Below are 72089 nucleotides of genomic sequence, written 5' to 3'. Positions count from 1 at the left end.
AAATTGTAAATTCACACTGAAGGCATCAAAACTATGAATTAACCCATGTGGAATTATATACAAAAAAGTGTGAAACAACTGAAAATATGTCTTATATTCTAGGTTCTTCAAAGTAGCCACCTTTTGCTTTCATGACTGCTTTGCACACTCTTGGCATTCTCTTGATGAGCTTCAAGAGGAAGTCACCGGGAATAGTCTTCCAACAATCTTGAAGGAGTTCCCAGAGATGCTTAGCACTTGTTGGCCCTTTTGCCTTCACTCTGCGGTCCAGCTCACCCCAAACCATCTCGATTGGCTTCAGGTCTGGTGACTGTGGAGGCCAGGTCATCTGGCATAGCACCCCATCACTCTCCTTCTTGGTAAAATAGCCCTTACACAGCCTGGAGGTGTGTTTGGGGTCATTGTCCTATAGAAAAAATAAATGATGGTCCAACTAAACGCAAACCGGATGGAATAGCATGCCATTGCAAGATGCTGTGGTAGCCATGCTGATTCAGTATGCCTTCAATTTTTAATAAATCCCCAACAGTATCACCAGCAAAGCACCCCCACACTATCACACCTCCTCCTCCATGCTTCAAGGTGGGAACCAGGCATGTAGAAGCCATCCGTTCACCTTTTCTGCATCCCACAAAGACACGGTGGTTGGAACCAAAAATCTCAAATTTGGACTCATCAGACCAAAGCACAGATTTCCACTGGTCTAATGTCCATTCCTTGTGTTCTTTAGCCCAAACAAGTCTCTTGTGCTTGTTGCTAGTCCTTAGCAGTGGTTTCCTAGCAGCTATTTTACCATGAAGGCCTGCTGCACAAAGTCTCCTTTTAACAGTTGTTGTAAAGATGTGTCTGCTGCTAGAACTCTGTGTGGTATTGGCCTGGTCTCTAATCTGAGCTGCTGTTAGCCTGCGATTTCTGAGGCTGGTGACTCAGATAAACTTATCCTCAGAAGCAGAGGTGACTCTTGGTCTTCCTTTCCTGGGGCGGTCCTCATGTGAGCCAGTTTCTTTGTAGCGCTTGATAGTTTTTGCCACTGCACTTGGGGACACTTTCAAAGTTTTCCCCATTTTTCGGACTGACTGACCTTCATTTCTTAAAGTTATGATGGCCTCTCATTTTTCTTTACTTAGAATTTGTATTATGGCAAGAAAAAGTAGCTAACAGTCTATTCAGTAGGACTATCAGCTGTGTATCCACCAGACTTCTGCTCAACACAACTGATGGTCCCAACCCCATTTATAAGGCAAGAAATCCCACTTATTAAACCTGACAAGGCATACCTGTGAAGTGAAAACCATTCCCGCTGACTAATCTTAAAGCTCATCAAAAGAATGCCAAGAGTGTGCAAAGCAGTCATCAAAGCAAAAGGTGGCTACTTTGAACCTAGAATATAAGACATATTTTCAGTTGTTTCACACTTTTTTGTTAAGTATATAATTCCACATGTGTTAATTCATAGTTTTGATCCCTTCAGTGTGAATGTACAATTTTCATAGTCATGAAAATACAGAAAAATCTTTAAATGAGATGGTGTGTCCAAACTTTTGGTCTGTACTGTATATACTTCTAGAGATTGGAGGCAGCACACCATTCAGAATGAAAAAACCTTCTGTTTAATGGCCCATCTTGGCGATGTTTTGGTTCATGATTGAGAACCTCCTGACATCACTATTACATCAGACAGATCACATAATGCGGTCTCCAGACTTTCACCATGCTGACATTCCGCACCTCCTGGGGACACGTAAGGTCACTTGCTCTCAACCCTGACAGGCTGATAGGCCCCTTTTAGTGGCACCAGTGAAAAAGAGCACTGCCAGCCCGGTAGGACTGCCACCAGTTCCTCGTCAGATATAAGCTATGTCCATTAATAGGATTATATTGGGCCAGACTCTAGCCCAGGTAACATGGTAAGTTAAACCGAGAAACGGATGTGTGGGTCGAGATAAAAGAGCTCAAGGTTAAATTATCTAATTAACTGCCTTAAGGGCACACTAGACAATACACTATATACACGGTGGTTATACATATACAAAGGTCAGATATGCAAATACAATAGTGATAGGACAAAGGATAAGCAGATTGATCATGTCAATTACCGGTTTGATGTTAGACCTTGTGTGCTCTGGGCCACAGGGGGCATGGGCTGCCAGCTTGCTCCTGGGTGCTTCACAGCACGTTACACGACATGATCCCCTTTCAAAGTGTGCTTCATGCATAACAGGAGAGAGGCTATATGGCCTTGCACCAGCCTTTTTCGCCTTTGGGTCACTCCCCTCTTGCCATCTGGCTCTGGGCTGAACCTAAATCCCCTCCTCTTGCCTCTAGCAGCTAAAAACTCCAAAATCTAAGATGACTCATAACTTTAATGGACGGTTCTAGGGAGGCTGCTTTGGCGCCATCGGATCCAGACAAGCCTCTTCTACACGTTGAGACTAAACATATCTTGGCTCTCTGGTTCCTATTAGCCATTATATGTATCTCCCTTCCACCTGGGGTGCTAGAACAGATCGAGATCCTGGAAGGTGTTCGCCATGTTCTGGACATCTCGGAAATATACACAATGTATAGCTAGGAAATATGGCATCTCCATAACTCCTTTTGAAATCATGTTTTTAGAATGTTCTCTATCAGCTTCAGCATGACTATATATTGCAAGCAAGCCTTTGTCCTGCTCTGAGTTGGCTCAAGATGTGAGGTCTGTCACTCACAGCCTTTGGAGGCTTAACCCCCGGCCCCTTCCCTGCTGAGCTAGAAGCCAGCTTTCTCCTTCAGGTTTTGATAATGTTAGACTTCCTGCTGAGTCCTAGCTTCTTAACATAGATTTTCTTCTTGTGTTAGTTAAATAGTTGTTGGTAAAATACCACTGCCTCCTCATTGTTGCATCCACGTACCTGTTTACAGTAGGATGAGGCAAATTCTTAAATTCACTCTCAAAGACACTAAAGTTATGGCACCCATCAGAACATATTGATAATGTCTTGATTCCAAACGAGGCATAAGAACATGGTAAAAGAAAAAAACCTTCAGCTGTTGTACGTTTTAAAATGTCTCATCAGTGCCTTTTTTTCAATGTTATTTTTTATCAGTAGAGTTTGCAAAAGTTATTAATTTGCAACACTGGATTGGCTAAATATTTCAGCAGCACACATTTCTCTCTAGTGTTAAAGGTTTGGTACATTCTAACACTCCCCTTTAATCTGGGGACATATTTCTTGGTTTACTGTAAAGAATAATAAAGTAACCATTGTCATATTTCTAATGTTTGTTTTTATTTAATGACATAATTTAATTAGTTCTGCTTCCTGGTTCAAATGGACTAGCAATCACTCAGTTATAGATACTTGGAGCTCAATGCAGACAATGGTATTTGGAAACTGTTCATAACTTTGCACAGAAAAACAGAAGCTAAGATTTATGAATAAGGTATCTGTTAGATAGAAATATCAATGGCACCAATGTGGATTATGATATATATATTTTTAATCCATAGTTTATTAGATCTGTTATTCTGTTGCCATTAAAGTATTTTTCTTGATCAAATGCCAACAAACTTGTATCTGAATTATTGATGAAACATGATAACCTATCACACTCTTGTCAGACTCTGCAAAGAAAAACAACTTGGGCACCTGGTAAGTTCACACAGGGCGTTTTTGCTGCGTTTTTTCATGCTAATTTTCAGCTGCTTTTTACAGTACCAGCAAAGCCCATGAGATTTCAGTACAGGAAAGATATATATCTTAGTACCGTGTTAGCCATTTGTTACCATCCTTTCAGTTAGCCATTAAAAGGTATCAACCACTGAGGACTCTCAATTCTAAACATTTTTCTATGAGATTTCAGAAATCTCATGCACACACATAGGTTTTTTGTGTGATCAGTATTTTGTGCTTTGCTGCGTTTTTGGACATAGAGCATGTCACTTCTTTCAGCATTTTTGCTGCATTTTTTCAGCGTTTTTTCACCCACTAACTTGAAGGGTGTTGAAAAAAACGCTGCAAAAATGCAGCAAAATGCAGGTATGATTGTTTGCTGCGGTTTTGCTGCTAAAAATTCAAGGACATTAGCATGGACAAAGAGAAAAAAAAAAGCGCAACAAAAAGGCAACAAAAACGCACCTAAACCTGTGTTTTTGACGCAGCTTCTTTCCTGCCAAGAAGATCAGGGTTTGCTGAAAAAAAAAAAAAAAAGCAGCAAAAACGCCCTGTGTGAACTTACCCTTAATTGAATTATGAAAATAAATCTATAAGTCAGGGCACTACCCTTATGTGTTGCCCTTGACCCCAAAGACAATTCCTCACAAGATGATGGTGCAGTGCTGGACTTATACATGGCAGGGTTGAAGCAAATTTACTTTTTTTTTTTAAAAAGGCAGGTCAGAGTAGCAGTTATAACCTATTAAAAAGGGTACAAACTTATTGGTTACATACTAGATAAAGGCACAGCGCTTAGTGGTTACACGACAAAACTGACAAAGCTTAACCCCTTCGCCCCCAGCCTCCTTTTCACCTTCCTGATCAGGCCAGATTTTTCAATTCTGACTAGTGTCATGTAAGGTGTCAGTAAGACACCTAGTGCAAGGGAGATAAACTTGGAGAAATGCTTTAGCACATATAGGACTAAAGGTACCTTCACACTAAACGACGCTGCAGAGATCCAGACAACGATCCGGATCGCTGCAGCGTCGCTGTTTGGTCGCTGGAGAGCTGTCACACAGACAGCTCTCCAGCGACCAACGATGCCGGTAACCAGGGTAAACATCGGGTTACTAAGCGCAGGGCCGCGCTTAGTAACCCGATGTTTACCCTGGTTACCATCCTAAAAGTAAAAAAAACAAACGCTTCATACTTACCTTCCCCTGTCTGTCCCCGGCGCTCTGCTTCTCTGTACTGGCTGTGAGGTGTGAGCACAGCAGCCGGAAAGCAGAGCAGTGACGTCACCGCTCTGCTTTCCGGCCGCTGTGCTCACAGCCAGTACAGAGAAGCACAGCGCCGGGGGACAGACAGCGGAAGGTAAGTATGAAGCATTTGTTTTTTTTACTTTTAGGATGGTATCCAGGGTAAACATCGGGTTACTAAGCGCGGCCCTGCGCTTAGTAACCCAATGTTTACCCTGGTTACCAGCGAAGACATCGCTGAATCGGTGTCACACACGCCGATTCAGCGATGTCAGCGGGAGAGCCAGCGACCAAAGAAAGTGCTGGCCCTCTAGCCCCGACCAACGACATCACAGCAGGATTCTGATCGCTGCTGCGTGTCAAACTAAACGATATCGCTAGCCAGGACGCTGCAACGTCACGGATCGCTAGCGATATCGTTTAGTGTGAAGGTACCTTAACGGGGTTAATTGGCCATGATAATTTACTTGTTAGCAGCTGACGAGTTCAGAGAGACAGCTGCTCACCCCAGAGTGTGATTCACTTTGTAAAGTGAGACCGTTTGTCTCAGAGGGTTGTGTGTATGGAGGTGTGCAGATCTTCTGGATTGAGTGCCTTTGTGAAAGGACTAAGAAACTGGACTCCAAGCCAGGCTGGCTTACCAGCACTATTGTGTGGACTTTTTGTTTTATCTTTTACTTTGAGTCGGGCAAGACTTGTATTTGAGTTACCTGTAATGTGGTTTGATAGCTGCAATAAACCAGCCCAACTTTTAAATAGAAACTGTTCCTGTGATACCACATACTGCTCCCAAGTGAGTAGCCTTGTTACAGTCAATTTGTAATAACTCTGGAATGTTGTGCGCCTCTGCGGGTGTTCGGTGGTGCGAGGGCTCCACTGACATTTTACGAAAGCCCAGAGCCCCCGCACTTACATGGCTTACCATGCAATGGATTCTGGGAAAATAGCTGTACAGATGGAGATCTTGGCGCTGAGATCTCATCTCCTAAGATCTTGGTGCCGAGATTTCAATCTGTTGTGCAATTTTTCCTTAGCACAGCAATACCCCACATGTGGTGAAAGACTACTGATTGGGCGCATGGCCGCGCTCCTTAATGAGGAGCACCATTTTACTTTTTTTAGCTCAAAATATGCTGGAAAACATAGTAGTTATCATGTTTTGTTTGCAGAGCCCCAGATGTGCCTAAACAGTGTAAATGCCCCATGAGTGACCGCATTTTGGAAACTTCATGCCTCAAGGAACTTATCTAGAGGAGTGGTGAGCACCTTGCATTCACAGGTGCTTCATTGAATTTTATAACATTGAGCCGTGAAAATGAAAAAAAACTTTTTTTTTATATGGTGCAAAACTGCTGCTTGGGCACACGGGCATGGAAGAAGTGCCAATTGAATTATAGAGCACAATTTTGGCAGGAATAGATTATGGATGCCATGGTACATTTGAAGAGCCCCTAACATGCCTAAACAACAGAACCCTCCATAAGTGAACCCACCTTACAAACTATACCTCTTAATGAATTCATCTAGGGATACAGTCAGCATATTGACACTACATGTGCCTCACAGAAATTTATACCATTGGGCGTGAAGAAAGAATAATTACATTTTTACCACTAAAATGTTGCTTTAGCCCAAAGTTTATAAATTTTATAAGGGCTAATAAGAAATATTGGACCTCAGTTTGTTGTGTACTTTTTCCTGAGTGTGCCAATACCCCACATGTAATTAGGAAATATTTTTCAGGCACAGTACAAAGCTCAGAAGGGAAGAAGCTAAATATTGTACTGCAGATTTGGCTGTTATGGTTTGCGGGTGTCATGGCCCACTGGAAGAGCCCTTGAGATGCCAGAGCATCAAAACCCCATAAGTGACCCCATTTTACAAACTACACCTCTTAATGAATTCATCTAACTGTTCAGTGATCATTTTGGCACTACAGGTGTGTCACAGAACCTTATACCATTGGGCAGTAAAGCACAAATGATTATATTTTTACCACAAAACATTTGTTTTAGCCCCAGATTTTACATTTTCACAATGGGAAACGGGTAACGCTGGTAACAAAATTTGTCAGATAATTTCTGCTGAGCATGGCAATACCCCATAAGTAGCTGTACAGTACTTATTAGCCATATGGCAAGTCTTGGGAGGGAAGGAACACTGCTTAACTTAGGGAGAATAAATGATTGTAGAATAGTTGTGGACTATATACAAAGCTGTTAAGTGCCAGAAGAGCAGAATCTCTCCTCCCCCCTCCCCCCATTTTGCCATTTTGGAAATTACACCTCTCTGGGAATTTATCTACAGGTATAGTGACGATTTTGACTCCATGTGTGTTTTCTAGAAACAAGCAGTAGTGCATGTCGCTGAGTGAAAATTGCAAATCTGCCATTGTAGTGCACATACATTGTGCCCAACTTGTGCCTATGGAGATATACATCCTTAAATTAGGCGGAGTTTCATCGCTACAAGGGGGCATTAGGATTTGGGAGCACATTGGATTTCCATTGGGGGGTGAGGAGCAATAGCGCTTTTCCAAAGCCTTTGTACTACTAGTAATGTGGAAGCCCCCTATATTCCTATTGACAGGTGGCATTTTCCCAATAGGGCCGAATAACCCCTGCTCGCTGGAAGAAATAAACACGTCTAATAAACTAGAGAAGTACTTCTTCTCAGCGTAGTAGGAGCGACCAGACGTCACGGTCTTCTTGCTCTGCTCCGTTGTGATAACCACGTTCCAACATGATTCGGATGAAACCCCAACTGATCCAATCACTATAACGATGCAGCAGAGTTATTCTGGACTGCGTCTGGCCTCTGATCAGTGGTGCCCTTCTTTTCAGAGATGTGCAAATCTGTGGTGTACTGTGCTTTCACGCAGACTTAAAAAGACTGACATCTCTGGATCACAAGCCAGACAGTGTCTCCATCTGCCTCATTATGGTATTCCGCTGGGATTTCTGTCTGAATAACGTATTTCAAAGATTTATATGGAAACCCTGGTGAAAGCGCTCCGCCTAGAGCGCAGGATAAATGTGTGCCAAGCCTTAATGTGATTTTTGGGAGGCAGAATTAACAAATCAATAGTAGGTGAAGAATTTGTTCTATTTATTTTTTGCACATTTTTTTTTAAATGATTAGATGACTTTATTCTTCGGGTCGGTGCGATTACAGCGATGCCAGATTTATATTGTTTTGCTTGGCTGCTATCACACACGAAAAAAGTGATTTTTATTGCAAAAATAAATTTTTCCATCACCATATTTTGAGTGCTATAATTTCTCTATATTTTGGCAGACAGAGTCATACGAGGTCTTGTTTTAGGGACAAGGTGACATTTTTATTGCTACTATTTTCGAGCACATGACATATTTCCATCACTTTCTGTGCTGATTTTTGTGAGGCAGAATGAACAAAATCCATCAACTCAGGAATTTTTATGCCATTCACCATTTGGTAAAATTGATAAGTAAGTTTTATTCTTTTACCATTACAAAAAAGAAAAGAATAGGCCATGAAGAGGGGATCACCAGACACAAGGATGTAGTGTAAATAGATAATTCTTTATTAAATTAACAACACAAGACAACATGCACAAAACATTAAAAACACTAAAAACAGTCACACATATGACTAGACATCGGTAAACCGAAGGCTCATAATAGGGTCAACCGCCGATGGCTCCAACAATAAATGTGCTATGCACAAAAATCTACTGCCTGTATAAACAGCATATCAGGGATCCTTGTACACAACGACTGTCAATGTGAACAATATTCTAGACAAAGACAAACCTCTCAGAGCATTATTATCTATGTGTGCCCTCCTGTAGCTTTATGAGGCAGAGGCCATATTAGTGACACAAGACACAATAAACCAGTGTGAATGCACTAAATAAAGTGCAATATGCAAAACATGTAGACTGACACTGTTGTGAGCTGCCTACCTCTGTATGATGAAGAAGATGTTAGATAAATTCACCCTCAAAAAACTGTCACTAATAAAGGTATAGGACTCTAACAACAAAATTTAGGACATACAGTACAGACCAAAAGTTTGGACACACCTTCTCATTTAAAGATTTTTCTGTATTTTCATGACTATGAAAATTGTACATTCACACTGAAGGCATCAAAACTATGAATTAACACATGTGGAATTATATACTTAACAAAAAAGTGTGAAACAACTGAAGTTATGTCTTATATTCTAGGTTCTTCAAAGTAGCCACCTTTTGCTTTGATGACTGCTTTGCACACTCTTGGCATTCTCTTGATGAGCTTCAAGAGGTAGTCACCGGAAATGGTTTTCATTTTACAGGTGTGCCCTGTCAGGTTTAATAAGTGGGATTTCTTGCCTCATAAATGGGGTTGGGACCATCAGTTGTGTTGTGCAGAAGTCTGGTGGATACACAGCTGATAGTCCTACTAAATAGACTGTTAGAATTTGTATTATGGCAAGAAAAAAGCAGCTAAGTAAGGAAAAACAAGTGGCCATCATTACTTTAAGAAATGAAGGTCAGTCAGTCGGAAAAATTGGGCAAACTTTGAAAGTGTCCCCAAGTGCAGTGGCAAAAACCATCAAGTGCTACAAAAAACTGGCTCACATGAGGACCGCCCCAGGAAAGGAAGACCAAGAGTCACCTCTGCTTCTGAGGATAAGATTTTTCGAGTCACCAGCCTCAGAAATCGCAGGATCACAGGAGATCAGATTAGAGACCAGGTCAATGCCACACAGAGTTCTAGCAGCAGACACATCTCTACAACAACTGTTAAGAGGAGACTTTGTGCAGCAGGCCTTCATGGTAAAATAGCTGCTAGGAAACCACTGCTAAGGACTGGCAACAAGCACAAGAGACTTGTTTGGGCTAAAGAACACAGGGAATGGACATTAGACCAGTGGAAATCTGCGCTTTGGTCTGATGAGTCCAAATTTGAGATCTTTGGTTCCAACCACCGTGTCTTTGTGTGATGCAGAAAAGGTGAATGGATGGACTCTACATGCCTGATTCCCACCGTGAAGCATGGAGGAGGAGGTGTGATGGTGTGGGGGTGCTTTGCTGGTGACACTGTTGGGGATTTATTCAAAATTGAAGGCACACTGAACCAGCATGGCTGCCACAGCATCTTGCAGCGGCATGCTATTCCATCCAGTTTGGGTTTAGTTGGACCATCATTTATTTTTCAACAGGAAAATGACCCCAAACACACCTCCAGGCTGTGTAAGGGCTATTTGACCAAGAAGGAGAGTTATGGGGTGCTACGCCAGATGACCTGGCCTCCACAGTCATCAGACCTGAACCGAATCGAGATGGTTTGGGGTGAGCTGGACCGCACAGTGAAGGAAAAAGGGCCAACAAGTGCCAAGCATCTCTGGGAACTCCTTCAAGATTGTTGGAAGACCATTTCCGGTGACTACCTCTTGAAGCTAATCAAGAGAATGCCAAGAGTTTGAAAAGCAGTCATCAAAGCAAAAGGTGGCTACTTTGAAGAACCTAGAATATGAGACATATTTTCAGTTGTTTCACACTTTTTTGTTAAGTATATAATTCCACATGTGTTAATTCATAGTTTTGATGCCTTCAGTGTGAATGTGCAATTTTCATAGCCATGAAAATACAGAAAAATCTTTAAATGAGAAGGTGTGCCCAAACTTTTGGTCTGTACTGTATATAATGAGTAAACCATAAGTCCAACCCAGGATGAGCACATAAGGGTTAAAAGCTCACATGAGATAAACCACCCATGGCCAATATCATGAAGTGGCACCAAAGGTTAGAGGGACCCATGAGAAGTGGAGCCAAGGTGGAGCTGTTACCCAACGCGTGTCGCCACCTACAGTGGCTTTGAGTTTTATTCTTTGGGTCAATACGATTACAGCCATACCACATTTATATATTTTTTTTTATGTTCTGCCACTTTTACACAACAAAAATGTTATAGAAAAAAAAGTTGTTTCCATCGCTATATTCCAAGAGCTATTTTTTTCAGTTCTCCGTTGATGGAGTTGTATGGTGGCTTGTTTCTTGATGGACAAGATGGCGTTTTCAGCTATACCATTTTTATTTCTATTCTAATTTTTGATCACTTTTTATTCCACTTTTTGTTTGGTGGTATGATGAAAAGGCATAGTTTTTTTGCCATGCTTTTTAATATTTTTTTTATTACGTTCATTGAAGGGGTTAATTAGTTTGTGTGACACTAGTCATGGGCTAGCCTTGAGGCAGAGTGATAAAGAGGTCCAAGGTCAAAAGCTAGGAAGGTACATCATAAACATAAGGAAGAGACAAAGGCGTAGTCAAATAATGTTCCAAGGCCAGAATAGCAGAATGATAGCAGATCAGAGCAGAAGGGGTTAAGAAAATGGATGGCCAGAACAAGGTCCAAGGTCAGGCAATGTAAGATCTACCAACAGAACGCAAGGCACAGAGAGACAAACCCCACAGTAGCTGAATGTATGCCTGACATATGTCCAGGAGTAACAGCCCAGTTAAAGGGAACCTGTCAGCAGAGTTATGCTCAGTAACCTACAGGTAGTGTCAAGTTGGTGCCGTGAGGCCAAAGGTCACACTAGCGATGAATACGGGCGAGTGCTATGCAATAAAACATCACATAGCACTCGGACCAGTATTCATCTATGGGGCAGCTCACATCACTGTTTTTTTTGCTCGGCCGTATTATACGTGCGAGTGAAATCACAGCATACTGCACTTGTCACCGACACTCGGCCGAGTCTTGGCTCACTCGCACCCATGTAAGCCTATGGGGGTGACAGACAATGCACATCACTCGGATATCATCCAAGTGATGTGCGTTATATGCTGACCCCGGCAATGGAGGAGATGGAGGAATTAATTTCTCTGCCTCATCCGCAGCTGTGCTCCGATCCTCTCTGTGCGAGAAGATCGGAGCACAGACGCATGACACTCGGCTCCTGCTCGCAGCAGGGCAGGAGCCGACGGTCATTAGCATATCACATTCGATGCTCTTGCATCTGATGCCATACGCTCGTCTGGCAGTATGATTAAAATGATACCATGGTTGATGAAATCAGTCTTATATTTATTGTTTAATCTGTATTTTCAGTTCTGAGCTAATGATACACTCGTGCTCCGGGGCGGCCTGTGGGGGATCTTCATGTGGTGCTTTGCTTAGGTATTCATCAGTATGGCTTCTGACAGGTCTCTGATCCTTCAGTGACCTGTCCCCCATTATACATAATGAATATCATATTGAAAAAAAAAATAACCTGCAGCAGACAGGCTCAGTTGGAACCTGCACTGCGGCATGATCGCTTGTGTAATGTGCAGTTCATGCTGTAATTAGACTCATCAGGAAAAAAATGTGTCTGAAAATGCGCAGCCACAGCTATCCGCGAAAAGAAATAAAGGAAACACTTAAACAACACAATGTAACTCCAAGATAATCACAATTCTGTGATATCATCATGTTCAGTTATGCAACACTGATTGTGAATCAATTTCTCCTGCTGTGCAAATTGAATAGATGACAAGTAGAAGTGATAGGCAATTAGCAAGACAACCCCTTTAAAATGAGTGGTTATGCAGGGAATGACCACATACCATTTCTCTATTCCCATCTTTTTTGGCTGTTTTGGTCACTTTTCATTTTGTCATTGCTCTCACCCCTAGAGGTACAGTCGCATGAGTTGGTGTCTACAACCCACAGAAGTTGCTCAGGAAGTGCAGCTCATCCAGGATGGCACATCAATGTGCGAGCTGTGGCAAGAAGGGTAGCTGTGTCTGTTAGTACAGTGTCCAGAGCATGGAGCAAATACCAGGAGACTAATCAGTACACCAGGTAGCGTGAAGGGGGCTGTAGGAAGGCAACAACCCAGCAGCAGGACCGCTACCTCCTCCTTTGTGCAAGGAAGAACAGGAGAAATAGTGCCAGAGCTATGCAAACTGACCTCCAGCAGGCTACTAACATCCATGTGTCTGCTCAAACAGATTTCACGAGGGTGGTATGAGGGCCCGACGTTCACAAATGGGTGTTGTGCTTACAGCCCAACACTGTGCAGGGCTATTTGCATTTGCCGGAGACTACCAAGATTGGCAGATTTGACATTGACGCCCTGTGCTCTTCACGGATGAGTGCAGGTTCACACTGAGCAGATGTGACAGAGTTTGGAGATGCCTCCAGAATGACAGGCTTGGAAGTGGGTTAGTAATGCTGTGGGGAGGCATTTCTTTGGAGGGCCGCACATCCCTCCATGTGCTAGCCAGAGGTAGCCAGACTGCCATTAGGTTCCCGGGATGAGATCCTCATACCCATTGTGAGACAATATGCAGGTGCAGTGGGCTCTGGGTTCCTTCTGATGCCTGACATTTCTAGGCCTCATGTGGCTGAAGTGTGTCTGCAGTTCCTGCATGATGAAGGCATTGATGCTATGGAGTGGCCCGCTCATTTCCCAGACCTGAATCCAATCGAGCACATCTGGGACATCATGTCTCGTTTCATCCACCAACAGTTGCACCACAGACTGTCCAGGAGTTGACTGATGCTTTAATCCAAGCCTGGGAGAAGATTACTCAGGAGACCATCCACTGCCTCATTAGCAGCATGCCCAGGTGTTGTAGGGAGGTCATAAAGGTACATGGAGGCCACACACTACTGAGCATCATTTCCTTGTCTCACGGTATTTCCACTGATGTTGTATCAGCCTCTAATTTGATTTTCCACTTTGATTTTGAGTATCATTTTCAAATCTAGGCCTCAATAGGATATTCATTTTGATTTACTTTGATCATTTTATATTTTATTATTCTCAATGCATTCCACTATGTAATGAATAAAGATTTGTAACTTGAATATTTCATTCAGTGATGTCTAGGATATGGTATTTTAATGTTCCCTTTATTTTTTTTAGCACTCTGGTTTGTCTATGATACCTCATGAAAAATATTTGTGTTACAATCCAATTCTGCAGAGAAATTCCTAACAAAGGAGTGTCTGAATTAGTCATTGCATATTGTAATCCTTAAAATAAAACAGCCATATGACAATAAGTAGATAATTGTAATAGGAGCAATTTTCAGATTTTGTTGGTATGGTAATAAAATCTAATGTATGGCATAGATACAGTGTCAAACTAAGCTTACTATATACTGTATATACTGTAATACAACTGGCTTCATACATGAAATGGTAATAGTCAGTGTTACTATGTAGGTCTCTTAAAACCAAGCCTACTGTATAGATACAACACCAGAACCAATTTTACTTCATAGACACAGATCTAGAACAAAGATTGCAACATAGATAAAGTGAAAGAACCAAGCTAACTACATAAATACAAGAACAGAATCAAGTTTGCTGCATATATGGTTACTCAACCGTATTTACTGAATAGGTAAGGTGATAAAACAAAACTTACTTCATAGATAAATTAACAGACCAATCGTACTACAAAGATACAGTACCTGAATCAAATTGACTATGTGGGTATGGTAGTAAAACTAAGCATATTCCATAGACACAGTAACAGAACCAAGCTTATGACATAGATATAGTAATTGAACCAAACTTACTACATAGGTATGGTAATAAAACCAAGCTTACTACATAGATACAGTACAAGAACCTAGTTCAGTTCTATGAGTGAAAATTAACGTGTGATTTGCAACTGTCCCAAGAATTGCCATCCATGTTGAAAACTTCTGCAACAGTTGCAAGTAAGGTTACTTTCACACTAGCGTCGCACTGCGACGGGCCAAGGTTCCGACGCTAGCAGTGAAACGAAGGCACAATGGAGGCAGCGGATGCATTTTTCCTGCGCATCCGCTGCCCCATTGTAAGGTGCGGGGAGGTGGGAGCGGAGTTCCGGCCGCACATGCGCGGTCGGAAAAAGCGGTCCGTCAGCAGCAAAAAACGTTACATGTAACGTTTTTTGCTCTCGGCGGTCCGCCACAACACGGCGCAACCGTCGCACGACGGTTGGAACATGTGTCAATGCGTGGCAATGCGTCGCTAATGTTAATCTATGGGGCAAAAACGCATCCTGCAAACAACTTTGCAGGATGCGTTTTTTCCCCTAACGACGCATTGCGACATATTGCAAAAAACGCCAGTGTGAAAGTAGCCTAACATGCTATTTCTGGTAAATTATTCACCAACAGGAATAATAAAAGTCACAAGCAACTTATAAAGGACTTCTAGTCACCTGTTTAGGTGTAGCATAAGACTTTGTTTGCATCACTTTTGTAATGTGTGTTTGGCATATATGTCAGGAACACATCCCATTATAAACAGCAATATTTATGCTGAATAAAGTATTTATATGCAATTTGCATACATTTGGTTCATTTAATTTGATGTACCTTTTTTTCTACTACTCTGAAAGCCTTGGTCGACTACACTTTTAATTGAGATGGAATCCTATTAAAACAAATGCTGCACCTAACAAAAAAAAGCCCAAGCTGTTTCATTCATACATAAAACAGACGATCACAAAAACAAATCAAAAGAAAATAATAGTAAAATAATGTTTTAATGTGTACCCCTTAGCTCCTGTGACACTAGGCACTTGTGATCATAAGACCAAACCAATAGACGGAAATACCTGTGGTATAATGCAATCTAGTAGTAGATAGTTGACCACCCTAGATATGACTAAATACAAACAAATAGCCCCTCTACCTGCAAAAAACACACAAATTACTCCCTGAAGAAGCAAATGCGAAACACACGTTGGGGTGTGAGACAGAGAAACATGGCTATTATCGACTAACATGAGTCTTTATCCCTTTAGTACTTGTTTTAGTCATCTCATTTTGCAATTCTTTTTTTTTCCTCCCTGTCATATTATTTTAAATGTGTATTAAAAGTTAAGGCATATTAATTTATTGATACAGATTGGGCTTCATATGCAATATATTTAATATCCTTTAGCCATAATTACATGCACTTATTTTTTTCAGTTTCTTGCTTATTTATTGATTGTATGAAATATTTATCTGGATGGTTGTAAACCATGAGTGGTAACTAGTGGCTATGATTGTACGGCTATTGAATATGCAGTGTACAGTAAACAATTGCACAATAATGGTAATAAATTATGGAACGTGAAGAAGACAAGGAGAAAGATGGCATCAAGTGTTGGGCCATCCCTATCAAAAAGATTTGGAAACATAGAGAAAGGATTGTTTAAATGTCGTACATAAATTAAGCAACAGTTTACACAGAATTAGAATTGAGCCTCCTGAATACATGAACTTGGCATGCCACCTACTTCTCTTAATTCCTCACCAGAAATTGACAGCCCTCAGTTTATAAAAGCTTAGACATTACTGGCCATCAGACATTCGGAAGCATTTGATGATGTAAAAAGTGCCATCAATCAACAGATTTTTCACAGGCTATTTGCTACAAAGCATGCAACGATAAGAAACTGTTATTTACCTGTTTTGTGGTTCAATAAAGTGTTGCCACACTGTTTTACACTCACCCTGTGTTGTCTGAGTAGTATTATGCCCACAGTAAAAGGAGAGCGGGCGTTCAGTGGGATGATCCCTGGTCAATGCGATCTCGAGCCAGCGGACTAGACCACCCGCTGACCCCTGTGTCTCTAGACAAACAGGCTTTAAGAGATTCGCTAACTGAGGAATCACTGGCTGAGGGGTAAGTTCTTCAGACTTTTGTCCGTGATGTTTCTGTGTCTCTGGTGCCCCAGCCGGTTGCATGGATGCGAGACATCCATCACAGGTAGGCGCAGGAGACTTCATATATGCAGTGATACTGGATTCGTGTTATATCATTTGGACATCTGGAGATCTTTTAGCGCATTTAAGATGGCCAGATTTAGGTCAACTTCAAAGCAGCGCTTACAAGCTGTCTAGCAAACATCTTGTAAGCACTCTACTCCTTCATTCTTGGACAGGGGTCCCTCTCTGTCTGTGTCCACCAGTACGTCCTCCAATATTGCAAGCAGAGGCAGTTTTGCCACTGAAGCATCAGAGGAGCACAAAAATACGTCAGATATCCGGATCCGGTGAAGTTCAGAGAAGAGCTTGCAAGCTGGGCAGAAAACAGCTTGTAAGCACGCTCTCCTGAACTAGGACACTGGCCAAGGCTCTTAGACGACATCCGTGGCCGATAACCTAGGAAACAAGCAGTAAACTACAGTATAAAATGTAAAATTATTTATAATGAAGATGATTTTTTTTTTAACAAATTAAATTGCAAAGTTGCTTATTTTCACAATTTCACAAGCTCTTTTCACTTTTAACTATTTATAATGTTAAGAATAACCCTTCAAGCAACTGTTTGAATATTATTTGGCATCACTTTTCTCTCCTAATAAAGCTTTAAATATTATTTCTCGTTAGATCAATACAGATACTTTGCTTTTGCAAACTGACCCTAGGTTTTATTTGACAAAAGAAACTATTATTGCACCTAATCCAGATTCGGTGTATCTGTTTCAGAGGTAAAAAATGTTTTAATGACGGCGTATAAGTTGTTTGAAGCTTGGAGGTAATTTTACTTCTTAATTTAATCATCAATTTGAAGATACTTTAGAATGTAAGGGGTAATAAACGTTACCTTATAGGACACTCCTCTGAGCTCTTACATGATGAATAAAGGGGCCAAAAATAAGGTGTATTGTATTTTACCAATAATTGTTTGGCAAATTATGTGCTTAGAAACAATGGGACAAGGAAGTGTGTGTTCAGAGGTGAGCCAAATTGTATGCTTCAATTGGTAACATTTTCAGCGTCCATATTTCCTATTTGCTCTCTCTATATAAGGTGGGTTCTAGAGTGCGACCTATTTCTTGCAGGAGCACAAGACAGATACTTTCATGCATTAACTTTCTGAAAATCATCGTGGAGACGCAATCAAGACTTTACCATGATTCTTCAGTGTTTGATCATTTTGCTCTTGTGCGATCGGAACTTTTCTACAATGACGACGAGTAAGTAAAATCCATAGATGCCTTCATTTGACCAATGCTGTGTCAACTTTTACTCCACTGACTAATATTTGGGCAGATCTATGATATTGTTAAACATAAAAAACTGTCTTTGTTGCCTTTTGTAGACATTTTTAATGCATCTTGAATAGCCAAATATTGGGGATTCACGATTAGGCTAAGTCCTGGACGAGGCACATGTAGTTTGGTGCCATCAGAATATTATTACTTTTAGAAAGTAATACCCTTTCTCATTGAAATTGAAAAAATTGGACTTCTCATGATCTAACAGTAGGCATCAGACGGGGTTCATTTTGCGCCTCCCATGTCTGTATGAGCCCCTTAGCAGCTACTGTGGCTTCATCTATAGCACTTTTGTGACTCTACAAATTGCTAATGAAAAGGGAACTGTCCCGCTGCTCCCCAGATTTTTTGGGCTTTGATGAAGCTCCAAGTCTTTTTTCCCAGTGCACACATTTGGTAAAGTTCCAATTCAATCCTTTAAATAACCTACCGTGACTTAAAATACTCTTTATTGAAAAATCCAGAAAATGCAGACATTTATCCAACAGCACAAACATGTCCAAACTTACATGTTTCAAACTGATTTGCCGTTTTTCATGTGTCTGTAACTTTGTGGCTTAGAATAAAGTAATCTTTAGTGAAGTATCAACAGATTCAGTGTTGGTGTAACTTTCAGGTTTTAATTTTATCGGTGTGTGGATCTAAACAGTGATTAACTGATCAGTTAAAAAGTACCTTGCAAATAACTTGCAAAATACTTAAATACAGTGGCTTGCGAAAGTATTCACCCTCTTGGCATTTTTGGTGTTTTGCTACCTCACAACCTGGAATTTCAGGGAATTTTTAGGGTTTGTATCAGTTCAAGTAAAGAACATGCCTACAACTGTGAACATTTAGTTTCCTTTTTTGTGAAGCAAACAAATAGGACAGAATAATTGAAAACCTCAGTGTGCATAACTATTCACCTCTCTAAAGTCAGTACTTTGTAAATCCTTCATTTGAGGCAATTGCAGCTGCAAGTCACTTTATATAAGTCTCTTTGAGCTTTCCACTGGGATTTTTGACTGTACCTCAAGGCAAAACTCCTCCAGCTCCTTCAAGTTAGATGGTTTCCTCTGGTGAACAGCAATCTTCAAGTCTGACCACAGATTGTCAGTTGGATTAAGGTCTGAGCTTTGACTAGGTCACTCCAAAACATTTACATGTTTCCCCTTAAACCACACAAATGTTGCTTTAGCAGAATGCTTTGTGGTCATTGTCTTGTTGGAAACTGAACCTCCATTCCAGTCTCAAATTTCTGACAGACTGAAACATGTTTTGTTCAAGTATATCCCTGTATTTCGCACCATCCATCTTCTCCTCGACTCAAACCATTTTCCTTGTCCCTGATGCTGAAAAACATCCCCACAGCATTATGCTGCCATCACCACCATGTTTCACTGTGGGAATGGTGTTTTTGTGGTGATGAGCTGTGTAGGTTTGGCACCAGACATATAGTCTACCTTGGTGGTCAAAAAAGTTCAATTTTGGCTTCATATGACCACAGCACTTTCCTCCATACATTTGGGCAGTCTCCCACATGTCTTTTGGCAAACTCAAAATGAGCTTAAGGGCTCATACTCACTTGCGTGAAATGTGGTCGAGTCTCGCAGGTTAAAACCTGGCTCTGCCGCCGGCACTCCAGAGCGGAGTGTGCGGCCGCACATCAATACATGGAGCTGCAAGCTCTGCTCCCAAGTGCCGGCGGCAGAGCCAGGTGTTACCATGCGAGACTTGGCCGTATTTCACGCAAGTGAGTATGAGCCATTATAATTTGTGTGTAAAAGTAAAGGCTTTTTTTCTGTCTACTCTTCCATAAAGGCCAGCTCTATGGAATGTACGGCTTAATGTGGTTATATTCGCACTGAGTTTCCTACTTGTTGATTCATATGTTAAGAAGTGCCATGTAGTATTCTGGGACATCCAGCTGAATGATCATAGGTTTGTTGTGGTACCATGTTCTTTCCACTTGATGATAATGGATTTGGTGGCGCTCCGGGAACTCTTCAGAGATGGGGTTATTTTTTTATAACTCAACCCTGACTTGTACTTCTGAGCAACTTTGTCTCTGACTTGTTTGGTTGATTAATCCCCTTGGTCTTCATGGTGTTGTTTGGCTAGTGGTGCCTTTTGCTTAATGGTGTTGCAACCTCTGTGGCCTTTCAGAAAAGGTAGAGTGTATATACTGACAGAACATATGACACTTAGTGAAAGAAAGTCCACCTACGTGCAAACTAAGTATGTGACTTATTAAGGTAATTGCTTGCACCAGAAATTTTAGAATCATAGAATGTTAGAGTTGAAAGGGACCTCCAGGGTCATAATGTCCAACCCCTTGCTCTATGCAGGATTCACTAAACCATGTCAGACAGATATCTGTCCAGCCTCTGTTTGAAGACTTCCATTTATGAAGAACTCACCACCTCTCGTGGCAGCCTGTTCCACTCATTGATCATCCTCACTGTCAAAATTTTTTTTCTAATATCTAATCTATATCTTCCTCCTTTCAGTTTAATTCCATTGAATCCACCTAACCATAGCTTTGTCACTACCATACTTTGTCCTTTTTTCAATAAGGATAGTATGCTTTGCTGAAGTCGAGATAAAATATATCTAGCGCATTTCCCTGGTCCACCCAGTCAGTGATTCCATCATAGAAGGAAATTAGAGGAGTATGTCATGATTTATTTGCTACAAACCCATTCTGGCTCTGGTTAATTACTGTATTCTTATCCATGTACTTATATACATGCTGTTTAATAATTTGTTCAAATATCTTTCCTGGTATAGAAGTAGGGCTCACTGGCCTGTATGTTCCTGGTTCCGTCTTCTTTCCTTTTTCGAATATTGGCAAATGTTGTCCCTTTCTCCAATCTTCTGGGCTGTCTCTTGTTCTCCAGGATTTTTCAAAGATTCAGGAAAGTGGTTCTGTAATTTCCTTTATTAGCTCTTTTAGTACCCTAGGATGTAATTACCATATTTTCCGGACCATAAGAAGCACTTTTTCTCCAAAATTTTTTTGAGGAAATGGGGGTGCATCTTATGGTAGGAATATACTTACAAATCCTGTGGCGGCGGTCCCGATGCAGCCTCCCTTCCCAGGCTGGTGTGGCTGTGGTGGGCTCTGTGGGGGTGGCAGGGCTACCTCTGGCATTTCGTCAAAGCCCGGAGGCTCCCACACATCTGTTGCTGCGATGCGGTGCGATGGCCTCCGGCAAAATGGCCACCGGGGGTGGCGCATGCTCAGATTCAGATCTCGACAACGAGATCTCATCTCCCGAGATCTCAGGACGAGATCTAGTTGCCGAGATCTGAATCTGAGCATGCGCCGCCCCCTGCATCCATTTTCCCGGAGCCACCACATCACAGCAACGGAGCTGCAGGGCTTCCGGGCTTTGATGAAATGCCGTCGGAGCCCCACCACCCCACAGAGCACTGCCACCCCACAGAGCACCGCCACCGCCCCAGCCCAAGATGGGATTTCACGGAGGCCACCGCACCAGCTTGGACCACCGAACGACCCCTTTGATCACTCCTCCACCTGTGCCGATCCCTTCCCTGGTAAACTGAATTCGGACTGTAAGATGACCCCCATTTGACACATTTTTTTCCCCTATTTTCCTTCTGAAAATTTGGGGTGCGTCTAATGGTTCTGTGTGTCTTTCAGTCTGAACAAAATGGTAATCGGGACCAGAAGATTTAAATTCCTTTACATTAGCTAAGTTTTCCCTCACCATCTCTCTGTTTAAAGATAGGATTAAAATAATCCACACTTCGATAGCACCATGAAGGATCAATTGCTTTCTTAGAGAACACAGATGCTAAATAGGAATTTTTAGGGGACTCCTCTCAAAAGGGGTGAATACATATGCACATGCCAATTTTTAGTTATTTGAAGACAATAATCTATATTTTCTCAATTCACGTCACCAACTTAAGGTACCGTCACACATAACGATATCGTTGCTTTTTGTGACGTAGCAACGATATCGTTAAGGAAATCGTTATGTGTGACAGCGACCAACGATCAGGCCCCTGCTGGGAGATCGTTGGTCGCTGAGGAAAGTCTAGAACTTTATTTCGTCGCTGGACTTCCCGCTGACATCGCTGGATCGGCGTGTGTGACGCCGATCCAGCGATGTCTTCACTGGTAACCAGGGTAAACATCGGGTTACTAAGTGCAGGGCCGCGCTTAGTAACCCGATGTTTACCCTGGCTACCAGCGTAAACGTTAAAAAAACAAACACTACATACTTACCTTCAGCTGTCTGTCCCCGGCGCTCTGCTTCTCTGCACTCCTCCTGCCTTCTGTGTCAGCACCGGCCGGCCGGAAAGCAGAGCGGTGACGTCACCGCTGTGCTTTCCGGCTGACCGGCGCTGACAGTGCAGAGGAAAGCAGAGCGCCGGAGGACAGATAGCTGAAGGTAAGTATGTAGTGTTTGTTTTTTAACGTTTACGCTGGTAACCAGGGTAAACATCGGGTTACTAAGCGCGGCCCTGCGCTTAGTAACCCGATGTTTACCCTGGTTACCGGGGACCTCGGGATAGTTGGTCGCTGGAGAACTGTCTGTGTGACAGCTCTCCAGCGACCAAACAGCGACGCTGCAGCGATCGACATCGTTGTCGGTATCGCTGCAGCGTCGCTCAGTGTGAAGGTACCTTTAGACTATTTAGTGCTGATGCATCACACACAAATTGGATTACAAAAATATTTCAACAGATTGTAATGTAGCAAAATAGGTAGAAAGCCAAGAGGTGTGAATAATTTCACAAGCCACTGTACTTACAAATCTTAAATCATTCATAGTTGAGACTCACAGACTGTGCATTTAATCTTTATCAAAACTACCGTAAGTCATATGATATGTAAAGTTGTAAAATGTATATTGTGACATAAGTATTGACCTATATAATGTTTTGTTTCTGCAGGTCCAACCACTTTTAATGAGAAATGCATATCCCAAACAGGTAGGAATACATAACTAGAAGGATATGGAATACATACCTGGACAATTTTCTGGCAGCTAAGAATGTTGTGTAATTCAGATGTTTTATTCTGTTCGAGTTTTGGTTATTGCTTAATTTGAGGGGGTTTTCATGCAAACCACTGATCAATGGTGGTGTCGGACACAAGGTCAGCGCCAGCTCCTGCTGAACCAGAGCAATTGTCGGGGCCTACTGCACCTGGAGATATTTTTGGAGCAGGCTCAGGAGAATAGTCTACTCCATACAGTGAGGATGCCAGCTGTGTTTTACAGCCGGCTCCCAAGTATATATGCTGCACTCAAAGTTAGGTCCAATCTTAACAGTTTACTGCCTTGATGCCACTGTGACAGCAGCATTTAAGGTGTTGGACATGATATTCCAGAATCGCTGTCATGGCAGACAGGGGTCTACTGAAGGTGAACATTCATTTTACAATTTGGCAATATTATAATATTTTTGCCCATGGTACAAATAATTCCTTGAGGTGTATCGATGATAAAATTTTCTAAAATTGATCCAACATATTGAACACCAAAATGAAAAAAAAAATAATTGAAATGGCAGAATTGTTCTTTTTTGTTACTTTGCCTTCCCAAAAAAATTGAATAAAGAGTTCAGAAAGTTATATACAATTGAAATTGTTACAATAAAAACTTCAATTCATACAGCAAAAAAAACAAACCCTCATGCAACAGTATCAACTAAAAACAAAAAAAAATGCTAGAGATCTAGGAAGGCGAGAAGGAAAAATCAACAGCGAGGGAGCTTTGAGCCAGCCCTGGTTAGACCACCACCGATCTGGTATTCTTGACTATATTCTAAGGACAGGTCATAAATATATTCACAGACAACTCCCTTAATTAATAGAACAGATTAGTAGGGTGAGAAGGTTATCCCCCAGCCTGTTCGTTGACAATTGTTATAATCTACTGCAATAATAAAAAAAACACAAACAGAATCTAATCCGGAAAGAAGGATATTGTGTGTGATACAAAAACCTACGCCTAATACTGAACTTTCACTTTAAAGCCGTAGATTCAGGACCTATTTCTTCTATTCCACAAACCAACTGCTGCAGAACCTCTATAATATTTTGGAGTTTCGAGTCAATCAGAGTGTTAGGCCGGGATCACACATACGCAAGATATGGCCGAGTCTCGCAGGTGAAATCCCTCCTCTGGCGCCAGCACTCCGGAGCGGAGCATGCAGCCGCACAGCAACACATGGAGCCACACGCTCCGCTCCGGAGTGCCGGCACCAGAGCTGGGTTTTCACCTGCGAGACTCGGCAGTATCTCACGTATGTGTGATCCTGGCCTTAGGCTTAGAATTTATTGTTATGAAACGTTTCCGTGTCCTTCTACAGAATTTAGCAGACTAAGGGTACGTGCCCACGATCAGGATTAGTAGCGTTTTAGATGCAGAGTATTTTCGCTACGTCGAAAACGCTGCGTTCTACATTACTTACGCACTTGTCTTTTAGAACTATGTGGATTTACCGCGTGTAATGGCAGTCTGTTCAGGGAAAGTACGCAGCGCAACAGAAATTAACATGTTGCAGTTCGGAAACCCGCACCGCGGTTCAGTTTAGGCAGAGTTAAAAAGAAGCACAGTGGTCATGGGCTCTCTATACATCCCATCCACTATGCTTATAATGTAGAACATAGCGTTTTGGAGACCGTGAAAGTACACTGCATCCAAAACGATACTATCCCTGATCATGGGCACGTAGCGTAAGAGCAATGATCTGTCTTATTTTTCTTCATAACTTATGTTCGGTAGGTTAGAAGAAATATGGAATTTATACTTATTTTTTTTATTTTATCACAGACACCGAGTCCTCTTCTCTGACATATGTGGTGGATGTAAGCGGTTCTATGAGGGATGATCTAAGTCAACTAAAACTGGTGAACGGTTGGCTTCTTGACAGAGTTTCAGCACGATTTCCATGTGGTGTTCGCCAGTATACAATGGTGGAGTTCAATGATCCAAGTAATATATTTTAACTGTTATTTTTTTTCCTATATATTACTACAGGGAAATGAAAATCTATAAATTAAAATATGTCCGGACTTACCATGTACAGCTCTGGCAAAAATCAAGAGACCACTGCAAAATGTTCAGTTTGTCTGATTTTTCTCTTTATAAGTATATTTTTTAGTAAAATGTAAATTGTTCTCTTAGTCTATAAACTTCTGACATGTCTCCGAATTTCTAAAGCAATAAATTTTGTATTTATTTTTTTTCTAAAAAGGAGAAATGGTCAAAATTAAAGAAACCCCAGTGCTTTCAGACCTCAAATAATGCAAAGAAAACAAGTTCATAATCATTTAGAAACAACAATACTAATGTTTTAACTTGGGAAGAGTTCAGAAATCAATATTTTGTGGAATAACCATGATTTTTAATCACAGCTTTCATGCGTTTTGCATGCTTGCCACCAATCTATCACACTGCTTCTGGTGCAAAAATATAAGCAGTTCTTCTTTGTTTGAAGTCCTGGGACTATCCATCATCCTCTTGGTTACATTCCAGAGGTTTTCAATGGGGTTCAGGTCTGGAGATTGGGCTGCCCATGACAGGGTTTTGATGTGGTGGTCTCTTAATTTTTCCTGCCCAGTAGCCACAGGACGCACGCCGGCATCATATTCACTTAAGGCATGTGGTCTTATACCTTTGGACCTTCCTAGTTCAGTATCCGGCATTGGTTTTGATCCATTTTTTGCCTAGACTTTGGCATACGACATATTAGGATTTTCACCTATATTTACAGCTACTATTTTTTCCTCAGTCTATTTTACATACAGCACGCTGAACATTTACAGACTACCTTGATAAAGGCATTGCATGCCGAAACGTTGGAGTTTTGATGTCTGTCTTCTTATTGGCTGATTACGAATAAATCATTTTTTCTACTGAGAGTAAATATTTGTGGACTTGTTGAGTGCCGAAGGTTACCTTTTCTATATATTATTATTTTCCTTTGAGCACCGCATCATTTGAAGAGTGCACCACTTTTGACCTTATTACTCTTAATTTTTGCCAGAGCTGTATAGTAGTATTTACAGATGAAGAGTGAAGATATTTTATCCATAAAATAATCCCTGACTTCTTTACAATGACGTATCGGCTAAAATACTTATACAGTAGGTTGTGTCTACTATAGACCACCTATTATTTTCCGTATTACATAATTTGATACAATGGATTGGACCCCTAATTTAAGGTTAGGGATTAATCTACTGAGATAAAAAAAATGCCATTTAAGGCTTCAATATGTGATAGCCTTAGGAACAAAATAGTTTCTATTTACTCGCAAGAAGCAGTGATATTCATATTAAAAGCTTAAAGGGGTATTTTGACTGGATTGATTAAACTTACACTGAGTACCTCCTCCATTTGTCATTGTTCCACTGATTCTGAAAACATTTTTATTTTTCTTCTGTGCACCTTGGTTGCAACATTATGATGCCAATTCAACGAATGGGGCGTATCCCACAGAACTTCTCTGTGGGGGTGGCCATGTTTTGATTGCCCAGTGTCAAAGGAGACGAAGCAAACGCCTACAAAAAAGATCTGTGGTATTCGCCCAGTAGTTGAAGGGAAAATTTGCACCTTTATTTTCACGGCCATAACTTTGGAGCTGAAGGGCACAGACGAAAAAGGAAAACTGTTCCAGAATCAGTGGAGCAGCAGCAATGGGATGAGGTACTCAGTTTAAATTAAAAAAAACAAATAAAAAAAATCACATGAAAGGTTCGTTATGACTGTTTCTGTATTTCCAGTAGATACCTCAGGTGCACGCTTGCCTTCTTTGAGTCACCTCCAGGGGACCAAGGAACATAATGAGAGTCAGGGTTCAAAATGCAGATACAAATTCTCTGGTTTGTATCCTTACTGGCCCCTTCCCTTCAAGATTAAGCCCAAAGGGTTTTGAGGTGCAGATATGTATAAAGTTCAGGCAGAGACAAAGCACGCAACTCCCAAGTGTAGCACAGAATGACAGCAACAGAGGTCACAGCACAGGTGATATGAATATCTCGCCGATCCCTCTTATAGGTGAGTGCGGTTGTGGCCTAATTCACACACCAGTATTTTGTTAATATTTCCCATCAGTATTTCTAATACAAAATCAGGAGAGAAACATGTACGGAAACCAGAATTGAAAGGTTTACAAATAATCTGTGTTTTGGAGCATTCCTGGTTTTGAATTACACATACTAATGAAATACTGTCCAAAAACTTTGACGCGTGAATTGAGTCTAACTCCTTGCAGAACTGTTACAAATTGCATTTCTTTTTTAGTGATTGGGCCAAGCAGAATTACCAATTCAAGAAAGGTGTTTGGATATTTCTTTAATAGCCTGTATGCAACTGGAGGTGGTGATTGTCCTGAATTGGCTATGGGAGGTCTTCAAATGGGCCTGGAACGTTCACCTGACAACTCAGTAATCATGGTTCTAACTGATGCATCTGCGAAAGATTACAACAATCAAACTTTAATAAATAACATATATTCACTTATATCGTCAAAGAACTCCCAGGTAATAAGATTTATCTATCTATCTATTATCTATCTATCTCTTTATAGCCCTAGCCCCCTGAGGAAGCCTGTAGAGGTGAAACTTGTTCTACAGTATCTTTCTTATTATAGCACTAAGCCCCCTGAGGAAGCCTGTTGAGGTGAAACTTGTTGGGGTAACTCTGTATTTATATTAGTTAGCTCTAGTGAAACATGTGTATATCATAGACTACAGATACTTTGATTTGTTGTATCAAACCATTGACTGCAGCCATGGTATAGACAGGGTAACAGCTTTAGCAATGTAGTTAGATTGATCAGCTAAGTGTGCAGGATCTAGGGATCATATATTATATAGAAACAGCACAGGCTCACTATTGTAATTTTAACCAGTCTGACTTTCCCTTAATTGGGGTTTATTTACCTTCTGGGTAATTTGGTAATAAGAATTTTCATCCCTAAAGGGATGGTTTCATTCACTAGTTAATTTAAAGGATGCCATGGCCTAAGGCTGGAATCAAATGGAACAAGGAAGAAGGAGAAGTACACGTCTGACCTTTATACTTCCCATTGCTTTTGAATATATTCATGGATTTCATAAAGAAACCAGCCATAAAGTTGCTTGTGATCATATCGGTTGTTTTATGACATTTCCTCTGGGCAGTTTTTATGTTAACAGGAGCAATGACTATATGTTGTCATTTTTCCATTGGAGTGAAATGGTTCAAGCAAATCTGAAATATCAGCCATAAAAAAGACTTGTGGCACCATCTAAAATTTTGGTGCACACACTGATAATTAAAACCATCGCGCCATGTTTCTACATGGCAAAAATGTGATAATTTTTTGTGTAGAGAATCTGATTTAGAGAATCTGATTTATTTAAAAGGGTTGTCCAGTCACCACAAATTGATCATCCATCCATGAGTCATCAACATGAGATAAGTTGGGGTTTGACACCTGACACGTCATTTGCGTCGGCAGTCACCAGATGTGCACGCTCAACGTGTAGCAGCCACTGCTGGGTACTGCAGGACAGCTTAGATTCACAGAACAGGAGATGTCCTCCAGTACCAGGCATGACGTAAGGGGTACACGTGACTCATGACCGCCTTTACTGACTTAAATGCCTAACCTTAATTACTTACTGAATCGAATCTCTCGTAAACTGCCTTATCGTAAGATCCCCTCCTGAATAACGACATTACACCAGATTTGGATTAAATGGCCACAGCAGCCTTTTATTAAACATAAAATACAACATGTAAACAATATCTCCCCCAGGGAGTGGTGGTCCTCGAAGCCTCAAAAATAACTTTGCAGAAATTCAAATTGTGTACCTTGGCCTCCAGGCTTAGTCTTGCTTCCAGCCGCTAAGCACCAGCTCGGAGGCAGATAATGACCAACCCGGCCAAACCAACCGGTTACCAAATCCTTTAATCAGCCCCTCCATGGGCTGATCTACCACATCTACTCGCAATCCACTCCGGGGGAGTCCAGGACCACTAGAGGTCTTTCCCCACTAGAATCCGCCATTCCCCTCTTTCCACCAACTTTGAGGACCTCCCTCCCCCCCCCCCAACTGCTATGACAAAAATTACTCCTTCCCCTTAAACAAAAACATAACCTTAAAATAAACGCGATTAAACAAAATCGAAACCAGAAAAAGGGAGGGTGGGTGGGGATTTCAGCCACCGAAATCCACCGCCGGACCAGCAGGTGAGCGTGGCAGTTGCATTATCTTTGCATAAAACTCAGTGTACCTGCCAGAGAAATGGACATATTGCGGATTTGAAACGTGACCGCAGGTCAGTTTACACTGAGTGTAAACAGTGGGCGTGAAATTTCTATAAATCCCATCCACTTTGCTGGAATTGTAAGATGCTGCAATTTTGGAACAGTAAAAATACACAACGTCAAAAACGCACCAAAAACTCATTGTGGGAACGTAGCCTAAAGGTTCCCACATGCAGACAACATCTCGTTCCTGTTATCACCTGACACCTGTGGATGTGCGTATATCTGTGTCACATTGTGAGGTACATAGTGTTTTTTTCTACTTTTTTAACAACCACTCTCTCGTTTGTAGGTTTTCTTTTTGATCACTGGTCTGTGCAGCGGCTTAGACGACCCACAATTTTTGATCTACAGAGACATTGCCTATAAGAGCTTTGGACACGTCTTTCAAATCAACCTTTCACAACTAAGCCAGGTAATTCAGTACACAACCATCATTAATATCTCTACAGTAGATAAATTATGATAATTAATTAGCTTGCTGTTTTAATGCAGAAAGAGTGATTCTTGACAGTCTCTATAGTTATATATACCGTACTTATCGATTCTCTGCTTTATATGTTCAATCTATAGTGGAGGGAATTTTATGAAATCCCATCTTCACTATGCGTGCAGGGCCGCATCCGGCGGCCCTGCGTAACTGGACATGTGGCACGTCTTTCCAGACCGCAGCATGACTATTTATCTTCCGTCTCTGCAAGATAAATAACTCAGTCTATGAATACGTTGCGGTGATTCTACATGTGTTCAATGAACACATGCGGAATCACTGCACGGACAACAGGGGGCAGCGCTTTTGAGCAACAGAGAATGTTCATTTATTAAGAATTAAGAACATCCAGCTTACAACATGAGAACAGGATCAATCTGGTTTCTGAGAGAGAGAGAGAGCTGCTGTGACCTTCAGCTTCAGCTGCACACACAAGAATGTGCTCACAAAGAAAAGAGGAGGAGGAACATCCTGTCTGTAAATGAGGACTCCTTTTTTTTTTTTTTAAACCTTGTTGACATGTGAACAATATGCATGCAGATATATAAATCACATCATATTAAACAAACAATAGTTGTTGCAATACATACAGATCAATATGCATTAGGCCAACACCCCCACTCAACAACCACTTATTCTGTCAGTCCCATAGTGGTTGTCAATTCTTGGAACCTAGGTCGTGGCAATGGCTTGGTCAAAATATCAGCTAACATTTTATCAGTTTCACAATAAACAAATTGAATTACACCACAATCTATTAAATCACGTAGATGATGACATCTGATGTCGATGTGCTTAGTTCTAGCACTGATCTTTTCACTGCATGCAAGTGTAATGCATCCTTGGTTGTCCTCATATATGACCGTTGGCTGAGTTAACGGTTTACCAAGATCGTCCATCAGTTGTCTTAGCCAAATGATCTCCTGACTTGCATAGGCTGCAGATACATACTCAGCTTCTGTAGATGACAAAGCAACAGATACTTGTTTTCTACTAGACCAGGAGATTGAACTTTCTCCAAGTTTAAATACGTATCCGCTTGTGGATTTACGATCTTGCGAATCACCAGCCCAATCTGAGTCAACATAGCCGGTGAGTTTTAGATTTCCATCCATTTTCCATCTGTATATCTCGTGTACAGGCATGGATCCGCTTGACCTCTTTTAAATCCTTCTTCTAAAAAGACTTTGTTCATTTTAATGTTCCATGCTCTCGCCGATTGCTTAAGACCATAAAGAGATTTTTGTAGTTTGCAAACAAGATTCTGTTCACCTTCCTTTACATAACCTTCAGGTTGAGTCATGTATAAGTCCTCCTTAATGTCACCATTTAAAAATGCAGTTTTGATATCCAAATGTCTGACAAACATTCTTTGTACTGCAGCTACTGCCAACAATGCTCTAAATGTCTGCTTAGCGACCGGGGAAAAGGTAGCATCATAGTCTTCGCCATATTTTTGAGAATATCCTTTTGCGACCAACCTCGCTTTAAATCTGTGGACTTTACCTTCAGAATCATATTTGGTTTTAAATACCCATTTGCACTTAATTGCCTTTTTATCCTGTGGTAACTCAGTGAGTTTCCAAGTTCGAAGTTGATGAAGCGAGTTCATTTCTTCATTCGCGGCATTGATCCACTTTGTTCTTTCATAGGCGGGTAGTTTCTGCATTTCATCCCATGACTGTGGTTCATGTCTTCACAATGTAGGATAAACGTTTAGCTGGTATTCCTTTATTTGTTCTTGACGACCATCTAATTTCAGGTTCACTTAGGCCTTTTGTTGTTCCTTCAGTGGTTGAAGAGTCCTGCCAGACTTCTACATTCTTTTCTTCGTTGTCTTGTAATTGTGATTGAGATTGTTGTTGATGCTTCATCTGGACTACTGGCATAATGTCATAAAACTTAGGTGACACAAAGTTTTCATCAAACACTACATCTTTACTTATTGTGACCTTGTTTGTCTCTGGGTGTAAAATTCTATAACCTTTCTGGGTTTCACTGTAGCCTACCGGGATGCCTTCCTTGGCATGAGATTCCCACTTAGTTCGTTTTTCTTTGGGAACATGTGCTTATGTTCCTTATGTGTTGTAGCTTTGGTTTTGTACCATTCCATTGCTCAAATGGAGTTTTCTCTGTCGCTTTACTTGGTAGTCTGTTCTGAAGATAACAAGCCGTCATAATAGCTTCGCCCCAATATACTGTAGGCAAATTTCCATCAAATAACATACTCCTTGCGCTTTCACAGAGTGTCCGGTTCCTTCTTTCTGCTACACCATTTTGCTCAGGGTTGTATGGTACAGTAGTTTGAAATATGATTCCATTTTTCTTTAAAATGCTCTGTGTTTCATTACTTGTATACTCAGTTCCATTATCTGCACGTAAAGTTTTGGGCATTCTTCCAAACTTGTGTACTTCAGCTAGATATATTTCAATTTTCTCTGGAACTTTATTTTTGCTGTGAAGTAAATAGACACCTGTATATCTTGAATTGTTATCAATAAATGTAAGAAAATATCTCTTCTCTCCAGGGGTCTGAGTACGCATTGGACCACAGATATCCGTGTATACTAAATCTAGTGGTTGTTCTGTTCTTGTAGTAATTTTCTTAGGAAAGGCCTTTCTGGACATTTTCCCTTTGATACAGCTTAAACACCTCATTGTCTGATTACATGAATCAATTGTAATATTATCAGCTAATTGTTCTTGAAATAACTTTCTTATTGCTTCTGGGTCTCTATGCGCAAGCCGCCTGTGCCATACATGAATACAGTTCTTGCTTAGCTGTGCATACACACTCTTTTCATTTCAACTGATACAGTTCATCTCTGATTTTTCCTTTTGCTAATGTGTGACCCTCTTTTGAGATGATGCAGCTATCTTCCTTAAATGTAACTTCATTACCTTGTTTTGTGAGCTTTTTCACAAATAATAGATTACTTTCAAGACTAGGCACATATAGTACATCCTTTACATGGATCCTTCTACTTTGTGTTGCAGAGATGTTACAATCAATATAACCGTCTCCTATGCCTTCTGAGTTCATGCACTGACCGTTTGCCATTATCACTTTCTCTGACTTATTTTGTTTAAGCTTAGTAAAGAAGTCTCTGTCATTGGTCATGTGACTGGTTGCACCAGAATCTATACACCACACATGCTTTGATTTAAATGCATTGACTGATGTGAATGCAGCTTCAGTACTTGCCGAATCATTGTTTCCAGATACAGCACTCTTAACTCTCTGTTGGCTGTTTTGCTTTTTCAGCTGATTCATTTTAACTTTCCAGACTCTGCATTCAGCTTTTAAATGACCTGGCTTCTTGCATACAAAACATTCACGTGTCTCTTTAGGGTGGTTTCTGCTGGTGGGCACATCATGTGTTTGTAAAGCAGTTTCCTTGTTACATATCTTGCTGCTCACATTTTCTGCCTTTCTCTTATATTAATCTACAAGCTTTCCTCTGACGTATTCCAATGTCAGCTCATCATCTGGGCGTGCATCTAGTGCAGTTACAAGCGTGTCATAGCTTTCTGGGAGACCACTAAGTAATAGTGCTGCTACATGGAAGTCCTTCATATCTTTCCCAATGCCCCGCAGGCGCTCTACAGTCTCCAGAGTATTTCTAATGTAGTCCTGCATGTCCTGGTCATTGTGTAGCTTAGACTGATACAGCTTTCTCATTAGATAGAGTTTATTACTTAAATTTATTCTCTCATGTACTTTCTGCAAGTGCTCCCACATTTCCTTTGCAGATTCACACTTACACACATGCACAATCTGATCATCCTCTATACTGAGTGATATGGTGCTCTGTGCTTTCTGATCCATTTCTAGCCATTCCTGTGGTACTGCGTCAGCCTTAAGGTACCGTCACATTTAGCGATGCTGCAGCGATCTAGACAACGATCACGATCGCTGCAGCGTCGCTGTGTGGTCGCTGGAGAGCTGTCACACAGCGACCAACGATGCCGAGGTCCCTGGGTAACCAGGGTAAACATCGGGTTACTAAGCGCAGGGCCGCGCTTAGTAACCCGATGTTTACCATGGTTACCAGCGTAAACGTAAAAAAAAACAAACACTACATACTTACATTCCGGTGTCTGTCCCCCGGCGCTGTGCTTCTCTGCACTGTGTAAGCGCCGGCCGGAAAGCAGAGCACAGCCGGAAAGCATATTGCTTTCTGGGAAATATAGTACATGACTGGGCAATATACTATGTGGCTGGGCAATATACTATGTGGCTGGGCAATATACTATGTGACTGGGCAATAAACTATGTGACTGGGCAATATACTACGTGACTGGGCAATATACTACGTGGTTGGGCAATATATTACGTGGCTGGGCAATATAGTATGTGGCTGGGCAATATAGTACGTGGCTGGGCAATATACTATGTGGCTGGGCAATATACTATGTGGCTAGGCAATATAGTACATGACTGGGCAATATACTACGTGACTGGGCAATATACTACGTGACTGGGCAATATAGTACGTGGCTGGGCAATATACTACGTGACTGGGCAATATACTACGTGGTTGGGCAATATATTACGTGGCTGGGCAATATACTACGTGAGCTGTGCAATATACTACGTGGACATGCATATTCTAGAATACCCGATGCGTTAGAATCGGGCCACCATCTAGTTCATTTATAATTGCTCAATTAGAGCTTTATAGCGTATGTAGTGAAAAAAAGATAATCCCTGGTGTTTAGTCATTAAGCTCATTACATCATAGTGAATTAGAGCATCCAGAACAAAGGAAATAATAGTTCCTAATATAGTAAAACAGCCATTGTAATGACTCATTGGCAGCCGATTCTCCTTTGTCATATAATGCTATAATTTACTATAACAAATTCCTGGTTTCACGAGGAACACGCTCACTATTATCATAAGGTCACACACAATACACACTCATTAGAGCGCGCTGAAAATATATACAGCAAAAGGCCTTTATTGAGGGTTTATGGTTCATTTCATAAACAACCACCAGTAGCATTGATAGCCTGTGCTTTATCTCCCCCCCTAAAAAAAATACAAAATTTAAATCTTACAGAAAAACACAGCAATATGATAATTTTCTACGTAATATGTCTAAATAATGCAGTGATTTAGTTACCAAATAGCAAATATTATTCCCATACTATTACTAAACAAAGTCCACTAGACCAAGGCCAACATACCGATAATACCACCACACGGTGACCATAGATTACCACTGAATACTGTCACAAAAATACCACCATACTGATTAATAAAAATCACTCTACTAAAACTAATGTTATCCCTATACAATACCGTATAGATGAAGATATCAGTATATACAGTACAAGTATATACTGATATATAGACTTCACCATAGACTTCTCCAGTTGAATTCATACATTTTCTCTTTTCTTCTTCATTCGGAATAAAACTCCTGCCAGAACTTATATCTCCAAAATGAAACACCCATATATCTATGGCTAATGTCTTCTAAATCACCCTTTTCACTTTTCTACTAATTCTACAATAATAGTCCCTCCCTTTTTCCCCACAGTAAACATATCCCCTAAAACAATATACAATACTGTAGTGATGCTCCCCTACGCCCCCCCATATTGTAGTCATGCTAATGACCCCGTTATGCACAAAGACAGTAGAATTGCCCCTACCATGGCACCCATATAATTATATTGTCCACCTAGTATGCCCCCATACAGGTGTAACATCCCTCTTTGTGACCCCCTACATGGTAGTATTATTCCCTTTTGTATCCCCAATATATTAACAATGTCCCTCTATGTGACCCCATACATTTATGGAGACAACAAAGGAGGACATAATTAATGAATAATGTCCTCCTAAGTGGCCCCCATACACTAACAATATCCACCTATATGGAACCCATACATTAATGTCCTCTTATGTTGCCTCCATAAATTATAGTGCCCCCCCATACAATAGTAATGTCCCTGTATGTGTCCCCCATGCATTAATAATGTCTACCTTTTTGTCCCCCTATGTGGCTCTATAGAGCAATAATGGCCCCTATGTGCAACCATTCAGGAATAATGTTCCTCTGTGTGTCACTATACATTAAAAATGTCCCACTATGTGACAATTTAGTTAATTTAAATATTTGGTTGCCACCCATTTCACTCAAAAATATTCCCTATGATATTGGCCAAGTTCAGGTGGTTTTAAAAAAGCTGGATCGACACTCTCGACCTATCCTAATTACAATTCTTTACTATAAAGTTTGGGACATAATCCTGAGGAAGGCAAGGGAAAAGCAAGATATCCAGCTTGATGGTCAAAAGATTTCAATCTTTCTGAATTTTTCTGTGGAAGTCCAGCACAAATGTTCTATGTTCCTGGACATTAAATGGAGAATGAGGGATTTGGGTATACAATACTCTATGATTTATCGCTCTAAACTGAGAGTGGTAGAGCTTAGTCCAACCTCATTATTTGAGTCTTTGAAGGACGCCTTGAGATGACTGGACACCCACAAACATCAGATCCAGCAAGATGAGAGGGCCTGAATCAAACATGGGTCATGGAGACGGAACTTGACCTCAGATCATAATGGGAAAAGGAGCTAACCGGGCTGTAACTCTCACCCCTCTAGGTGACCAGGCATTTTAGGGTTTCCGATCGATGTTTTGTCCCATAATTGGTTGAGTTCTGTCCTAGAGACAGTGGTACCTAAGTCCTACAATAACAGTGTTTACCAAATGGTCAGGTGCTTTTTATGAGAGAGAAAAAGTCTTAGATCTTTGAGTTCACCTTGTGAAAAATGGGAGCAAAAGCAAAAGAGTTGCGTTTCTATTTTTGTTCAATTTATATGATGTAATATGCTTCTTAGTTTTTACAAACAAAATGCTGTTAACCCCGATGAATGGTTTAAATGTTTCTTGATTAAAAAGAGAGAAACCACAGTCCATCATTACTTTTAAGACCTGAATTTCAGTCAATCTGGAAAATTGCAAGAACCTTGAAGGTATCCTCAAGTGTGGTCCTGAAAACATTTATGATGAAATTGGCTCCCATGAGGAGTTACCAGCTTCAAACACACTAATTACTAGTTTTTGACGTAAAAGACGGTTAAGGAACATGTCTGCGATGTTTTTCTAAAACGTCTTCTTCGGCGTATATCTGATGGTTTTTTGCTGTGGTTTGTCCACTGTCATCCTTTTTTTTTTTACTGTATCTATAAAGTAGTGAGTAGATTCCAAACAGATGATGCCTGAAATAATGGATCTGTCACTTCTTTTTAACTCTTCATGACTTTCAAAGCCTGCAGGAGCACACTGCTCCCCAGCCTCATGGCTTCCTGCTTGCTGAGGGAGCCCTGTGTTCCTGCTTGATTGACAATTCAGAACCAGCTTGAAGCTATCATGCTGATCTGTCCAAGGATGGAGAGTTGGGGCACTCATACAGCAGTGCCGTGCGCACCATAGAACTTACCCCCACCTACTGTATATATTATTCAATATCTGAGATAATAGACTGTTGAAATGTAATAACGAAAATAATTCACTTTGATTTTTCTGTTGTTCCCAGGTTTTTTATTATTTGGATTTTACCCTTTCAAGACCAGTAAATACATCAACACGACTCCTCTCTGTAGAGTACAAAGGTGGCAATAATTCTGACCAATTCGTTATTGCTTTGGTATTCAGTAAAGTCATAGTAACGACTGATGGAATACTCACCACGATATCCATAATTGATCAAGATCGTGAGTACTATTTACAGATGATACATCCAGAAGAACATATCCACAACACCAACATTTCAGTAGTACTAGCTATACATTTAAAGTCTATTTTCAAATAATAGCAGACGAAGGTCTGTTTTTTTTCTTCAAGAAAGGCGCCGCTCGTTGAAATGGGTTGTGTCTGGAAAAACAGCTCAGCCTTATTAAAATAAAAGGGAATCTGTCAGTAGGATGAACCCGCCTAAGACGTCTATATGGGCATACAAGATATAGGAAGCTGAATAAAAGGATACCTTGATATCTGTGATTCTATGTCTTATTCCAGCGATATCCCTGTTTTTCTTATATGTAAATGAGCTGTTAGTATCTATGGGCCAGACATAGATCTCCCTGAGAATCTGCCTCCAGAGATTATTTTTAATAAAAGGGAGAATTACCAGTGTGACACAAGTAACTAACACATAACAGGAGAAATTAAATTTGTCTTCTTACAAACACATTTGCTGCAGCTCTCACAGCTCTGCTGTATTGCAACACTGACTGCCTGTGAGATGGAAGCTGAAGCTGTAAGAGGAACCTGCAGATGTGTCAGGTATAGTCACACACAGCTCTGCAGTGAGATCAGGAGAGCAGAGAGTGGCCTAAACACTAGTAACTCTACCACCTTTTATTTAAAATAAGCTCTGGAGGCAGATTCTTAGGGAGATTTATGTACGACCCATAGGCCTTAACAGCTCATTTACACATGAGAAAAATTGATTTTTCGGGAATAAGATATTGAATCGTAGATATCAAGATATAATTTTATTTAGCTTCCTATAACTTACATGCCCATATAGACGGCTTAGGAAGATTGACAGATTCCATTTAAAGGGGCTGTCCCGTCTAAAATGACAAGTCTGCAGTTATTCTATGTGACTGCAGATTTGTGAATCCTCACAATGCACACTGCATGCTTGAGGATTCTCCAGTTTCAGCGCTGGGAATGGTCGTCATGTGACTACAAATATGCGATATGCATACTCTCGGCCAAAATCAGGCCAGACTATTTCCAGCCTTGCGTAATACACTCGCATTGAATGTGCCACCAACAGTATAGTTGGATTCTGGCTGTGAGTTTGCATTTCGCATACTTGTGGCCACATATAGATTTTCCAAATAAAAAAAGGTATTAAATTCAGAATGATAGGTACTGTAAACGTGCCATAAAACTTCCCAGATCCAAGACTATAGACTATAAAACACTTACATGTGACCTCATGTCCATCTTGGCCAGGTTATCCATGACTTAAAAGCGTATTTCCATCTCTTTTGAGGCAGGTTCGTGCTTTGCTATTTTTCTAACTTTCATAGAATGGAGAGAGCTGTGCCGAAATACTCGGCCCATTGTTGAGATAGATATGGATCCACCACCAGGACCTCCATTTATTAGACATTTAAGGCATATCCTGTGGATGGCAATACTCCATTTAAGGGACTGTCCAGTATTCAGACAATTTTTAACAATGTCACACGACTCTCGGGATTAACAACACAGGCCTTGCTGGGACAGAAGGTGAGTATCTGTTATTTTTATATTGGGGAACATAATATTTAAGAAGCGGTTGTCCAAGTAGTGATCAACCGCTTTAAGGATTTTTTCTTAGAACAGACCATCAATAGTGAAGTAGCTGGGTCTGGCTCTGGAGGGATCAGCAGAACAAAGAAGCTGCAGTGCCCGTTAATTCATTTATTACACACCACTGCTGATTTATTCCACTGATCACGAGTTCCAGAGAAACATGGAACTGAAGACACATGAGATACACAAGCCATATCTTTGCAACTACAATAGTTTATTGACTTTTGACATTACTTTGATATTTTATTTAATACACCTGCTCTATTCTACAGTTCTCTCACTGAACTGTGGACGCCACAATTTTCCTAATCCCTCATTTCCAAAAACCTACAGTTTATTATTGTTTAATAGAATTATTTTGCATTTCCAGATAGTTTTGTTTCAATGGAAACAATTGTGTCTGAAACGTGGGGATCAGTGTACATTGTAAACAACCCTGGAAAAGGAACATGGACAATGAATTTATATGGATATGGACCGTACTCTGTGACTGTGGAAGGAGTAAAAGGTATGAACTGGACCACTGCTGATCTCATACCTTTTATTACAACATTTATAATATCTGGCCGATGCGTAAAAGTGTTGTCTCATTATAGAAAACTCTCCTTCCTATGACAATCACTTTAGAGAAGTGTTTCGCAAATTTCAGTCCTCAGGGACCTCCACACATCATGTTTTCAGGATTTAATAAGTTTTCAGAATCGCTTTAGTATTGCACAGGTGAGAGAACCTGTGGCCATTTCTGACCTTGATAATAATCCCATTACCTGTGCAATTCTGCTGAAATACTGAAAACATAATGTGTTGGGGGCCGTGAAGACTGGAGTTTGGGAAACGCTGCTCTAGAGCCCCTGGCAAATAGCTGATTTGCAATAAATTAATGCAAAACAAGTACTTAAAGAGGTTGTCTGGTGAAAATAAGTTGACACCTATCTACAGGGTAGGTGGTCACTTATTGATTGGTGGTGGTCTGACCCTTGGGACCCACACTAATTGGTAGAATGCAGCACTTATCCCCGTTAGTCTAGAGCAGCAGTGCATATACTTGTCCTCCATACATTTCATTCCTTATGGGGCTGCTGAATGCTGAACTCAGCTCTTACTGGCAGCCCCATAAAGAATGAAGGGCCCTGTTCTAATTCATGACGAGCTGTGGCATTCTGTACTGTATACCAAAAATCTCACTCCAATACTTGACTGGTGTGAGATTTCTGGCATAGCGTACGGAGGTGCACGCCACTCATCAAATGTGTATTTCTTCATGAATCTGGAGCATCTGACTCCAGGAAGCCCCATCATAAAGGCCGGCATTAACAATTGAATAAATTGGGCCCTTGCATCTTTTTCTGGATTTTTTTGGAAAGTGGCCATGTGCTTACAGAAACGTTTGTGGCATTTTTGGAGCAGAAACTGAGCATAAAATCCTCAAAATCTCAAAAACCCTTAAAAATCTTGAGTTTCCACTCAGTTTCCGAAAGCTCAGCAAAAAGATTCCGTGTGCATAAAACCACTGAAGGAAAGCTTCAATTTTATAGGAGTCTTGAGTTTTTGAAGAGGATTTGGAGGGTTTTTCTACTCTGATTCTGCACCAAAAACTCAGTAAAATGACAAAAGCTCCGATATATCAAGACCAGTCTTGATGAGGAGGTGTGCTGGAGTCAGATGCTTCTGATTCATGAAGAGGTGTACACCTCATCAATGTCATCTGAGTACAGTCCCATCATTCTTCCCTCGGATCTGACATGTGCACGGCCAAGTTCAATCTGATGGTTGTCAGATCGTACTCGGACTGAAAATCCGGTCATGTGCACAAGCCCTAAGGGTCAATGGGTCATTTAAGATCCATTTGGATTCACTAGAAAAAAAGATCCATCACAGCAGTCACAAGTCCATTCCAAACATGAGAAGTGACACTAGGACACTAGTGTGAAGAGTCCGAATGTCAGCTGTAGAAGTCCATCACACTTTCTTTTTTATTGTATTAAAGCACATTTTTTTTAAAGTTAAGTATATACTCATATATTTAATGTCAAAGTAATTATAATATATATGGATAATTTTCTTTTTATTTCTCTTCCTTTCAGCAACAAACATTTCAGGTGAGTAACTATCATGTTCTCAGCATAAATTAGATATAATAAGCTTCACCATGATGGCGCCCACACAGTTTTACCATATTTGCTATGAGATCTTCATTTTAAAAACAAAATCTACAGGTAAAAGTGACACATTCAGAATACACCTTTTTTTGGACTTTTGTAATAAAGCCAGCACATTTGTGTAATAAAGAACATATGACATCTTCAGCCACATTCCGGTCCTTCCTGAGCTTCCTTCTCTCTGTCGGTTAGTCTTCATCTCCCTCTCCCTGAACTTCCCTAGCCTTCTACAACAGCACCACTAACCAGTAGGTGAGAGTCCTATTGTTCAACCCACGGTTCCATGTCCTTTTCACCTTAGGGTAGCTACTTATGCCATTATGGCCGCCACTTAGCACCTCTACTTGTGGACACCTTGGAATTACCACCCAGGGCACGCTCTCTATTTTCATCCTGCTTTCCTTCTCAGCGCTGCTCCATCACTTGACTGCTGGATAACTCCATATCGTCCCACTATGCTTCTTGCCCTAGATCTCGTATCCAGAGAATGAATCACTCCTTCTAACACTTTTCCTTCTCTCCCCTCTGGATCTCACTATCCGTTGCCTCGGGCTCCATGTTGGAGACTCCCAATTCATGCAACTCTGCTGAGTTCTCAGACCAAAGGTCTGCTCTAGCTGCAAGCTAGGCCCTATCTGCCTTCCTGACAGAAAACTGTCTCTGTCCCTTCCACTATAGGCTAGTTCCAACCATTAACCCCAACTGTCCCTAGTAACTACCTGTGCCTGGGCAGAGCACATCACTAATTACTAATAACACATATCACAAATACTCTAAATATTATTAGATTTATAGAACCAAAGATTTTCATATATGGATGAACTATTCTTTATCTGAATGTCTACTTTCCTAAAGATTAGCAGCTATCATCCTAAAATATGCATTACAGTTTTTAGAACTAACCCAGGAGAATATTAAGTTGCATGTATTACTTTTCTTTTTTCTTAGCTGCCACTGACTGCTCTGAATGTCACCCTAATGCCACATGTGAAGCGTTCTCAGAAAGGAAAGAGTGCCATTGTAATAAAGGGTTAATCGGCGATGGATTTGAATGCTCTGACATTGATGAATGCGCCTATTCTTGGTCCAACAACTGCTCTAGTCTCTGTATAAACACATATGGGTCCTACAGATGTGAATGTCCAAGAGGGTTAACCAAGAACTCTTTAGGTATCTGTGTGGACATCGATGAGTGTTCCGACCGAAATCTCAGTTCTTGTCACCAGCTTGCAAACTGTACAAACTATGTTGGCGGCTACACGTGTTCGTGTCCATACGGCTACTACGGAAATGGCAAAGATTGTGAACTGAATGAATGTATGACGGGCGTTTGTAGTCAAGGAATGGACTGTGCGAAGTCTAAAGGATATTTTAAATGTTTTGACCCTTGTACTAATTATACCACACTTGACGAACCTTGGAGAAGCATCAACAGTGGTAGTTATGGTTATAACTGTGATACCGGCTTATCCGGATGGCATAGGTTTATAGGCACTGGAGGCATTCGGATGCCAGAAACTTGCGTTCCTGAATACCAGTGCCATACCGAAGCCACGATGTGGATAAATGGATCCCATCCCTTAGAGGGAGAAGGCATCGTAAACCGTACCGCCTGTAGTCACTGGGGAGGTGACTGTTGTTACTCGTCAACTACGCTCCAAATCAAGGCATGCCCAGGAGGATACCACGTGTATAACATAACTGAAGTCCCATTCTGCACCATGGCTTATTGCACAGGTACAGTATCTTCATAGTGATATACACTGATTTTTATTTTTTTATTTTGTTGTATCTTTGATTGATTTCATGCTACTATATTTTAGACCCTTCTACTGTGAAAGGCACTTGCCCCTGTACAAAAGATGAAGAATGCAGAATTATTGATGGGAAGTACACATGTGCCTGTAAAAATGGACGTGAAGTCGACGGTAAGTAAAGCTGATTTATACGGTTTGATTGAGCGTATAACATAACTTACATTTATTTACATTAAAGGGGCCAGCAACGTTACCTTTATTCTTACAAATGTGTAGGGACATGATTTTGTGGCGCTTACTATTAAATAAGTATTAAGGCTCATTCACACATCCGTTTTTTGCATACAAGTGCCTTCCATGTTGTTCACTGATAGCACGCAAACCTATAATAGCAAATGGGGCCGTAATTTTTTCATATTGGGGAACGAACTTTCTTCGCAAAATACGAGAGACATGTACGATTTTGATTTGAGTGTTGGAACAAAATCAGCAACGCACGTCTATAGGTCCATGAAAAAAAAAATCAGACTGCACTCGGATGCCATACATGAGCTGTCCGATTTTCATGGACTGATAGGAAAACATATAGAAACTGGTTTTTGTTTGTTTTTCACCCTAGTGATGAAACTCTGATGGTAAAAACTGACACTGATCAAACTCTGATCACCGATGACACTCAGACCGATTTTCTCATATGATAAAATCACTGACAACTCAACAAGCCCGTAGAGTTTCGCCTCCTGTACTTGTTAGAACAGCCTTCCTCCCGGACTGCACCTCCTGTCCTCTAATGTGCAAATAGTTTCTTCAGAAGGAAGAGGGCTTGATCTCTGGCATCACCTAGGAATCCTAAAGGTCAATGCTGACCATTTAACAAGCCTTGCCACATGCCTTAGGATAAGACACCAAACCAGGAACTCCATTTGCAGACACGTGTTTCGAGGTTTTGCCCCTCTTCAGTGCAAAGCAGGAGATCTTATCTGGCTAAGTGACAGGCGTCTGGCTGGCACTCTCCGCAAGGAGAAATGTTCCCACCTAGACTCCCAATGGAAGGAAACTGATGGTCAGGGCACATGCTCCTCTACCAGCTGCAATTTTGAGAACAGGAACTTTGCGCAGTCACCAAGGAAGGCATGTTGCTCCTCATCTCACCGCAGTGGTGGTGAGTCATCAAGGAAGGCACGTTGCTCCTCATCTCACCGCAGCGGTGGTGAGTCATCAAGGAAGGCACGTTGCTCCTCATCTCACCGCAGCGGTGGTGAGTCACCAAGGAAGGCACGTTGCTCCTCATCTCACCGCAGTGGTGGTGAGTCACCAAGGAAGGCACGTTGCTCTTCATCTCACCGCAGTGGTGGTGAGTCTTCAAGGAAGGCACGTTGCTCCTCATCTCACTGCAGTGGTGGTGGTGATTTTGATCTCTGCCACAGAGTTCAGTGAAAGCTGTAACCATTATAACCTTATGTTACAAGTGATTGTGAGAGATCATTGCAGAATCTATTATGGTAAGGAAATATGATGGTAACTATTTTTTTATAAATGTCAATTTTTCCGTTTTTCTTTATATAGATATTGATAACTTGGGCCTTGATCTAGTGTGTGGAACACAGGAAATCACGGCTTCTTTTCACACGTGTCAGCTGAGAAGTCTTCACCTTAACGTCACCCATATCCACCTCCTGGATGGCAACTGTATTGGCTTTACAGAGGGGAACAACACTGGGATAATTCTTGCTACTACGTCTCTGCAAGATGGAGAATGTGGGAACCGTGTGATAGTAAGTACGCTCATACAATGTCTATGCCAATCATAAAAAAATTCAGCCTAAAGACAACCATATCCTTCTGATAAATTACTCAAAAGCAGATATCAAAAATTTGGTGAAAATGGCACTTTGTAGGTAATTCCGCTGCGGAAATTGTAGCTGGTACCTAACATTGTCATTGGGGCACTGTGACCAACAATACGGTGCATCGTAAAGGGGGAGGGATCATTGTGGTACATGTTCTTTGGGGGGCACCATGTTAGCTTGACTTGTCTGTGCGTGAGAGAATATCATATGTATAAGGCTTCTGACAACCACCACTCATTTTAGGAATCAATCATTGGTTTCACTAAACTATTTAAACCCATTGGCATTGCTGAGAACCTGACACAAGTCTAAGAGCTCACATCCACGAATAGGAATGACCCTTTGCTTAAAATGTTGTCTCAGACATTCACTAACATTTATCTCTAAGCAGTGCCATGAGGGTTGCTCAGAAAAGTTGAGTTAAATACCTTCTAAAAAATCCTGGGGTCCCCCGATTCTGATGTCCTTTTCCATTTTGTGCTGCGTCGCTCCATTGCAGAGATAGCCACATTTGTTTCTTCTGGAATGCAGTATGTGAAATCTCTGCTTGTAGTTCAACAGGACGTTTCTTCTCACAACATGCGCTTTCAACCCTCTCTCCCAGACACTGCCAATCCCAACTCTGCAGCTGATTTAGCAGTCTGTAAGTCTCCGATGATGATGATCTGTGATTGGCAGCATTAGGGAGCGAGGGGTGAGAACACATGGCCCCAGAAACGACGCCAACGAGACGGCCAGTTAGACTGCAAGCAGAGATTTCACATACGGCACTCTAATAAAAAGAAACAAAAAAACTCATTAGCTATGCAATGGAGCAATGCAGCAGAAAATGAAAAAGAGCAGCAGAATCAGGGAATCTCAGGGATTTTTACAATGCATTTAATTTTTTTGATCAAGTAGCTGGCCCTTCTTAAAAAAAATGCTTCACATATAGAAATAATATGAAAACCATTTTGACTGGATTCTTCAGGGGTTGTAACCAAGTTCTGCCCCTATTGGAAATACTCTCTACTGCTTCCTTTCACATGCAAGCAAATTGCCCTTGTACAGAGAAGTTTGTCAGAAAACTGGCTTTCTCCTACCTGGACGTATTTGATTCTCCTCTTATTTTGGGAGAATGATAAACAGGCAGAACCCCATCAATTTAGCATTTATTATCTATCCAATGGAGAAGTGATAGATGCTTCTGATTGTAATCGAGATACATTTTAAAGGGTATTTATACAAGTAACTTTTCCGATTGTTGATGACTTGTATCCAACATTTTCACCAGGTTTCCCCTCTCAGGTTCTATCTATATTTGCAGTTGGCTCTGAGCTTATGGGAGGAAATTAGCTGCTATAACGTCTCCCATACAGAATACACAAAGGGTATTCCCTCTTCTTTCTTTAGTTAGCACAGATTAAATCAGCAATGGAGCGGAGAAAATTATACAGCAGTATTGAGCAGTGTAGATGTGAATCCATATCTGCTGTGAAATTAAAGATTTAAAAAAAAAAACATAAGAAAGTTCAACACTATTTTTCTGTGTCTGCCTTTCCTTGTTTTTCCACTCTTCTCCTCAACCCTTCCCTCTCTATAGAGTATAATAGGGGTAACCTGACACCTCACTTTCCTGGCAGTACATGTTGGAGATGAGCTATTATTTTTCAGAGTGTATAGTCAAATCAGGAGTCAAAAGACAGGGAAATAAGTGACTCATAAGTGGAAAAAGAAGCAGAATAGTCTAATGCTTTTATTATTAACCTGTTAATGCCCCTTTAAGTTTCTTGTATTCACTTGTGCTGTTGATTTAGGCAAAGTCGCTTGGTACAATTCCCATTTAACTTTGCTTTTTTTTTTTAGACTAATGGAACACATGCAACATACAAAAATACAATGTTTGTGCAAATGAAGACAGACCAGATCATTGTAAGAAATTATGAAGTTCAGCTGGGGTTTTCGTGCACTTATCCACTGGATTTACAGCTGACTCTGCAGAACACACTGAAACCAGTTGTGAGGTAATGGCATTCTGCACTTATTATTTTATTACTAATTTTATTTCATCACATTTTAATATTCAATCATTTCAACAATAATAGCAACAATTAAATATATTGCACCAATATGCTCCATTTTTGATCAGAGGTGGACTGTGGAACTGTATTTTAATGATTATTATTGTGCCCACTGAGATTTTCCAGCAGCTTCTTACGGATTCTAGCCACAGTCATTGTTTTTGTTAGGTTACACTGATTTTCTGAATTGTGGAGTGTTACCTAGAATGGAGAGGGGAAATAAGGGAGCGCTATCTTAGGCTACGTTCACATTTGTGTTGTGCGATGTTGCGTCCGAGACGCAACACACAACGCAAAACAAAACGCACCAAAACGCACGCTAAAACGCAGCGTTTTGTGACGCAAGCGTCCTTTTTTGCCGATTTTTGGACGCAAAAAAAATGCAACTTGCTGCGTCCTCTGCGCCCCACGCTTGCGGCAAAAAAAAAACGTTTGCGTCGCAAAACGCAGCACAACGCATGTCCATGCGCCCCCCATGTTAAATATAGGGGCGCATGACGCATGCGTCGCCGCGGTTGCGCCCGACGCAACGCAAATGTGAACGTAGCCTAAGAGTAGAGTTAGAAAAGATTAGGAGGCAATTGAGATGAGAAAGGAATACTACTCACCCGATAAGAGTTGTGCAAACAGGCACAACTCCGAAATAACCTATATCTCATTGAACTCCTTAGGTAGTGGTTTGCTGCCAACATGGTGAGCCATGGAATAATACTCATAAGGGTTCCAACATGGAGTAGATGCACAAAAGAAAACCAAGTTCTGGGCGGATTCCAGTAGAGTAAGATGATTTCCAGGAAGAAAAAAAACACAGAGTATTTAACTCCAAAAATACATGTGGTTAATTTGATAAAAAGTAGTTAAAAACACGGTGTTTCGGCTATCCAGGCTTCATCAGGTGTCTCACGCCTGATGAAGACGAGATAGCCGAAACGTGTTGTGTTTAAGTACTTTTTATAAAATAAACCACATGTATTTTTTTTTAGTTAAAAACTGTTGTTATTTCTTGGAAATCATCTCACTCTAGTGGAATCCTTATTGGTTAGTGGAAGCACCCAGAACTTGTTTTTTTCTTTTAGTGCATGATTTTCTGAATTAGCCTTAAAGTGTAACAGTCATAAACTGTCTCAGTAATGGGATGATAATCTTTCACTGAATACATATTTTATCTCAGAATTTAGAATTTTGATCAATGTTTGCAGAGAAAAAAAGCAGACTTTTCTGATAAGATATATTACAAAGTTTCTTATTTTCATGTGTACTATGGATTTATGAAAGGCTATGCTTTAATGATTACATACACGGCAGAAGAATAGAAATATGTGGCACTCACCCGATTTGAAGCTGTATAAACATGCTCTTTATTGGAAAGAAAAAGTGGATATATCCATTAGGACATCAGGTGTACAGGAGGGTGCGGTGATGGAGTCTGGACGACGGCCGTTTCGCACTGAATGTGCTTCAACGGGTCCACATGTGGATTCATGTGGACACGTTGAAGCACATTCAGTGCGAAACGGCCGTCGTCCAGACTCCATCACCGCACCCTCCTGTACACCTGATGTCCTAATGGATATATGCACTTTTTCTTTCCAATAAAGAGCACATTTATACAGCTTCAAATCGGGTGAGTGCCGCATATTTCTATTCTTCTGCCGTGTGGATAATTCAGCTAGATGATTCCAATGCAGAACACCAGAAACCCTTAGCTTACGTGACACCTGTTGATTACAAGTTGCGAAGTCCTAATCCAGAAGAGTCTGAGCGATTTTGTACGCTCTAGTGCCATCCTTTGTTTGTCTTTTTATGGTATTAATGATTACATAGTTTTAATTATCATCTTTATTTCATATAGCGCATATAACAGTCCTCGGTGCAGAATTGATTGATTTGGTTGGGCTCCAAAATTTGCATACGTCTCTGTTTCACTCATTTGTGATTTTCAGGGTAATTTTTTTTTTTCTACAGTTCACTGACTCTGAACATTGAAGGAACTGGAAAATTCAAGGCACAAATGACCCTGTATAAAAATGAGAATTACATATCCCCTTACAAAGATCACGAGATTACGCTGTCAACCAAAGCCACGCTGTATGTTGCCGTCACTCTTGAAGGTGAAAACACAGATCAGTTTGTGGTGGTGATGAAGAACTGCTTTGCGACTCCGACAAGGAACTTCTATGATCCGGTGAAATATTATATAATAAAAAATGGGTACGTCTAAGAAAATGTAATTACAGCCCAAATATTATGTAGGAAAAGATTCTGAAATTATCTATGGCATGTTCTATATCCATCACCAGCATGACTGCAGGTTTATCTATTGTGTTATATGTGGTACAGAAACAGACAGAAGAGACTCCTGCACAAAGAGCAGTCTGAGGGCCCTTAGCAGTCCAGTGGCTCCTCAAAATGCAGCCCTATATGTGTCTATGACAGAAGCTCCTTGCTGCTTTGGAGGTGGTAGTGGCCTCCTTACCTCTAGGGCCTCTGTGTGACTGGACAGGTTGCACCATTGGTGTGCCCACCCCTGGAATGGTACACCATATGGGATCCTTGTTGGGTGCCAATTTATTGGGACGTTGTGTTTGGCACCATCGGAGCTTCTATGGCTCTCACTGAATTGGTTTCCTGTTTGCTTGGTACTTTATGTCCTGTCTACCACTGGCACTATGCACTGGCTGGTTAGCTGGTACTATATTGAGGCTCTGTGCCTGCCATTGAATAGATGCCCTCAGACTGGTACCATCTGCGGTATTGTAGCTGGCACAGTATAGGTAGAGTTGAGTGAATATGTTCATTAATCAGTCACCGAATCTGACTTTGTGGCAAATGTATGTTCTATCATCGGTTCGGAACATATTTTGGTCATTTTTACTCCCATTGACTTCAATGATATTTGGTTGCGTTCAGCGAATATTGCAAAAACACGGAATCGGAACCGAATTTCGAAAAATTTGCTCAACTCTAAATATAGGGTTCTATGGTCAATATTGTATCAAGGCTCTGTGACTGGCACTCGGTGGGTTTTCTAGCTGGCATATATATATGGCTATAATGTGGCTGGTAATATATGGGGCATTCTGGATGGCTGTACACACTATCCAAGCACAGTGGCTTTCACTAAAAAGGTTCTTTGTGACTGGCACTGGGCGGGAATTAGGGGAATGATATGGCTTCTAAAAGAATGTGTGTAACGAGGGACCCGGCACTAATAGTACCAGCCACAAAGCTGCCATTATCAGTGACTACATTAATAGGGCACTATGGTTTGTACGACAAAATGGCCATGGTGGCCGGTGGCGGTTTGAGGGCCCTGGCTGCACTGTAGTTAGCTCTGTTGGCTGACCATTTTATGAGGATCTGATCTCAGTATGTTGGCTATGACTGCGCTGACAGAGTGCTTGGATTGCTCGTCGTCCATCTGATTAGCATCTTTTAAACAGGTGCCCCAACCGAAAAGATGGAACCGTCAACATCAGGGAAAACGGAGTCTCCACCGAAGGACGCTTTTCTGTTCAGATGTTTAAATTTGTTGGCGATTACGAGTCGGTGTTTCTGCACTGTGAAGCGAAAATCTGCGATACCATCAGGGACCGATGTAAACCCGTGAGTAACCGCTATACTGATGTTTTATAGCTTCAGTAAAGGTCATAAGCCATCCTGCTGATTTAGGACGTTGTGTGCCCATTCTGCAGTCCTAAGCTGGCCATTAATGTTAGTCATAAATTGGCCCGATCCTAACCATTTCAGCGAGACCCTGCGCTCATCTAATGTGTATGGGGCTATTCAACTCTCTGCTAATGGCAGAGATCAGGGGAGATCAGGATCAGGCTGATGGATTTCATCAACAATTCACTGGAAAAAAAGGAATAATAAAAATAAAAATAAAAAAATCAATAAAAAACATCACTTAATAAGAGAAAAAGCAGCCATACTTGTAATACCAGGTCCAGGTGCTGGTTTGGACCAGTAGACTATACCAATATAGTTAATTCATCTTATCAACTCCATAATTTTAATCATAGATTGGAGTTTTCGGGCACTTAACTTCCAAAGTCATGTTTTTTTTACATTAAGATTTTTTTTCCCTGCCTGCAGCTGCCACTAGGGGGAGCTCACTGCATAGAGATTTCTACAGCTACCATTGCATCCAATAATAAATTCATATGCAGGGAGCTCCCCCTAGTGGTGATAAAAATTTTACAATATATCTTCTCCCTCCAGCTAAATGCACCTATAGAAGTTGGCTGAGTCTTGAACTGGCGGAATACAAGAATAATTATCACTAAAACAAACATTTTACAGTGCTTACTATGCTATCTGTTCATTTACATAACTGAATTAACCGGTAAATGAGACATGCATTATCCTTTTCTTTTTGTAGTCATGTTCTGGTCTCCGCTCCGCTTTTGCTCAGAGTAATGATAATGGGTTTGTTTTAGCCTATGGACCGATATTTGCATCAGGTGAGTACAAAACAAAATTTATCAGAAAATGGGGTCTCGCCGCAAAATATAAAAGAAAATGTGTGAAAGATGTACATAACAGTCATCATTCATTACTAATACTAATTATAATAATTGATTTTGGTCTAAAACAAACAAGAGAATTAGCATTATTGTGAAACAAATTAATATCTTTAATAAATGGTCAATAATAATATATGATAATCTAGAATTATATAATGTAGGTTTATTAATTCATCTATTTCCATGTAAGTATCACTTTCTACAAGATATAGATTAGTGAAGTCTATGTGGAAGTCATAGATTTAGCAAATAAAATATGTTTTTAATATAATTATTAATTAGTGTATTACTTCACTAAACTGGCCTCTTCCCTTATTCAGCACATAATGTTTTAACTTTCTACTAAAAATAATTCAGCAAATGAACTTATATTATATGTATTATATTTCCCACCCAAAAAAAAAAAAAAATGTAGGTAACACATTTAAAATACAATTTTTTTCTTAATTTGTTACTTTTTTCACTTCCCTGTGTATCTTCCGAAACTCCTTCTCCAACCCCGCTCTTCCCCACAGAACAATGAAGAACGGTTTCATGTAAGAGCACTTAGTCACGTAGAGTAAAGCATACGGACAAGGTAAGGAGACAGGTGTCGGGTGCTTGAAAATAAATATTTCCGCACAATTATAACAGGAGAAGGTATAAAAAAAGAAAAGAAAAAAAAAACTTTGAAAATTGTGTTTATTTTATATTAAATTCCTAATTTGTACAATAAAATAAATGCTGCTGAAAGAACAAAATGATCTGTCACATTTATGAGGATCTGGAAAGTGTGCAAAGTCCATACGAAAAGGCTCCAAAAAAAATGGATAATTTTTTAAAAAAATAAAAAATAAAATAAACAGTGAAAGATTTAAAAAAAAAAAAAAGTTACCATTGTTTATGTAAAATTCAAGCTCTGGGTCAAAATACACACATACTGAATATTACATATGTAATATTTTGGCTGCATGAACAAAGTACATTTTAATCGCTAGATTTTTACATAAAAATGTTCCACAATTGGATGTGATTAAATATAATGTTCCTGTGCTGAGATAATCTTATAAATGTGCCCCTGCTGTGTACTGTGTAATGGCTGTGTCTGACCGTACAGGAACATGGTCTGATCATACCACAGCTCCTGGGCAGGGGAGGAAGCAAAAGACTATACAGACAGGACAGCACAGAATTACAGCTGCTGCTTTCTGTGAGGTAATATATTTCCCTACCTGTTTAAATACATAGTCTACCTCACAGAAAGAATCACCTGTGATCCCATGCTTCCCAGGAGCTGTGGTGTGATCAGTCCATGTTCCTGTATGGTCAGACACGGCCATTACACAGTACACAGCAGGGGCACATTTATAAGATTATCTCAGCACAGGAACATTTTTTTTTGTAAACATACAATTGTGGAGTTTATTATTATTCCAAGATCTATCGATTAAAGTGTACTTTGATCATGGGAAACCCTTTCTATGGCCATAGAGATGGAAATATAAATTGTTTATTGTTGTGTGCTATGATGTTGGATTGGAAGTTCTGCTATTTATTTTGCTGCATTAGACTTTCATTACTGCCATGTTGTCTAGGAGAGTTGGAGTAACCAGTCTATGCTGTGAACAAGAAGTCTACAAAGGAATAGTCTGAGCAAAAGTTGTTGAATGAACAAGAAATGGCGCACAATGTTTTCATACTAAAAAATGTAGGACTGTCATTTAGATCAAAGAGGTTATCCAGGACTACTAGTATTGATAACCTAGGTCAGGACATCAATATAAAATTGGTAGGAATCTGCTGACAGTCGGTGCTCCCAGAATTAGCTGTAAGAGGGTCCCGTGGCTGGAAGTACACAGTGTATGGAGTTGGATTCTTACAGCTCTATACACCGTGTAGCGGCCGTTCTTGGGTACAATATCCTTTAAGGCTAGGTTCAGATTGCGTTAGGGCAATCCGTTTAGCGCTAAGCGCTAGCGGATTGCGGTAACGCAATGTCTTTTTCGGGGTCGCGTTTAACGTCCCTGCTCTCACAGATCCCTGATCTGTGAGAGCGGAGAACGGACCTTGGGCGCGCCGCGGACGCTGCAAGCAGCGTCCGAGGCGCGTCACAAAACACCGGCACATCGCTAACGCGTGCTGAAAATGGCACGCGCTAGCGATGCGCGTTCCCATTGCTGCCAATGGGCGCGCTAATGGACGCGTTGCACGGCGTTAATTTCACTATGCAACGCTGTTCGTTAGCGTGGTCCCATTAACGCAATGTGAAGCTAGCCTAAGGGTATTGTTGTGAGTTCTGTTTTTGGGCTCCCTCTGGTGGTTACTGATGGTACTGGGTGATTTGTGTTCTGCTGTCTCTGGTGTCCACCTGTTCTATTAGGATTTGGGAGTTTCCTATTTAACCGGGCTTTCTTGTCATTTCCCCGCCGGCTATCAAGGTTATCAGAGTGTTTTGTTACCTCAGCTTCTGGCTTCAGTAATCTTCAGGACAAGCTAAGTTTTTGATTTTCTTGTTCCACGTTTTGTTTTATTTTTGTCTTGTCCAGCTTGCATATAATTGTTTCTTTGCTGCTGGTTGCTCTAATAGGGGAAGTTAGATCTTAGGCTGGTGCGAGACGTCTAGGATCAACGTAGGCACGTTCCCCGGCTATTGTTATTTGTGTGTTCAGGTTTAGGGTCGCGGTCAGCTCAGGTTCCATCACCCTAGAGCTCGTTGGTGCTTGTCCTTTTGTGATTCCCTGCCATTGGAATCATGACAGTATAGCCGGCCAAAAATGTTTGGGCTGAAGTAGGAGGAAAAGTAGTCTGAGGAAGTTTTTTTTTTTTTTCTCCTCTGAGGTTGCTGCCTAGCCCTAATTGCAGCTTGGCTGATTTTTTTTTTTTTCCCCTCCTCTTAATCCTTGAATGGCTCTGACCTTAGCTGTTTATCATGGACGTCCAGAGTTTAGCTTCCAGCTTGAATAATCTTGCTGCTAAGGTTCAAAATATACAAGATTTTGTTGTACATGCTCCTATGTCTGAACCTAGAATTCTTATTCCAGAGTTCTTTGCTGGAGATAGATCTAGTTTTCTGAATTTTAGGAACAATTGCAAGCTGTTCCTTTCTTTGAAATCTCGCTCTTCTGGAGACCCTGCTCAGCAGGTTAAGATTATTATATCTTTCCTGCGGGGTGACCCTCAAAATTGGGCATTTGCATTGGCACCAGGGGATCCTGCGTTGCTTAAGGCCCCTTCACATTTAGCGACGCTGCAGCGATACCGACAACGATCCGAATCGCTGCAGCGTCGCTGTTTGGTCGCTGGAGAGCTGTCACACAGACCGCTCTCCAGCGACCAACGATGCCGGTAACCAGGGTAAACATCGGGTAACTAAGCGCAGGGCCGCGCTTAGTAACCCGATGTTTACCCTGGTTACCATGCTAAAAGTAAAAAAAACAAACAAACAGTACATACTTACCTACCGCTGTCTGTCCTCCAGCGCTGTGCTCTGCTTCTCTGCTCTCCTCTTGTACTGTCTGGGAGCCGGAAAGCAGAGCGGTGACGTCACCGCTCTGCTTTCCGGCTCACAGACAGTACAGGAGGAGAGCAGAGCGCAGCGCTGGAGGACAGACAGCTGTAGGTAAGTATGTACTGTTTGTTTTTTTTTTACTTTTAGCATGGTAACCAGGGTAAACATCGGGTTACTAAGCGCGGCCCTGCGCTTAGTTACCCGATGTTTACCCTGGTTACCAGTGAAGACATCGCTGGATCGGTGTCACACACGCCGATCCAGCGATGTCTGCGGGAGATCCAGCGACGAAATAAAGTTCTGGACTTTCTTCAGCGACCAACGATCTCCCAGCAGGGGCCTGATCGTTGGTCACTGTCACACATAACGATTTCATTAACGATATCGTTGCTACGTCACAAATAGCAACGATATCGTTAACAATATCGTTATGTGTGAAGGTACCTTTAATGTGGATGCGTTTTTTCTGGCATTGGGTTTGCTCTATGAGGAACCTAACCAAGAGATTCAGGCTGAAAAAGCTTTATTAGCTCTCTCTCAGGGGCAAGATGAAGCAGAAATATATTGTCAAAAATTTCGGAAATGGTCAGTGCTTACTCAGTGGAATGAGTGCGCCCTGGCTGCAAAGTTCAGAGATGGCCTTTCTGAGGCCATTAAAGATGTTATGGTGGGGTTCCCTGCGCCTACGGGTCTGAATGAGTCTATGACTATGGCTATTCAGATTGATCGGCGTTTACGGGAGCGCAAACCTGTGCACCATTTGGCGGTGTCTTCTGAACAGGCACTTGAGACAATGCAATGTGATAGAGTTCAGTCTAGAAGTGAACGGCAAAACTATAGGCGGAAAAATGGGTTGTGCTTTTATTGTGGTGATTCGGCTCATGTTATATCAGCATGCTCTGAACGCACAAAAAAGGTTGATAAGTCTGTTGCCATTAGTACGTTACAGTCTAAGTTCATTCTGTCTGTGACTCTGATTTGCTCATTATCATCCATTTCCGTCGATGCCTATGTAGATTCAGGCGCTGCCCTGAGTCTTATGGATTGGTCATTTGCCAAGCGATGTGGGTTTAGTCTTGAGCCTCTGGAAGTCCCTATTCCTTTGAAGGGAATTGACTCTACACCTTTAGCTATGAATAAACCTCAGTACTGGACACAAGTGACCATGCGTATGACTCCCGTTCATCAGGAGGTGATTCGCTTCCTGGTGTTGTATAATTTACATGATGTTCTAGTACTTGGTCTGCCATGGTTACAAACTCATAATCCAGTCCTTGACTGGAAAACAATGTCTGTGTTAAGCTGGGGATGTCAGGGGGTTCATGATGATGCACCTCCGATTTCTATCGCTTCATCTACTCCTTCTGAGGTTCCTGTATTTTTGTCGGATTATCGGGATGTTTTTGAGGAGCCTAAGCTCAGTTCGCTTCCTCCTCACAGGGATTGCGATTGTGCTATAGATTTAATTCCTGGTAGTAAATTTCCTAAAGGTCGTTTGTTCAATCTGTCAGTGCCAGAGCATACTGCTATGCGGGATTATGTTAAGGAGTCCTTAGAAAAGGGACATATCCGTCCATCTTCGTCCCCTTTGGGAGCAGGTTTTTTTTTTCGTGGCCAAGAAAGATGGGTCCTTGAGGCCTTGTATAGATTACCGTCTTTTGAATAAGATTACCGTAAAATATCAGTATCCTTTGCCTTTGTTGACTGATTTGTTTGCTCGCATTAAGGGGGCTAAATGGTTCACTAAGATTGATCTCCGGGGTGCGTATAATCTTATACGAATAAAGCAAGGTGATGAGTGGAAAACCGCATTTAATACGCCTGAGGGCCATTTTGAGTATTTGGTAATGCCTTTCGGACTTTCTAATGCTCCTTCAGTCTTCCAGTCCTTTATGCACGATATTTTCCGTGAATATCTGGATAAATTTATGATTGTGTATTTGGATGATATTTTGTTTTTTTCTGATGACTGGGAGTCTCATGTTCAGCGGGTCAGGAAGGTGTTTCAGGTCCTGCGGGCTAATTCCTTGTTTGTAAAGGGCTCAAAGTGTCTCTTTGGAGTCCAGAAGATTTCTTTCTTGGGGTATACTTTTTCCCCTTCTACTATTGAGATGGATCCCGTCAAGGTTCGGGCTATTTGTGACTGGACGCAGCCTGCATCTCTTAAGAGTTTGCAGAAGTTCTTGGGCTTTGCTAATTTCTATCGTCGTTTTATAACTAATTTTTCTAGTGTTGTTAAGCCTTTGACGGATTTGACTAAGAAGGGTGCTGATGTTGCTGATTGGTCTCCTGCGGCTGTGGAGGCCTTTCAGGAACTTAAAAGCCGGTTTTCTTCTGCTCCTGTGTTGCGTCAGCCTGATGTTTCGCTTCCTTTCCAAGTTGAGGTTGATGCTTCCGAGATTGGAGCGGGGGCGGTTTTGTCACAGAGAAGCTCCGATTGCTCGGTGATGAAGCCATGTGCATTCTTTTCTAGAAAATTTTCGCCCGCTGAGCGGAATTATGATGTGGGTAATCGGGAACTTTTGGCCATGAAGTGGGCATTTGAGGAGTGGCGTCATTGGCTGGAGGGTGCTAGACATCGTGTGGTGGTCTTGACTGATCACAAAAATCTGATTTACCTTGAGTCTGCCAGGCGTCTGAATCCTAGACAGGCTCGTTGGTCACTGTTTTTCTCTCGTTTCAATTTTGTGGTTTCATACCTGCCAGGTTCAAAGAATGTGAAGGCGGATGCTCTTTCTAGGAGTTTTGTGCCTGACTCCCCTGGAAATTCTGAGCCCACTGGTATCCTTAGGGATGGGGTGATTTTGTCGGCCGTCTTCCCAGACTTGCGACGTGCTTTGCAGGAGTTTCAGGCGGGTAAACCTGATCGTTGTCCGCCTGAGAGACTGTTTGTTCCGGATAGCTGGACCAGTAGAGTCATCTCTGAGGTCCATTCTTCTGCGTTGGCAGGTCATCCTGGAATATTTGGTACTAGAGACTTGGTGGCCAGGTCTTTTTGGTGGCCTTCCTTGTCTAGGGATGTGCGTTCTTTTGTGCAGTCTTGTGAGGTTTGTGCTCGGGCTAAGCCTTGCTGTTCTCGAGCCAGTGGATTGTTGTCACCTTTGCCTATCCCGAAGAGGCCTTGGACGCACATTTCCATGGACTTTATTTCGGATCTCCCTGTCTCTCAAAAAATGTCCGTCATCTGGGTTGTGTGTGACCGCTTTTCTAAAATGGTTCATCTTGTACCCTTGCCTAAGTTGCCCTCCTCCTCTGAGTTGGTCCCTCTGTTTTTCCAGAACGTGGTTCGTTTGCATGGGATTCCGGAGAACATCGTTTCTGACAGGGGATCCCAGTTTGTGTCTAGATTTTGGCGGACGTTCTGTGCTAAGATGGGCATTGATTTGTCCTTTTCGTCTGCATTCCACCCTCAGACGAATGGCCAGACGGAGCGAACTAATCAGACCTTGGAAACTTATTTGAGGTGTTTTGTCTCTGCTGATCAGGATGACTGGGTTACCTTTTTGCCGCTGGCCGAGTTTGCCCTTAATAATCGGGCTAGTTCTGCTACCTTGGTTTCTCCTTTCTTTTGTAATTCGGGGTTTCATCCTCGTTTTTCCTCTGGTCAGGTGGAGCCTTCTGATTGTCCTGGAGTGGACATGGTGGTGGATAGGTTGCATCAGATTTGGAGTCATGTGGTGGACAATTTGAAGTTGTCCCAGGAGAAGGCTCAGCAGTTTGCTAATCGCCGTCGCCGCGTGGGTCCTCGACTTCGTGTTGGGGACTTGGTGTGGTTGTCTTCTCGTTTGGTTCCTATGAAGGTCTCTTCTCCTAAGTTCAAGCCTCGGTTCATCGGTCCTTATAGGATCTTGGAAATTCTTAACCCTGTGTCGTTTCGTTTGGATCTCCCGGCATCGTTTGCTATTCATAATGTGTTCCATCGGTCGTTGTTGCGGAGGTATGAGGTACCTGTTGTTCCTTCGCCTGAGCCTCCTGCTCCGGTGCTGGTGGAGGGAGAATTGGAGTATGTTGTGGAGAAGATCTTGGATTCTCGTGTTTCCAGACGGAAACTCCAGTATTTGGTCAAGTGGAAGGGTTATGGTCAGGAGGATAATTCTTGGGTGGTTGCCTCTGATGTTCATGCTGATGATTTGGTCCGCGCTTTTCATAGGGCTCATCCTGGTCGCCCTGGTGGTTCTCGTGAGGGTTCGGTGACCCCTCCTCAAGGGGGGGGTACTGTTGTGAGTTCTGTTTTTGGGCTCCCTCTGGTGGTTACTGATGGTACTGGGTGATTTGTGTTCTGCTGTCTCTGGTGTCCACCTGTTCTATTAGGATTTGGGAGTTTCCTATTTAACCGGGCTTTCTTGTCATTTCCCCGCCGGCTATCAAGGTTATCAGAGTGTTTTGTTACCTCAGCTTCTGGCTTCAGTAATCTTCAGGACAAGCTAAGTTTTTGATTTTCTTGTTCCATGTTTTGTTTTATTTTTGTCTTGTCCAGCTTGCATATAATTGTTTCTTTGCTGCTGGTTGCTCTAGCGGGCTGTAATTGCTCCTCATGTTCCATGAGTTGGAACATGAGTTCAAGTAATTACAGGATGTTTTTTTGAAGGGTTTTTTGCTGACCGCGCAGTTTACTTTTGTATCCTCTGCTATCTAGTTTTAGCGGGCCTCATTTTGCTGAATCTGATTTCATACTGTGTATGTGCCTTCCTCTCATTTCACCGTCATTATATGTGGGGGGCTGCTATTTCTGTGGGGTATTTCTCTGGAGGCAAGAGAGGTCTGTGTTTCTTCTAATAGGGGAAGTTAGATCTTATGCTGGTGCGAGACGTCTAGGATCAACGTAGGCACGTTCCCCGGCTATTGTTATTTGTGTGTTCAGGTTTAGGGTCGCGGTCAGCTCAGGTTCCATCACACTAGAGCTCGTTGGTGCTTGTCCTTTTGTGATTCCCTGCCATTGGAATCATGACAGGGTATGTTCACACATCATGAAATTGCCTGTACCTAATATATCATGTATCTACAAGAGTACTTCTGCCATGGAGGTACAAAATGGCCCAATCCACATGAAGCTATGTGAATATGATATAAAATATCTCCTTCATTCGCATTGGATGTGGAATGTTCGTGATTTTGCTAAGATTTTGGAAAGCTCGAATGTGTGAATGGACCCTATGGTACTGCCATGTGCATGGAGCCTATACAGAGGCAATTGGCGTCTATGGGTCCATACTTTGCATGGAACCTGTGACGCTAGTCACTTCTCACGGCAAAGTAGCAAGTCAGAATGGTCAAGGAGTCCAAGGTCAGAAGCCAGGAGGGTACGTCGTAAACAGAAAGAAGAGACAAAAGCGTAGTCAGGTAATGTTCCAAAGTCAGAGTACCGGGAGGATAACGGATCAGAGCTGAAGGGGTTAGATAGGCGGATGGTCAGAACGAAGTCCAAGGTCAGGCAACAGATCAATCAAACAGAACTCAAAGCACAGGAAAGCAGAGCGCAGACCTCACAGGCTGAATGTACGTCTGGCAGAGGTCTGTGAGACACAGCTCAGTTAAGAAGCATGGCAAATAATTGGAATAATGAACACATGGAGACAGCCGACGCCTCACAGTCTCAGAGTGGATAGTTGAGCTGTCAATCAACAGTGACAAGCTCAACACGCCCCTGTACCAGATTAGATGGCCAAGCTGTCAATCAAAGTACTGGCAGCTTCAGCACTCCCTTAAACCAGATTGAACGGCTGTGCTGTGAGTAGGTGTGGAACCATGAAAGAATATCAGTATTACACGGAATGTGATGATTCTAGAGGTGAATCTATGTTCTAGAGGAGTGTTCCCCAACTCCGGTCCTCAACAGCCACCAACAGGTCATGTTTTTAGGATTTCCTTAGTATTACACAGGTGATAATGGCATCACCTGCAAAGGCAATTCTTCCATCACCTGGGCAATACTAAGGAAATCCTGAAAACATGACCTGTTGGTGGCTCTTGAAGACCGGAGTTGGGGAACACTGGTTTAGAGCATTGGAACATGCGTCATTTTTTTAAATTTGGAAGCCTAGAGTAAAAATTGTACAGAGCCGTAACATGGCTGTGTGAATGTGCCCTAAAATGATATTATTTCAATGTGCATATAATCCATTTCATGTTATATCAGAATTATAATTAGTTTCTTTTTCATTTAATTTCCAGATGATGAACCATCCTCGGACGCTGCTGGTACGTTCTAATTAGACTTCACTTTTTTTTCAAATCATATTTTTCATTAAAATGATTTTGCAATAACAATAACATAAAAAAATCCCCCCATCAACATATCAGTAAGATATATGCCTGTATTAATCCTAGAGATATAGAAAAAAGAAAATACCGGTTGAACATTTAAAATATATGTAATCCTGGATCAGTGGTGCTGGGGCTAATCCTGACTCTCTAAAAGATTCTCCATTATTTTCTTTTAAAAGAACACTAAATTTAAGATTGTCAGTAGAGCATGGTGCAGATCGATTTGCAGGACCAGGTCCCGTTACCTAGTCGGCAATGACTGTCTGGGATAGGTACCCAGAGGACGGCCTCCTATCCTACTCTTACTTTGATTAGACAGCCTGGCATGATGTCACATGTGTTTCACGCTGACATCACACCAGGTCGGCCAATCAAAAGAACAGCCATGGATGCCGAAAGATTGGAGCTGGTTCTCAGGGCTTCCGTCCAGAGGCCACAAATTACTGACCATACAGATGGACCAGGTCCTGCAAATCAATCAATTTGCACCATCTGTAATTGCCACTTTAAACGTTCGCTGTTGTTTCTATATACTTTAAAAATGTAAGAACTTGTCAATATTTCATAAGTGGAATTTAGTTTTTTCAAGAATTATGAACCATTTCTTCTTCTACCCCCTGCTCCCTGACCACATCATAGGGCCACATGCGCACGCTCAGTATTTGGTCAGTATTTTAGCTGTTATCCGAGCATGCTCATGTCTTAATTGAGTATTTTCGGCGTGGTCAAAATATTATGCTCAATTTCCCGTGGCTGCATCTCTCGCGGCTGTTCGTCTGCCACAACATATGCAGGAATTACCTAACAAACAGATAATCTCTACATGTGTTGCAGCTGTCGTACAGCCACGAGACATGCAGCCACGGGGACTCAAGCATATTTTTTGAGCATGCCGAAGACACTCTGTTAGTACCCAAGCATGCTCGTTCATCTCTAGAAATAACGCTTAAGGGCACTGCTCCTCTTCTCACTATCATTTTTTCTTTTTCCAGGGATACATGTGCCTTGGCCAATGATAATTATTCTGCTGTGTCTCAAAACCAATTTGTAGTGAAATGTTCAGATGATCGGGTGCCTGGACCTACTTGGTCTCCATTTTCCACCCTACCCATACTCCTGCATTCTCATTCACTGTTTGTTCGTTCATTCGTATTTCCAGCATTTTATTACAATAAAGCCTTTTGCTCTTACACTCTGTGCGGTCGCTTCCTTGTTTGCAAACTGAATAAAATATTGTAAACATTGTTTTAATTGTTACTGACATGTTTTTGTTAATCTAATTTAATACTTTAAGACATTATTACGTGTATACTGAATGTATTTGAGTATAAATATTGTTTCTTTAACCTCTGTTAACAAGGAAAATGATACAAAAGGTGCAGAGGCATAGAATGTTCCTAGAGATACAGAATTCACAAAGTTAAAAGGAACATGGGCTATGCTACCTGGATGTGGCAGAAAAAGGAAGACGTCACCGGCAGATTGAGAGGGAGGCCGGTGGTGAAAAGCCTTTGAATAACTGCAAAACACCTGCAGCAAGACTTGGTGCCAGCAGGCATTGAGGATTCAGTTTGCAAAGTAAAGTGCACACTAGACACTAGAAATCTTCATGCCCAAAGTCCAAAACACACTCCTCTACTGATCTAAAAATATAATATGCTCAAAACTATATAAATAAGCCACAGAAGTTTTGGCATTCTGTTCTGTGGAGTGATGAAACAAAACTGGCACTTTTCAGATCTATGGATCAGCAGCAGGTCTGGAGTAGAAAGTATGAAGAATTATATTGAAAAGAACACCCTGCCCACAATGAAGCATGGCGGTGGCTCAGCGATGCTCTGGGGCTGCCTAGCTTCATCCGGCACTGGAAACCTGTAGCGTGTGGAAGGCATGATGAATTCAATCAATCCTTCACCACCTTAAATATGTTCAGACATAAATGAAAAAACAATACAAACTAAGTATAAGTGAATGGAATGAAAATGACCGAAATATATTTAGAAAAAAAACAGGTTCACTAAGTGATGCAAATTACAAATCAAACACTATTAAAACAAGCTAAAAAAATAAATCCACACACATGGAATGGTGGAACATCATGGATCCCTGAGTGTGTGTATATACAGTTAGGGCCAGAAATATTTGGACAGTGACACAAGTTTTGTTATTTTAGCTGTTTACAAAAACATGTTCAGAAATACAATTATATATATAATATGGGCTGAAAGTGCACACTCCCAGCTGCAATATGATAGTTTCCACATCCAAATCGGAGAAAGGGTTTAGGAATCATAGCTCTGTAATGCATAGCGTCCTCTTTTTCAAGGGACCAAAAGTAATTGGACAATGGACTCTAAGGGCTGCAATTAACTCTGAAGGTGTCTCCCTCGTTAACCTGTAATCAATGAAGTAGTTAAAAGGTCAGGGGTGGATTCCAGGTGTGTGGTTTTGCATTTGGAAGCTGTTGCTGTGAGCAGACAACATGCGGTCAAAGGAACTCTCAATTGAGGTGAAGCAGAACATCCTGAGGCTGAAAAAAAAGAAAAAATCCATCAGAGAGATAGCAGACATGCTTGGAGTAGCAAAATCAACAGTTGGGTACATTCTGAGAAAAAAGGAATTGACTGGTGAGCTTGGGAACTCAAAAAGGCCTGGGCGTCCACGGATGACAACAGTGGTGGATGATCGCCGCATACTTAATTGGGGGAAGAAGAACCCGTTCACAACATCAACTGAAGTCCAGAACACTCTCAGTGAAGTAGGTGTATCTGTCTCTAAGTCAACAGTAAAGAGAAGACTCCATGACAGTAATTACAAAGGGTTCACATCTAGATGCAAACCATTCATCAATACCAAAAATAGACAGGCCAGAGTTAAATTTGCAGAAAAACACCTCAAGAAGCCAGCTCAGTTCTGGAAAAGTATTCTATGGACAGATGAGACAAAGATCAACCTGTACCAGAATGATGGGAAGAAAAAAGTTTGGAGAAGAAAGGGAACGGCACATGATCCAAGGCACACCACATCCTCTGTAAAACATGGTGGAGGCAACGTGATGGCATGGGCATGCATGGCTTTCAATGGCACTGGGTCACTTGTGTTTATTGATGACATAAGAGCAGACAAGAGTAGCCGGATGAATTCTGAAGTGTACCGGGATATACTTTCAGCCCAGATTCAGCCAAATGCTGCAAAGTTGATTGGACGGCGCTTCATAGTACAGATGGACAATGACCCCAAGCATACAGCCAAAGCTACCCAGGAGTTCATGAGTGCCAAAAAGTGGAACATTCTGCAATGGCCAAGTCAATCTCCAGATCTAAACCCAATTGAGCATGCATTTCACTTGCTCAAATCCAGACTTAAGACGGAAAGACCCACAAACAAGCAAGACCTGAAGGCTGCGGCTGTAAAGGCCTGGCAAAGCATTAAGAAGGAGGAAACCCAGCGTTTGGTGATGTCCATGGGTTCCAGACTTAAGGCAGTGATTGCCTCCAAAGGATTTGCAACAAAATATTGAAAATAAAAATATTTTGTTTGGGTTATGTTTATTTGTCCAATTACTTTTGACCTCCTAAAATGTGGAGTGTTTGTAAAGAAATGTGTACAATTCCTACATTTTCTATCAGATATTTTTGTTCAACCCTTCAAATTAAACGTTACAATCTGCACTTGAATTCTGTTGTAGAGGTTTCATTTCAAATCCAATGTGGTGGCATGCAGAGCCCAACTCGCGAAAATTGTTTCACTGTCCAAATATTTCTGGCCCTAACTGTATATATATATATATATATATATATATATATATGTATATATATATATATATATATATATATATATATTCAAAACTGAACAATAATATGAATAACACAAATTAAAAAATATATAATTTCACATTTATACTAAGACACTAAGCTTGCAAATGGTAATGACTACTGTATGCAAAAATAATGGTGAGACAATATTATAAGCATAACTATAATGTACCACAAAGCAAGTAGTCCTATAGCCTCTTAATGACGCCGCAAAATACCGTAAGTCTAGAGAATTGCCTGCAAGAAATTATGTATGACAGACTAACTACTAGGTGATACACTAAATCTCATGACAGATCACATGACGGCACCATCTCTGTACATTCAGTGGTTAGTATTCCTTCATCCATTGCACAAGCGTAGTATAAAAGGTTTTCCTCCCAGTCCATGTCCACCCCTTGACAAAGCACATTGTGTGAAACGCACACTGGACATCTGGACTCCCAGACATTCATGTTTAATCACTGAATAGGAGGATTTGTGGGTTGTGATTGGCGCTGCCAGCTCATCTAGAAACAGACAAAATGTACAATTGAACAGTGGTTTATTCTACGTGTTTCGGAGTACATATGACTCCTTCTTCAGGACAATACCACAATATCACTTGTAGTTTGTCCTGAAGAAGGAGTCATATGTACTCCGAAACACGTAGAATAAACCACAGTTCAATTGTAGATTTGGATGAGCTGGCAGTGCGGATCATAAACCACAAATCCTCCTATTCAGCGATATAGCTACGGTCGCATGTCGACCGGGGGATCTGCGGCAGCCGGCACCATATGCCTATGAATCTTCTACATCAGGTGAGCAGTTACATTACTGGCGAATCTAACTTTAAATCGTGAGATAAGATACTATCTGCACTTTTTCTTTCCCACAAGGTATATTACTAGACAATCATGTTTGACATTTTGTCTATAATAATCGTTTATCATTACCCTGGTCTTGCCATTTGTAAAGCATTTACATGTATATTTACTGTAGGCAGATTCTAGTTATATGGTTACTGCACACACGATTGTTTTCACTTGTTTGGATCATGATTTATACTTTAAGCAATTGAGCTTCTGTATTGTTTTGCATTTTCGCATTTGCAAACCTCAAAATAAGTGTATGTTTTTTGTTCTTGGTATTATTCATATTTTGGTAAATTTGGACTATATGTCATAGACTTTGAGGAATCCATGTTGTTCCACTGTTTCATCTCTATGCCTTTGTTTTTTTTTTATCACCTAACTGACTATTTTCAGAATATTTCATATTTATTTTGGTCATATTCATAGATACATTTAGTAATTGGTTTTATGGATTCAATCAAGTATAATGTCTTCTGTGAGGAAGCTGAAGCTTAGGCGCAACTGAACCTCCCAACAGGACAATGATCTGGTTATGAGAGAAAATAAACTTAGGCACTCAACTTTGCAGAATTTTATGATTTAATGTAGTCATCAAATTAAACGTTTTGGCCACAATAGACGGCCTTCTTCAGTAAAAATCTGCAGGATTAGAGATATGCGTGAATGACCGCATGTAAAAGTGTCCCACATCAGCACTGTAGCAGAGTGAATCTGCAGGGAAGCGAAATGTCCAAAGACCGGGTAACCGGTAATGCATGGAAGCCCAGGTGGGCGGCGTGCCGGCGTGGCAGTCAGAGACGCAGTAATCCACTGCTGGTCAAAGCAGAACAACGGCCGCCTGCAGAATAAGTCTGCCAAGGGCCGCCTCCGCAGAAGACTGAGTGTGAACGTTGTAGTGCTTCGTGAAAGTATGCAGGCTGGACCATGTTGCGGCCTTGCAAACCTGCTCTGCCAACGCTTGGTGCCGAATGGCCCAGGAAGCACCCACTGACCGAGTTGAGTGTGCCCTAATCCCCGCCAGGATAGGTCTGCCCCTGACCCGATAGGATTCTTGAATAGCTGATCGGAACCATCTGGCTATCGTGGTTTTCGAAGCAGCTAAACCCTTTCTGTGACCCTCCGGGAGCATAAAGAGGGAGTCCGATTTGCGGAAGGGGGCAGTCCTAGAAATGTACCTCCTGAGAGCCCTTACCACGTCCAAGGTGTGAAGGGCCTTTTCAACCCTATGTCTTGGCTGTGGGCAGAAGGAGGGAAGAACGATACCTTCATTAAGGTGGAAGGATGAAATCACCTTGGGAAGAAAGGACGGAGGTGGATGTAGGACTACCTTGGCCTGGTGGAAGGAAAGGAAGGTCGCCCGGCAAGACAGTGCGGCCAACTCTGAGACTCGCCTGATAGAGACATCATGCAGAGGTTCAAAAGGGGGCTCCTGAAGAACACTCAGGACCAAATTGAGATCCCAAGTCTCTAACAGCATTCTATAGGGGGGTACTACGTGGGAGACCCCCTGAACAAAAGTCCTGACTTGCAAGTCGGTAGCAATCTTGCGTTGGAACAACACGGATAATGCTGAGATCTGACCCTTGAGAGAACTGAGCGCCAGACCGGAATCCAAGCCGGACTGGAGAAATTCCAGAATGGAGGGAATTGAAAAATTAGAGGAGGGCATCCACGGAGCCTGCACCATGAGAAGAAGGCTTTCCAGGTGCGGTGATAGATGCGAGCGGAAGACGTCTTGCGAGCGCTTATCATGGTGGTAATGACTTGCTGGGAGAAACCCGCTTGAGTTATTATCCAGGTTTCAACAGCCAAGCCGTTAAACATAGGGCCCCTGAGCTCTGGTGGTAGATCAGCCCTTTGGCGAAGTAGATCTGGGCGGTCTGGTAACCGCCAGGGAACGTCGGCTACGAGTTGAACGAGCTCCGTGTACCACGCGCGACAAGGCCAATTCGGGGCAACTAGAATCAAAGGAACCCCTTCCATCTTGATTGTCTGGATTACCTTCGGTAGTAAAGGAAGCGGAGGCAACACATACGGGAAGTGGAACTAGTGCCACGGGGATATCAGCGCGTCCACTGCAATGGCCTGGGGATCCCGAGAAGGTGCTATGAAGTTGGGAACTTTTGCTTCAGTCTGGACGCCATCAGATCCACGTCCGGAGTCCCCAGCGAAGGTAAATCTGCTGGAAGACCTCCGGATGGAGTTCCCACTCTCCAGAGGTGAGACCCTGACCGCTGAGAAAGTCCGCCGCCCAGTTCTCGACGCCTGGAATGTGCACTGCGGAAATGATGTAGTGGTTGTTCTTGGCCCAACAGAGAATGTGGGAGACCTCCCGCTTTGCCGCTGTGCTGGGGGTCCCCCCCTGATGGTTTACGTACGCTACAGCTGTGACATTGTCTGATTGAATTCGAATTGGGTGACCAGCGAGGAGGAAATGGAAACGTCTCAGGGCAAATCTGATCGCTCGAATCTCCAAGATGTTTATCAGAAGTCTCGACTCCCGAATGGTCCAATGCCCCTGGGCAGTGCGGTGGCGAAATACCGCTTCCCAACCGAGGAGGCTGGCATCGGTAGTCACCACTAGCCAGTGGGTTGGGAGAAAGGACCTCCCCTGGCTGAGGGATGATTCCAAAGTCCACCATTTGAGCGCTTGCCTGATCCGCGGGGGCAGAGGACATGGCCGATCGAGGGATAAGGGACTCCTGTCCCAGTTGTCCAGCAGAGCCTGTTGTAAGGGGCAGAGATGCAGTTGAGCGAAGGGAACCGTTTCCATTGCAGCCACCATTTTTCCCTGGATCCTCATGGCAAACAGAATGGAATGAGGAAAGGGACGACAAAGCGTCCGGGTTCCCTGCTGAAGTGGTTGGGCCTTGGACCGAGGAAGCAGGATCAGCCCCTTGGACGTGCAGGATCATGCCTAGGAAGGAGATCCGTCGGGCTGGAACGGGGAGGACTTGTCCAAGTTGAGCAGCCAGCCCAGGCGTGAAAGGGTATCCAAGGTAATGCGGACCCTTGCTTCGCAGGTGTGATAGATGACCTCCTGATCAAAGGTCCGTCCTAAGTATGGCAACACGACCAATCCTCAGGAGTGAAGAATGGCCATGAACTTTGTGAATACCCTGAGCACGGTGGCAAGGCCGAAAGGTAAGGCCATGAATTGAAAATGGTCCTCCTGGATGACAAAACGCAATAACCTTTGATGTGGCGGGAAGACTGGGATATGGAGATGAGCATCTTTGATGTCTATTGATGCTAGAAACTCTCCTCTCTCCAATGAGGAGATGACCGACCGGAGGGATTCCATCCTGAAGTGCCAGACCTTTACATACTTGTTCAGGAGCTTTAAATCCAAAATAGGGCGCATCGTTCCGTCCTTTTTTGGAACAACAAAGAGGTTTGAGTAAAAACCTCTGAATCTCTCGTGTTCTGGAACGGGAACAATGACTCTGTTTTAACGGAGAGATTCGATGGCGCAGTGAAGTGCGCGAGACTGAGCTCCTGAACTTGGGAGACGAAAGGGAAAAAAAAACTGTGCTGGAGGAGAGTCGGAGAACTCTATTTTGTAACCAGAAGACACCAGGTCTCTGACCAATTCGTCGTGGATGACGGAAAGCCAAACATGTTGAAAGAGAAGCAGGCATCTGCCTACTCTGGTGGTGTCATCCGGAAAACTCCCCGAGTCATTGTGAAGGAAATCTGGAGGGCCTGGATCCCCTGGTTCTGGGTTGCTTAGGCTTACCTCGCCAGGACTGATTCAGCCTGTATGAGGGCCAAGGGTCTCTCTCTGTACGTGGAGATCATTCTGATCTGGACGAAGCCGTGGAGGAAGACCAGAAAGGGCTATTGCAAAAGGGCCTAAAGCGAAAATGTTGCTGACGCTGAAAAGCAGTTTTAGGCCTGTGCTGCGGGAGGAATTTGCTTTTCCCTCCTGTAGCATCGGAAATAAGCTGGTCTAGTTTTTCTTCAAACAGATGTCCGCTCTGAAAAGTCAGAGAAATCAGAGACTTTTTAGAGGAGGAATCCGCGCGCCACTCTCTAAGCCATAGTGCTCTCCTAATGGTGACGTCTAAAGACGTGTACATCACATAGTCTCCAGCCACAGCGATTTGTTTGGCGAGATCCATCGCCTCAGACGGAAGAGCCTGGTCCTGAATAGATTTTGCAAGGGCATCTGCCCAGAAAACCATTGCCTTTGCAACCCATGCCACAGCGAAGGAAGAGGATAAAGAGGAACCTGAGGCTTCATATACTGAGCGAGCCAGGGAGTCTATCTGGCGTTCTGTGGGATTTTTAATTGAAGCCCCATTAGGTACAGATAAAAGCGTTTTGGTAGCCAAACGCGATACCGGAGGATCTACTATTGGAGGTTCCATCCAATCTTTAACAAGATTTGTGGAAAAGGGATACTTCAATCCCAAGGCATTTTTACCCGTAAAGCGCTTATCCGGTCGCTCCGTGTCGCCGGACTATATCTAAGAAATCCGGATGAGAGGCGAACACTCTACGGGATCGCTTGGTTCTTGTAAAGGATACCGCATGATCCGGAGCTGAATTAGGGTCATCATCAACCTTTAACGCATGATTGACAGCTTCAATGAGGGAATCCACAGTCGATGGAAACTCCGGAGAATCCGGGTCCAAGGACACCTCAGACTCATACTCAGAGTCATGATCGCTGCGAAACTCTGGAGAGGGTGAGTGAGAAGTGGAGCTACCAGCGGCTGAGTGGCGTGGTCAATGCTCAGGAGAAGTAGAGCGGATCTGTTTTTTGGATGTCCGTACCATGTTCAGGTGAGAGCGGCCCCAGCTGGCCAATGATTCCCCTGTAAGGGAGGGGTCTCTTAACCCAGGTAAATGAGTGCCCTGCTCCCCAGAGGGGTCATGAAGGGATTCAATCGCTTTGGCCAGCAAAGCCATGGATTGTGACAGTGACGCGGCTCACTCAGGGGGGCTAGATACACTGGGGTCGGTAGCAGCGGAGGGCTCCTGGGCACATTGGGCATCAAAGTCTGGGCAGAAAGAAGAGATTTGAGGCCAGGGGAGAGGAGCCTGGCAGGTGGTACACGCAGTAAAAAAGTGGTATGAACCTTTGTAGCCTTTTCGGCCCTTGACTGCGACATGATGTATCCCAATATAAGTAAAAACGCTGCTAGTGGAAGCTATGAGGGGTAAAGCTGCGGGGAAGCACCTAGTGCAGTCTCCTTACCCAGGTCCTGTGTCCCGCAATCAGATGAGGCGGTGCGCTGAGTAGGGGAGAAGACAGGCGTCCAGGGCTTGCACGTGTAGAAAGCGGCCGGAACAGCGGTGCTGTGCAGGGGAGATGGCTGCCGAGATTTGGGGGTAGTCTCGCATAGAGCGAGAAGCGCCAGGACTGTGGGCGGAGTCACTGAAATGATGTGAACGGGGCCTATTGGGATGCGGCCTACACAAAGGCCGAAGCCGGAGACTAAATTTCTGGCTGCGGCCGGTACGCACCCGCGGACCGCCGGGTAAAAACAGCGGAGCCCTGCGGTAACCCTGCCGCTATGGAGCCCTCTTATGCCTGCTGGAAAACAACCCCTCCCGGGTGGCACTTACCCCAATATGGAGGGGCTGGCAGATGCCGCAGGTCAGAGCTGTGCCCGGGGTAGATAGGACAGTGCAGGGTTGGGGGAGCCTCCATCCTTGAAAGGGGGGTGGAGAGGAACCATCCGCCTAATTCCATCATCCGCTCTTTTCAGTGGTGATGCAGTGGGGGCTGCACGGACACCACAATGTAGAGTGCCTCTGAACATCCAAGGGTAAGACCTGGTGGGCAGGGCGAGATGTCCGGCAATAGGCCTGGCTGCAGAAGAGGATACGTGGAGGTGACACTCCACGTGCTCGTCTGTTAAGGGATGGGTGAGATCGGTGCCCTTGAAGGGGCCCGTCGCCCCTAGAATCAGCTCAGGTAGTGGCATCCCACGTCACAGGAGAAGATACAGAGAGGTAACACTCCCGTGCTCGCCTGTGGTTGGTTCGGGGAGATCGGAGCCTTGAAAGGATCCGTCACCCCTTTGTCCAGGTAGAAAGGTTAAATAGTAAAAAAAAAAAAAAAATCCAAAGGGTAAGAAAAGAGTTCTGGTCTGAATAGCAGACCCAGTGTGCCTCCTACAGACACTAAGCTTGAACTGGATCTCTGGAAGCCAGCATGAGGGTGTATACTGCAGGGGAGGAACTAACTTTTTTTTTGTCTCAACTTAGTGTCAGCCTCCTAGTGACAGCAGCATACACCCCATGGTCCTGTGTCCCACAATGTGGCGAAGGAGA

The 72089-nt window shown here is 42.2% G+C and overlaps 1 protein-coding gene across 1 annotated transcript; it reads left to right on the top strand.

Moving 5' to 3' along the window:
• Positions 1-17716: 17716 nt before the first annotated feature.
• LOC138645920 (uromodulin-like) lies at positions 17717-62374 on the top strand. The gene is made up of 17 exons (XM_069735401.1): positions 17717-17833; positions 22823-22861; positions 24709-24870; positions 27184-27422; positions 29490-29612; positions 37246-37423; positions 39394-39531; positions 41108-41122; positions 42131-42919; positions 43006-43110; positions 44506-44714; positions 46635-46792; positions 48815-49060; positions 50293-50455; positions 51234-51315; positions 61037-61063; positions 62122-62374. The coding sequence occupies exons 1-17, from the start codon at positions 17770-17772 to the stop codon at positions 62178-62180; spliced, it is 2796 nt and encodes a 931-aa protein (XP_069591502.1). The 5' UTR covers positions 17717-17769; the 3' UTR covers positions 62181-62374.
• Positions 62375-72089: the final 9715 nt, after the last annotated feature.

Source organism: Ranitomeya imitator, chromosome 7, assembly GCF_032444005.1.
Source record: "Ranitomeya imitator isolate aRanImi1 chromosome 7, aRanImi1.pri, whole genome shotgun sequence".
In the NCBI taxonomy this organism is placed as follows: domain Eukaryota; kingdom Metazoa; phylum Chordata; class Amphibia; order Anura; family Dendrobatidae; genus Ranitomeya; species Ranitomeya imitator.
The sequence above is the reverse complement of the archived record's forward strand: the minus strand, read 5'-3'. Positions and strand labels throughout refer to the sequence as shown.

Coding starts and splice junctions, on each gene's coding strand:
- LOC138645920 (XM_069735401.1), top strand. CDS start 17,770: ATGATTCTTCAGTGTTTGATCATTTTGCTCTTGTGCGATCGGAACTTT. Junction 22,862..24,708: donor GAAATGCATATCCCAAACAG/GTAGGAATACAT, acceptor ATTTTATCACAG/ACACCGAGTCCTCTTCTCTG. Junction 49,061..50,292: donor TATTATATAATAAAAAATGG/GTACGTCTAAGA, acceptor TCTTTTAAACAG/GTGCCCCAACCGAAAAGATG.